At 36.6% G+C, this 72089-nt stretch overlaps 1 protein-coding gene across 1 annotated transcript; it reads left to right on the forward strand.

Moving 5' to 3' along the window:
• Positions 1-3471: 3471 nt before the first annotated feature.
• On the forward strand, positions 3472-40654 carry LOC149782488 (alkaline phosphatase-like). Its single transcript, XM_089933905.1, has 11 exons — positions 3472-3625; positions 9518-9638; positions 17834-18054; positions 19145-19319; positions 22506-22675; positions 26011-26118; positions 27084-27186; positions 28611-28751; positions 31185-31376; positions 34925-35041; positions 39118-40654. Exons 2-11 carry the CDS (start codon positions 9557-9559, stop codon positions 39387-39389), a joined length of 1581 nt encoding a protein of 526 aa, XP_089790031.1. The 5' UTR covers positions 3472-3625; positions 9518-9556; the 3' UTR covers positions 39390-40654.
• Positions 40655-72089: the final 31435 nt, after the last annotated feature.

Consider the following 72089-nt stretch of genomic DNA (forward strand, 5'->3'; position numbering starts at 1 on the left):
TACAAACATGTGTTTTAAGATCAGAATCGGTGATGTGGATATATATTAACTGCCTCTTGTACACTATTTCATCATAAAATTAGTTTGAAACTTAAGTGAACCAGTAGGCCTAACGGGAAATAATGGCGGACTTCGCTAAGTCTGGGATGTACCAGTTTATTAGATTGTCTGTTTTCGTAAATCATCGGGCAAATATTTTCAGAAAAATATACAAATGATTGAAAGCAAAGCCAAGGTATTGTTTTATTACCGATTTAACTTTAAAATACAAATTATGTAGGTCAGAAACGTATGGGACAATGCTATGTTGTGGAATTCGCGAGATGCGCTTTAATGTCTAAGCTGTTTTCCGGCTTGACACGTATTTGCGAAAATACAGGAATAAAACGGCAAATCAGATACTATTTAACCATTGCCTAAAATTACTACAAGGACGCAGACAAATAAATAAACCAGAAATTTGCAATCCTGTCAATGGACTGTTGTGATGAAGCTATATTAAAGTGAGCGATTACATTACGAAAACCTCTCCCTCTAAAAACAGATGCACTCACGTCTGTGTTGATTCTGTAGGAAAGAAGGGACTGTAACTTTTGATGGTGGGACTCCTGTTTGTATCAAAATGAGAGTCCTGAACTCCTAGTTTTAAAATCCTAGTGAGACCTCTGTTGCTTTATACAGGAGAAACAGAAGGCATCTGTTACAAACAAATGAGACATTACCAGAGATATATGACACATACGAAGATACTATCAAGGAGATCCCTGAACTGAATTACAAGATGCCATTAATCATCAATGAGCCAAACTAGAGTGGAGAGATTCGAACAAGGAGTGGACGTCTAATAAATAAGCCTGCATGCAAGATACAGAAGTTTTATGTGAACTTGATAATTTTTCTGAATTATATTGTGTCTTGTGAATATTAGAAACTGGAAGCGGTCAAGGACATAATAATACATATATTATATCACATCAGTTTATATGCAGTGATAACAACTGGATTGAAGAACAAAATATTAGGACTATAGATTTTAGTGGCGATACCAATATATCACGTTGTACTTGCTTTCATGTGTATAAGAATGATTGTGAATGTCATAGGGCTAGAACTTAATTTTAACTACAATTAGTAGAACTTTTACAACAATAATAATGAGGACTTTGTATAGCGCCTAATCTTTAGAAGCTTTAAGCGCTTTGCAACATTCGACAATACCTATAAGATAAAAAAACAACAACATATATAATGATATGATTACAAAAACAAACACCATAAAATTAGAAATCATATTTAAAAAAACATGCTGATAATATTTAAGGTAGAAAACATTATTAGGTCTTTAAGTTTGTTCCTGCAGTCGAAATAAGTGAGTTTTGAGAGCACTCTTGAATGTGATCACTGTGTCTTTGTGTCTAAGTTCAGTGGGCAATTCATTCCACGTTGCTGGGCCCTGGTATGCAAAAGAGCGCTGTCCATATGACTTTGTTTTCATAGTGGGAATAATGAGTATACGATTGTCAGAAGAGGAGCGTAAGTATCTTACGGGTGTGTACAGATGGGTGAGGTCGGATAGGTATGTTGGACTAGAGTCCGACAGTGAAACGTAGCACAGAGAACAAATTTTGTGTTTGATTCTGGATCGAATGGATAGCCAGTTTAGGGTACAGAGCAGCGGGGAGGTGTACTCTGATCGTGGTACTCTAAGTATGATCCAAGCATCTGTGTTTTTAACTTTTTGAAGTTTCTGGAGCAGATATTGAGATGAACCAGACAGAATTGAGTTACAATAGTCCAGTCTTGAAATTACTAATGAACACACAAGTATTTTAGTGGCATCAACTGAAAGATATTTGCGAATTGAGCTGATGCGTCTCAGCCTTGCATATGTTCATGACATGTTGGTGCAATGTGAGAGTACTGTCCAGAGTAACACCTAGGTTTCGTACTGATTGTGTGAATTTAATGTTGGTGTTGCTGATATTTATTGTTTGAGGTAAAGGATGTGAATGAGAAAGTCTTTGTGTTGTGATCAGAATGGCCTCAGGTTTATCATCATTCATCTGCAGCTTGTTACATGTCATCCATGATTTCACATCAGAAATGCACATCTCTACACCTTGGATGGTAGCATCAACCTCAGATGAGTGGCTAGATTTGTATATTTGGGTGTCATCAGCGTACAATTGGTGAGACACTGGATCATGATCTACGACACTTGAGAGCGACTGAGTGTACAGAATGAAGAGAACAGGTCCCTGTGGAACACCACAACATAGATCAACTGGGCTGCAGTGTATTCCATTTGCAGATACAATTTGTGTCCTGTTGACCAAGTAGGACTTGAACCACAGTAAGGCTGTATCGTGAACGCCAAATGCATGCTGGAGACGGTGAAGTAATATATCATGGTCTATTGTGTCAAATACTGCAGACAAATCAAGGAGGGTGAGGACTGTAATCTTTCCGCTATCCAATGCAGAGAGAATGTCATTAACTACTTTTAGAAGAGTAGTTTCAGTACTGTGGCAAGGGCAATATACAGATTGTACATTGCTAAAAAGACTGTTTGAATTCAGATGAGATACAAGCTGGGATAGAACAACTCACCAGAAACTATTTGAATGATGTATGCATGCCCAAAATAGAACTTTGTCAAGCTTGAATATGTTTACAAATTTTTTAAAATGAAAAGGAGAAATGAATATGTGAATTCTAAAGAAAAATACAAAACTCATTTTAGGGAGTTATGGTAATATTAACATTTTCTTGTTAATCTTTCTGTTTTAGTCAGTTGTAATCTAACCATTAAGGTGGCGCTCTACAGTTTCATATTTTGCATAGGATTCTAAAGAAAAAGAAATTTCCCAGCTTTCCTCACTGGTTATACTGGCTATTTAAAACCGTGTATATCTTAGGTATAATTCAAAGAACCTTTAATTCCCTTTATTCTGGTGTATGATTGATGAGTGTAATATGGGTGATAGAGTATACAGCTTGGCCTTACTCCAGATGTGCACCTTTCAAAAAAGTGCTAGCTCCACTTGGTCATTTTCACTTCCTGAACTTCAGAGGTAAATTGTATAAAAAAGAGCCGATAACTTATTTTACATTTTATATATTTGGTAATTCATTCATTGCACTTTTAGAACCTGGTATTGTCTAGGCTGGCAAAATTCATTTTCCCTATTTTAATAGCTGCTATGGATAGTGTACTTTAGACTAATTCAGGCTGATTTATTAACACAAGGGACCAGTCTTCTTAGTTATCAGTGTGCTTAAATCATGTAAAATTTCCAAAATTACAATATCCAAAGAAATATCACCCACATTACATTAATGTAGCATAGAGGTATGCCAACATTCTCTCCATTGTCCATGTTTTAAATGCAAACAACTTCACCTTACATACGTCACTCTCTCAAAAGTACATAATAACTGGTGAGCGCCCCCTAAAGTAGCTAGACCAAACCGTGTTTTGTATTATTTAGCAAAACATAACACGGCACACATCTAAGAAATGTAAGGCATATCCGTACGGGTCGTCTGCTGGAGGATACAACAAAGCATACATCATTACTTCAATTCCAGGGGAGAAAAAAAGAAGTTATAACCCGAATTCAAGGTAAGGTCTCAATCCCTATGCATGATTTAAATCAACATAACATGTATTATAATGTCAGCTAAGGTGAGTCCCGGTCGGAGGCGATTCTGTTGCATGCCCTCCAAGCGAGTAGTGGTGGTAGACATATAATAATGGCGCTCAGCATGAAGAGGTCAGTGTTATGATTGGTTGGCCTTGTGTCGGGATAATGTGACTTTGTGGGACATGCCACTAGTCATAAATAAAAACTGCCATACTGCAGACATCGTAGCGATATAAGTGAAAAATTGTTATAGCTCCGTTAAAAATCCAGTTCACACACACATTCTAAGCAGTTAAAAACCCAAATTGAATCAACGCTCTTTAAAAATCTATCCAGAAGGCCGACACTTTCAACACATGTACGACTTGTGAAGAGAACACGTGATTGTGTTAAACCTACATATATACTGCAATACATTGTTACTCTCTCCCGATCTCTAGATCGATCGACCAGCCTCGCTTGTTTTCAGAATGTGACCTTAACGTCGCTTTTTAAAAGATACTGTTTAGTCTGTTCTTAAGCTGCTAAGAGAGTAAAATCTTCTATGAAGATTGTAAGAATCAGTGAGAAAATGTCTACGATAACAAAAACGTTTCGTTTTCTCGTATAGAATTTCTTACAAAGTGGCAATTAGTTCGACTGCGAATCCGTTCTCCCAAATACTTTGCTTGGAACCAGCATAGAGATTTCGAAGAGAGTGAGCAATGCAAATTTAACTGGAACCAGTATAGATAATCTGACGAAGATGGGCAATACCAATCTAAGTGCAACCAGCATAGATATTTCGACGAGTGTGAGAATTACAAAAGCTAATAAAAAGTAACTCCAAGTCTAAATCCCTAGGGAGTTAGCAGAGGCCATGATGTAATGCTTTTTTATCCTTTTTATTAAGCCCCCTCCCTCCAAACACACCTCTGTAGCCGTTTAAAATATCTAAATTAAATTTGATACACGATAGAATTGTGGTTCATATTATGTGCCTTTCGCGACTCCCAATTCTACGCTTTCATTATTTTAAACGTTTTTATCTCTGTTTTGCCCATCCATCCATTACCTACGCGTCAGGTTTATCTGGCAAAACTCCAAAACTGTTTATCGTATCTATATAAAATTGTATATAATCATCGAGCTTTTTTATCTAGATCAGAGAACGGTGTAACTACAAGCCCGCGTGCCTTTTTTTAATGTTATTTTTTCTTTTTTTGTGGCACGCACTTTTACAGAAGCTTAGTTCTATAATTATAGTACGATATGATGTTATAGTCGGCCCACAAACTTACTTTTTTGTCCATGTGGCCCACAGTGTTAAAGATGTTGGACCACCCTGATCTAAACTGATAATGATGGACCAAAGGGTGTTTTCTGTAGTAGCCTTCATGTATATTTAAGTGGAGACAGGAACTACGTTATCTTTAGTTAACTGCGGTTTTCTTTCTCTTTTATTCGTATTGCTGTTGATGATGATGACGACGAGGACTGTGATGGTGTTGGTGGCATTTGCAGTAGCAGTAGTCGTCGTGAAATAAGTGGTACCATTGTCAGCGATCGAGCTAGATAGCAATAGAAGGATGCCTCTAATCTTTGTTCTTAATACACTCCTCACTGTCCTATCATCTGACTCGTTGAAATATTTCATGAAAACTGTTATTCTTATTAACTTCTTGAAATTAAATCTGATAAAAATGTGAATGCATTTTCAATTTTCGTCGACCACAAATAATACATTCATGTATGTAAGCTACGTCACAGCCTAATGTGCAAAACAAAGTTCTACAAGCCAAAGCACTAAAATTCATAATTATTGTCATATTTGAAAAAAATTACCGACATCATTATCGTTATATAGTTCGTTTGCAAACCCAAAGCAAGAAAGTGTTATTCTTATCGTAAGCTACAGTTGTAAAAGTAGGCCCTATATATCCTCTTAAGTGTCGTAAAAGGCAGCTAATGGAGGCAGGTACCTTGGTAGTTCAGTGGTTATCGTGCTGGGCCCATAAGAGAACAGAAGTGGGTTCGAATCGTTTCATTGGATTGCACCTGCACAGTCCTTGAATAAGGCATCATACTCCGTTAGCCTTGGCACTAAATAACCTACTTGTGTTTATGTGCCATTAAACATGAAATCAAACAAACCAAATTTATCGTAATCTAAAGCTTAAGGAAAAAAATTCATTTTTTTTATTTGTGGATATAATGGTCTTCGGTTAAGGTCGCTGACCTATTGAAATGTATTCAAAAAAGGCAAAGTTTTTTGTAGCAGATTAGTAATTGTGTTTAATAAATAATTTAAAATTTCTTTCGTACGAGAGATTGATGTCATGAGTCATTTGTCAAAAGAATAAAATAGTGCGTTCACAAGCATCATTTTAACTTACGGATCAAATCCTCGTTATGGAATGTCACAACATTTGGCTTCCAGACCCATTTATTCACAGCCGTGCGTGGAAATCTTCAGCAGGTTCAAAATCTTTTTAAATACCGCATCGAAAATCGGAATAGATCAATGTATTCATACGTTTTCGGGTGTAAATTTCTCCCCCTCCTCCCCGAGAAAAAGATAAGTAAAATAAACAATTTTACTCGAAGCTTGTTTTCTACTCTGTCTGCTACTGTTATATTCGTCGCAGGAAATGAAAAAATTTAACGAGATTTTTCAAGTTATGACAGAATACAGATCGAACAATAAGATGATAATTGTTTTTGTGTGTGTGTTTTTTTTTTTGCAGTATGCTTTAATTCTGAGTATAAACAATTACAAATAAAAGCTTGATCTCCAGACATTTCATGACTATTGGCCTGGTATTATGTTTTGCAAAAACTTCAAATAATTTTAGCAGGAGAGAGAGAGAGAGAGAGAGAGAGATTCTTGGGGACCCTAATTAGATTACATACACAGTGCAAAGCTTCGTCGAAAACAATTATATAATTCCCAATGGAACTGAAATGTAGAAAAGACAGTGCTGACCTTATGGCAAGACCAAAATGGGGCACAAGAAGTGTCGTGGTACCCTGTTATAACTATTATCCTGGTAGAGCAGCAGAAAAAGAGAAAGTGAAGGAGTATCAGGACAATTAATTATATCAAGCACAAAAAAAAGGCCATGAGAAACGTCTTTGTGAGGGAAAAAAGGGATCGCATGCTGGTCCTTTGAAAAGGAAACATTTGTAAGTTGATAGTGAGATTGTCCATCCACCCAAGGCACACACCCCACCCACCCACCCCATACAAACGATCACCTCAAAATGTGGAGTGGTTTCCCCAAGAATCGTATATTAAGGCACCATCTGAGGAGGAAATGCCTACAACTACCTACTAGACGAATATTAGACGTGTGGTCTGATGGACACACAGTTTGGAGAAGAGGATGTTATAAAATTTATGGCATGTTTGGTGGCTTACGATAGAAAAGAAAGAAAATAGTTTTGTGAATTGTTTTTTTTTTAAAAAAAAACAGAGACAGTGAAGGAGTATAAAAAACATGTACAAAATGTTATAATTTCTTTTTAGCGGATGTTATGTATATCTATTTGTTGTAACTCCTGGTACGTGATTTATCTAATATTCGTAATTTTTATTCGTGGCTGTAAATTGTAGTGGTTATTTTTAGCTAGATGTTTCCTACGTGCGTTACAAGATTATTAGGAGCGTAAAATTACATTGGCTCTTACGCTTGTCAACAATTACAAATTAGAAACAGATACATTAGAATGAAAATATTTATATCCCGTGAAAATTAGATAAACTTGTTTTCTTTATCTTCAAGGTAATAGTCTTCATCTTTTTATTAATTTCCACCAGTGAGATCATTAACTTTGAATTTATTAAAAAGTATTTTTAAAAATGTAAATCAGTACAAATCTGAAGATTATGATGTAGTATACATACTGGTTATTGAAATGCTTGAACTCCTTCAAAGCCTGGATTTGTTGCAAATTATGACGCTATTCATGTACAAAATTATATTCATTTTTATACAAACAATGTTACTCTCAGAGCTAGGGCCCCGAGTGGCCGAGTGGTCTAAAGCGCTCTCCGTTACGGATCACTGCCATCTCACCTCTGTCTGCGTGGGTTCGAGTCTCGGATTCGGCCAATGTGGGTATGTGAGAAAGCTTGCCAGTAGCTTCTCGTGGGTCCGTGGTTCTTTCCAGGGTTTTCCTGGGTTCTTCCTCCACTATTAATACTGGCCGCCATGCATAGCCTATCGTGTGTTGTAACATGGCGTTAAACCCCCACAACAACAACTGTGAGAGTTTCTATCCATGCACAAAGGCAAATATGTGACTGGTGATTGTTCGATTACAGAATACAGAATGTTGATTTTCTTTGCTACTTCTATTGATTTACCTTCTGATTCCCTTGAAATGCGATGCTTTTTTTTTGAAATTGCAGGTTAAGGTAAAGTCTCTTTTGTAATCCGGCACATGGATACATTTTCCTAGAATTATCGCTCTTTTCTTGGCAACCCTGCACGTGCATACATTTTGCTAGAATTATCGCTCTTTTCTTGGCAACCCTGCACATGCATACATTGTGCTAGAATTATCGCTCTTTTCTTGGCAACCCTGCATATGCATACAGTTTGCTAGAATTATCGTTCTTTTCTGCTTGCACCATTCATTCAAACAGACAGGAGACGGAGGGAACATCCGTGTTCTGTAGACACAGTTTTAGCTTGAAATTTTAGTTGCGTTTATTTTTGTGTTGAGTTTTAGTTATGCTGCTATATCCTACTGGTATGCCGTTTCGAACTCTTTTTACTACCGAAATACCGACATTACTGTTGGCTGTGTATGTATTTATTTCAGTAGAAGATATCTCACGTGAATTTGATTAATGTCATTGTTACGTGTTTAGGCTCTCAAAAATAGTAACAAGAAAAAGGCGAAGAAAACTAGCCTTATAAAATTTTTTTTAAAAAAATTATTTCCGTAGAAGAGCAAGGTAAAAATGAGGAAAAGAACTTACGGTTTTAAGAATCAAATCCAAAAATAATCCAAGAATTAAAAATTAGAAGTCCTAGTGATAAAATGTTTTAATGAATCTAAGTTCGAGTCCCGACGAAAATCCAAAATGGAAGGCGATGACGTATGCTGTAGTCAGTATAGTATTGAAGTGTCAACAGTTCTTTCTTGTACCACAGAAAATAATATTCCAGTTTTGAATTCCGAATATAATTTCAATAAATGTCTTTGTCCAAGAATTCTGTGTGAGCACTTATATATTTCCAGGAAAAAGAATTAATAATTCCATAAAACAGAATTTCGATTCAAACTTGTCACAAAAAAAACACCTTTAAGTGTTAATGGTTTATAGACGAACTGAAAATATTTCTCAAAACATCAATATTAAATCTGGCTACTGCGCAAAACAGACGCCCGGATAAGGGTCAACCCTTAGATAAAACCAGAATTTCGAAATAATTGCTACATGTTTAAAGTCACGTACTCCCAGTACAGCCTCAATTTCTCTCTATAAATCCCACACTGAGAAAGAATATAAAAAAATTGAAAATACAAGTTGTTCACTGATTCCGAATCAAGGTTAAGAACTAGGTCAGCGTTTGATACAAAGTTCTAATATTAGGTTTTCGAAAAACTGAATTTTCTGGAAAATATCATATCCAGTAAATAAAATTACATTACAGTAGCATGTAATGGAATAAAAAAATTAAAACTAACCAACACACGATTAAATTAAATCAAATATAAATTAAATCAAATATGCGTAACATGTCATGCATATTGTTTGTCAGCACATTTATATTTGCTACGTTATACCCGTTAACTCTCAAACATTGTTTAACGTATGACGCAATTTCGGAATTACGGATTATGATGATTCACGTTACTTCATTTTGTTTTCTTAGGTGTGCAGTATCAGCCTTAACCATCTTGGCCTTGAAAACATGAAAACAGTTATACTTTTTGTCCTCATGACATCGCTGTACGGGGTTTTGACCGGGCCAAACATTCCTCCGAATGAAAAATGCAAGTACATTCTTACAGTTATAATAATATAGATTTTCTTGTGTGTCTGCATTAAATAGTGTATACCCTCTACAAAGAGCACATTTTCATGTTTCTTTTCCTTGCAGTTTATTATATTATAGTTTCTATGTGTTCAGTTAAATATCTTTATAGCAACGTACGATATACACGTAAAACTCATATTTAACTCATGTGACAGTCTGTCATTAATTGCATATTTTTCTCAAAGTATTCATACGTAATTACAAATATATGCAAAACATGTTTGTAGCTTTGTATTCCTTGTTTGCAATTTGTCGTGGACTAGATTCTTGACGAGTCTAGTTTATGATGGCTGTCGTGATGTGTCTTGTTACCTCGGCACTTGGTTGATGTTCCACTGAGAATTACAGCAGGGTGCGAAACTTGCTTTAAACTCACACATGCCAGCAATTCCAGTAACGTTTAACAGCTACTGTACCTGCACATAGTCTTTTAACAATTTATACAGCTAAACATATTCTGATGGATGAAAAGGACCAATAAGCAGATTTTGCCGGTTGTCTGACACGAAGGGAACTAGCGTCGAACTGACGGATTGACTGTAATTTCGCACTCTGAACACCTATCAGTTGTTTAATCAATCAACCAACCAACCAATCAACCAATCAATCAATCAATCAATCAATCAATTAGTCGTGAAAATGACAGTGTAATAAAGCCCATTTGGAGACATGATGGCCACATGGGTTGAGCAAAAACCATAAATTATTTGCCTACTTTAAGGGAAGAAAATCCTTATTAAAAAGAAAGCAATTATACAATTTTCAGAAACCGTATAAAATATGAATATAACTTTCCTTTCTACTGCATTTTACTTAAAGTTTTCATCAGTTTTTGATATATTAAATCATCAAAGATGATTTGAAATTAAAAAAACGTTTGACAGTGTAATTACGTGTAGTAAGCAGGCTCCCGCTTTGAGGTTTAATTTAGAAGCCTGTTTATCCGCATTCGTGACGACAAAACATTATACCTGGGGTATTTGAGAAGTTCTAAATATTTTTTAATAATTTGTCTGTCTTTTTCAATCAAATACATATGTGTGTGTGTGTGTGATTTGGATTTTTTAACATAGCTTTCACAATATTTCAGTCATATCGCTACGATGTTTGCAATGTGACAGCTTATAGTGATGTCTCGCACTGGGGCATCATGCCGCAGACATGTCCCACCCAGTCACATTATCCTGACACCAGGCCGACCAGTCATAACACTAACCTCTTAATGCTGAGCGCCAAGCGAGGCAGCTGTTAGTACCATTTTTGTAAGTCTTTGGTATGACTCGGCCGGGAATAGAACCCACGACCTCCCGCATCCGAGGCGGACGCTCTAACCACTAGGCCACCGGAGCGGTCTCAAATAAATATATTCAGTGTCGATCAATAGACAAAATAAAGTTTTATAAAATGATCTGCAGCGCAACGGACACCTGCAGATGCATGCACACGACGTAGCCGGTTAATGACAGTGACAATAAAATGTCAGAGAAGGAGAACAATTCGGCTGCTAAGCAAATAGAATACTGTGAAATCCGGGCACTCTTAAGGAACTGATATGAAGCCATGCTTGGATAAAGTTGACGAATGTAATTCTCTGTCATACTAGTATCCTAAAATACTGAGGTGGACGGAAATCTGTAAAAAAATGACCCACGTTCTGAGACACCGTTTTCAGTGATTGGCTAGCGGAAAGAGCCTGTTTTCAGCGATTGGCCAGCGGAACGAGACTGTTGTGAAGGGTAATTGATAAAGATACTAAATAATCAGTGACGATGTTTATATTGTCAAGGGCATCAATGTATGACTTGTTTTTAATGCATGGAAGAAATCAGTTGAAGTTGAAATGTGTGTACAAGATTGGTTCTTTATCTATTGACGTCTGTTAAATATAGACCCGCGTTTGAAATTGCCAAATATGAAAAGAGTGACAATGGATGTTTGAATGAGATTATCACAGATGATGGAATATTGGTTACGTTTCTTGAACCCATCTCAAGAGAAAATAGTAACGTTTGGATAAGAGAAAAGGAGCAAAGACCATACATATCTCGGGTATTTTGGTATTGTTTTTTTCTCTAAAGTAAAAGACTACTTCGTTGTTGGGTTGCCTTTTTCAGCTTCATAAGAAAAGAATAATATAATAGCAGAATGGTGTACCCGGCAATATATGACTGACGCACTTCGTTTCAAGATATAATTAAGACACAAAAAAGCATAGTATAACAGTCTGTCACGAAACACATCAGATGTATACACAATTCATAGTGGGGAGGGCAGCATCTTTGCTAGCCAATGTTCAGAAATGTTAACCGTATCTACACCATGGCGGATCGAGCCGAAATTTCTCTGCTTCGGATCCGAGTTTCATTGGATGTGGCGGCAAGCCACCTCAGCCGATCAAAATTAAATTATTCAAATTTGAACAGTGTTCTTACATGATCGAGACAAGGGGAGCACATAAATTAAATGGAACTCATAAATAAGCAATTTTCCACTCCCGGTCCATGTTTATACAAATACCTTTCATTCAAATATACCAGTAACGGCTTCTCTCTGGTACGTAGTCACACTTTTCGATGTCAAACTTGCAAAGTATCCTTTTAAAGTCAGTTGCCTCCACCATTTTCGTTCGATGTACAATGCACCGATGTTACACGCTGTTGGTTAGTTGGCATTAGATACTATTGGAGGCAACTCATGAAATCCAATAGATGTCGCTAGAACAAACTACTGAAAATATCTGCTTGATCCGCTAAGGTGTAGATAGGGTTAACATATCAGTACCTTGGCTAGCGAAAAAGGTAGGGCAGAGGCTCGGCGGCGAAAACGCATTGAGCATCGGTTTTAAAGCAAAATGGATGCCCTGAAATGAAAATAGAAATAATTTGCTTCAAATATATTTCTTATCTGCTCTATCCTTCCTTCGTCAAACATGAATTTATAGCGCCTGTGCAAATACGTCGGACACTTTATATGGTTGACTGTAACTAGATTTATGCAAGATTTTCATTATTCTTGTTAGCACCTAAAGTCAGGTTACCACTTCAGAGAGCAGTGTTTTATACATTTGTTTAAATTTAACTTTTAATTTGTTTCTTCTGTCCGATTCAAAAGGTCTAAAAATCGTAGAATCAAGATTGAGTTAAATGTAAAGGGATTAAAAGTCGCGTTTCAAGAAGGTAGAGATTAAGCAGGGGTATCTTCGTCTAAAAATAGAGCATGAATACAGGTAGCGTGGTCACGCGACTTCTCAATCTATAGTCTCAGGAACAGATAGCAGGCAGACTTCGAAGTGGTTTCACGTTAATTTCTAGGTTGTATTATTTCTGCTCGAGGTAGTGGCCCTTTTAATGCACATTAGTGTATGTTCAAAGACGTAAAGCAGTTTTGATTGGTCATTTTTAGAGCAATCGATGAAGCACGTCGTTTATCGAGCTACTTTGTGAAAAATTAAGATAAAGTTCTCTCTCTCATATTATATTTCGATATATACAGCGATCCTACTGCTTTAACAACATGGGCCAGCAACATTTTGCAACCTGTAGAACAGTTTCCTATACACTTTTGTATATTTCAAGCAGTTTTATATGTGCATTCACATTACATTTATAATTTATAATAACATGCATGAAAGGCAAATTGTGAATGTACTGACCTAATTTTCGACGTTTAAATTGAGTATGCCAAGTTCTTGGATTATGTACTGTACAGGCGAAATCGGTGAGACAATGTTCACCAAATTTCATGTTGGTTCATTCTTAGGCATAAATCTTCAAGTCTGTGTTCATTTGTAAGCATTAACGAAAGAAAATCTTTGATATGGATTAATTTTTCATGTTTCACGCAATATTTCTATCGCTTCCTCCTTTCTAGCGTACCAGTTTTTTTCTTTATACCATTATGTCTCACAAAAGTACGCGACTTCAACAGAAAACATTGACTTTTACTAGATTATAGTCTGACTCTACATCCCCATTTGTTTGTATCCCCCTACTGATTTCAAAAAGGAGAACGTTTAATGTGATAAATTGTGCCCAGAACTAAGTCAATTGAATCATTGATTTATAATTTCTAACCTGGCTGTGACCAGAATGGCATTAATGCTGGCATCCCCTGCACCATTTCATGCTTAACGGACTTTCCATACTAACACGGCGCCATATTGCGTACACTAAAGGCTAGTTTATTTCCATCAGACAACATAATGACGTAGTTCATCCTGTTCGGCAACTGCTGAATAATTGCGTAAATTACATAACGTTGAGAGTCTGGAATTATATCCCTCTGCATACATAAACATAGAAATTAAACCGCTTGTTAAATCCACATGAAAAGCGTAGTTGTCATTTTCCTTTGCTTGATTCGACATTGTAAATATCGGAAGCAGACGACTTATGTATGTACAGCTGTAGTCGTGATACACCCCTTTGCTAAAAATGGACTTGTCCAGAAACTGGAAATGGATCCGAGCATGTCCGTCTATTGCACTGAAAACTTCCGTTAAGCATGAAACGCGCGTAAGATGACGGTGTTAGGGCCACCCTACTCAGAGTCAGGTTAGAAATTCTAAATCAATGAATGACTAAGTTCCTTGCAGTTTTTATCATATTAAAGTTTTCCGTTATTTAAATCGGTAGGCGGGTACAAACAAACGGGTTTGTATTATCAGACTTTAGTGTGTTTGTGAACTTTAACAAGAGATTTTCGTCCCCATTGATCGCTTGGACACTGTATCATTTGACCTAGTTATATTGAATGTGATCTTATTCAGTCATTGCCATAGATTTTATCCGTTTTACGCATGCCAAAATTTAACATGTCTAATGCTAATGTGCAGGGTGACTCTTATGTTACTTGTTTAGGCTCTAATAATAGACAGTAACAAACGAAAGAGTGAAAACAACAAGCTTTGAGAAATTTAACTAGTAATTTATTTCTCTGGAAAAACACTGTAAAAATGAAGAAAAAAAAGAACTTATGGTTTCAAGAATTAAATTCACAAATAATCCAAGAATAATCCACAAATCATATTTTAGAAGCCCTAGTAATGAAATGTTCTTATGAATTCAAGTTCGAGTCCCGACGAAAATTCCAAAATGGAAGGCGATGACTTATACTGTAGCTAGTATTGTGCTGTTGTGTCTATAATTCTTTGCTGATTCACAAACAATATTCCGGTGTTTGAATTTCCGAATAAAATTTAAATAATTGTCTTTGTCCAAGAATTCTGTATGAGCACTCAAATATTTCCAGGAAAAAGAATTAATCTTTCAGAATCCAAATAATTTGGAAAAATTAATCTGTAACTCCAAACTGTCACAAACAGACACTTTCCAGTGTAACGTAAAAGCCCAAACTGAGGAAGATTTATATAAACAAAGGTTATACAGTAACTCGAGACGCAAAACAGATTCCTGGATGAGGGTCACGTGATCACATTCTAGAATGACTTAGAAGGTATCTAAAAGTCTAATGGCACGTAGTCCAGTACAACCGCGATTTCACCATTATCATTCACACATTAAAAATGAATTTAGAAAACGTTGTTTACTTAACTCTCAATCAAGGTCAAGAACTTGGTCGAAATTAGAAACAGTGTTTCTATTATCAGGAGTCCACGAAAAGAGTCAGGTCAAACTGAATTTTCTTGAAAATATCAAATTCCTAGTAAACAGAATTACATTACATTGATATGTAATGAAAAATATGAAAAATTAAAATTTACAAACAGACAATTAAATTAAATCAAATATAAATTAAATCAATTATATATATATATATATATATATATATATATATATATATATATATATATATATATATATATATATATATATATATATATATATATAACAGTGACAGTCACACTAGATGCATCCTTGGCGCGATTTAACATGAATGTATTTTGGGACGTAAAATCTCAGTCAGAGCATGGTCATTTTGTCACACTGAAATAAATCACCCCAGTCGGCAGAACCCTAGTGAATTAAGTCGCAATCATCATTTTTATTATTTACTCATGCACATAATGAGTACACATACCGATGATAGTGTGGTTGTAATTGAAGCTAAATAAGGAAACTATTTTCTATAGTTATAAACGTGAACAGTTTGTTCAGACTTTGTAATTGCATTTCAGCATGTGTATGTAATTACATTTCAACGTGTATATGTAATTACATTTCAGCATGTGTATGTAATTACATTTCAGCGTGTATATGTAATGACATTTCAGCGTATGTATGTAATTACATTTAAGCATGTGTATGTAATTGCATTTCAGCGTGTGTATGTAATTACATGTCAGCATGTGTATGTAATTTCATTTCAGTGTGTGTTTGTAAGTTCATGTCAGCATTTGTATGTAATTACATTTCAGCGTGTGCATGTAATTACATTTCAGCGTGTGTATGTAATTACATTTCAGCATGTGTATGTAATTATGTTTCAGAATGTGTATGTAATTACATGTCAGCATGTGTATGTAATTTCATTTCAGCATGTGTATGTAATTCCATGTCAGTATGTGTGTATGTAATTACATTTTAGCATGTGTATGTAATTTCATTTCAGCATGTGTATGTAATTACATTCAGCATGTGCATGTAATTATATTTCAGCATGTGTATGTAATTACATGTCATCATGTGTATGTAATTACATGTTAGCATGTGTATGTAATTTCATTTCAGCATGTGTATGTAATTACATTCAGCATGTGTATGTCATTTCATTTCAGCATGTGTATGTAATTCCATGTCATCATGTGTAAGTAATTACATTTCAGCATGTGTATGTAATTATATTTCAGCATGTGTATGTAATTACATTTCAGCATTTGTATGTAATTACATTTCAGCATGGGTATTCAAAGCACTTGATACCGCTCTTCTGCCGCAGCATGACATATTTACATACAAATTATTCACCCTTCTTGCTAATAAATTGGACAGACTATTCTTCTCCCCTCTCAGAGATACTACATGGGAAACCTGTAGACATGGTTTAATGAATGTCCACGCAACGGATTAAAACATAGACAAACGGACGGATGGACATGTGAAGAATATCACAATATACCATCCCACCCCACGCTAAAGCATGGGGACGATAAAGTTGATTATATCAAATCGGTTATGCAAAAAGCTGTTTTACTTATAAATGTTTGAATTAATACCATATCTCTGAATCTATAAGGGATAAAAAAAATTATAAATGTAGTTCTGTGTTTGTACTTACTTACGTCGAATCAGTCTGTTCTAACTGTACCATGTCTTCTTAGATGTCAGAGTCGAATACGCTATAATGCCCTCACCTTCTACCCCCAACCGTCAAGAAAGCTTCCCACTTTTTAAAGATATAACTAATGTATTCATCATATTTTCACCAAAAGAGTAAATAACAAAAGATTTGAAATGTCATTTGCATGTTTTACCTCGAATACTTCGTGTTTCCATAATCATCAACTTTTCAAATTTATTGTATTAGTTTTATTTGTCACAAGCCATATCAATATTCAATCAAATTTCAACTGACCTAATCCTAATAAAGACTGTAATCTGGACTAGACCGTTGTAATCTTGCCTAGACTAAAAAGCAGTTATAATCTGGGCCATTTTTAAACAGGTCTTGTCACGTTATCAAACGTAATCTGGCCTAGACCAATTTTCATGCTGGCCTAGGCCAAAATTAAGGCTATAATTTTGACAATGATGCAAAATAGTAACATAGCCCGACATAGATACAAAGTGTAAAACGTTTATGACGCATTAGTTTCGTAATTAATTAACATAACTTAACATCAGTTAAAAGCAATATAATAATACAATGTATTTATAATGACTCCTATACTGGATTTATCATGCCAGATACAATATTTTTTGCCTTGAAATGGTTCTTGATAACATTAGTGTTACCTACATCAGATATACTGAAATTTCAGACTAATTAACTTGTTGAACAGGATTCCAATTTCTCAGATCCCTAAACATTCTTGTAAATTATCAGTTAGATATCTGCCCTACAATTAATTTCGTTTATACCCACAAAAATGGTAAAATAATTAACCGGTTATAGCATTATTATGTTTCTTACACCCGAACTTTGTTGCTAGAGGTTAATGTACATTTTTTCTTTTAATTTAATTATTTGTAGCGCAAATATTTTGGAATCAAAAGGCACTCGCAGACCTCAAGAAACAACTGAGTGTTAAGAACAACAACAATGTCGCGAAGAACGTCATTATGTATTTAGGCGATGGAATGGGACCAACCACTGTGACAGCTGCCCGGATATTACGAGGTCAACTTAATGGTCAGCCTGGAGAGGAAACAGTTCTGGCTTTTGATGATTTCCCGAACGTTGGTCTTTCAAAGGTAAGCCATAGCCAGTCAAGATCTCAATCAATCAATTTAGGAAGAAGAAGAAAAAAACAAGTTAAAAAGAAGCGAGAGAACTTTGGAAAAATTGATACAATGAAAACTGCACAAAAACAGAAATACAGATATAAAAATACTGTCGTAACTGATGAAATTATTAAAATTATGTATGCCATTATAAACACTACAGCTGCTGATACTACTGCATTTACGACTATAGTTACTAATTTTAGCACTAGAACCATTGGCATTAATATAAGGACGGTAGAGGCTGCAGATGTGCTGATGGTAGCACCGACTATCGACAGTAATCACTAACACTGCTGCTATTATTACACGTATCATAGTTACTAATTTTACCACATGAACGACTTCACGGAAAGTTAGACCGATGACGATGATAATGATAAGAAATACATAATAATGACAAGAAGCAGATAATAAAGAACGATAACAGACGACGCCAACGGCGTCATAAGCAGCATTTATTTTGGTTTTGTAAGCATATAGATATGTTAATAACATTCTAAAATCAAAGCATCGAGAATTATGTTGAAATTTCACAAATTATGTATGCTTCGCAGATAAACAATTCCATAGTGTGATATATCATCGCGAGTGTAATATTAAATTCCCACAGGCTCCATTCTGATCTAAATTTAATGTTAATTATCACCCCTCAAATCTGCAATATTAACTTTCCAATTGTTCCCCACCCCCCAACGTCATCCACAATGCAGAATTTACATTGTCCCCAATAGTGACATCTTTAAATTAAAATTCTTATTTGTTCATACCGTCCCAAACGTAATAATAAAGTTCCACAACGTTCATACCATCCCATCCCCATGTTCATTTGCCTCAGAGCCCCATGATGACATCAGCAGTGTTAAGTCCCCATAACCTCCATACCGTCCGAAAAGTAATGTTAAATTCCCATGGTATCAATATCGCAGACATTAAGTACTACTGTATGTATATTTCGTTATTTAAACGTCAAGATTTCATCAAGCACATTTTACAAGCGATGCACGCCCCAAATACAGCATACATTGCTAGTTGCCTTACCATTTTCAAATTTATGCAGACGTACAACGTCGATCGACAGACATCGGACTCTGCAGGAACGGCCACTGCTTATTTGTGTGGCGTCAAGGCCAATTACTACACAGTGGGACTCGACGCCACTGTTACTGCGGGAGACTGTACGACCCAGGCTGGAAAGGAAGTAACGTCAATCCTGGACTGGTCCAAATCGGCAGGCAAGATTATCAATGCGTGAATGAGTTCTGATGAAGATATTGTACGCTTCTGTTTCTTAAATCAAAATATCATCATTTGTTTTTAAATATACAGAATATATACTGAAACATTTAAAAACAGAGCTGATCTATAAACAGAATCCATATAGTTATGGTCTATGCTTTGACCTCTCGAATCACAAATTACTGCCTATTTAAAAAATAATCGGCTAGTTTTTATGTGTATGGAATTACTATCATTTATGTCTATAGTCATTAATGAAACTATAAATCATGCGTAGAACAACCTCTAATGGTTTCCATCATGTGTTTTGATGGTGTATCCTTTTTACTTACCTCTTGAAAAGGTAGGTGTGTGTGTGTGTGTGTGTGTGTGTGTGTGTGTGATTTGGATTTTCAACATAGCTTTAAAATAATTTAAGTAATGTCGCTACGATATCTGCAGTATTACAGTTTATAGTTATGTCTAGCAGTGGGGCATCATGCCGCAGACATGTAGCACCATGTCCCACCCGGTCACATTATCCTGACACCAGGCCGACCAGTCCTAACACTATCCTCTTAACACTAATAACCAAGCGAGGCAGCTGCTAGTACCATTTTTATAAGTCTTTGGTATGACTCGGCCGGGGTTCGAACCCACGACCTTCCGCATACGCGGCGGACGCTCTGACCACCGGAGCGGTCACTTACCAAAAAGATTATACATATGTGTTATGATATGTCCTTCTAATGACGATGGTCCAAGTTACCTAATCAACAACTAATTAAAAATGTCAGACCTTTATGGCCAGTCAGTGGTAGGGGTAAAGATTCATTTCAAAGACGTCAGTGAATAACTCTATATACGTCAAGTAGCCGAGTTTCCTCTGACCTTTCACACCCACGTCTTCGCTAGCCAAGGTTCCGATGTGATAGTCCTATCGGATCGAACAGATATATTGGTGCTTCGTCTTAGCGACATCTATTCGATGTCATAAAGTCTCTCCCTTAGCAAGGAATGCCAGCTAACTGGTAGCTTTTGTTCATTGTACCTCGGCCGAAAATTGTGGAGGCAACTGACCTACAAAGGATACTTTGTAAATTTAACATCGAAAGTATGACTACGTACCAGAGGGAAGCTATTACAGGTCTATTTGAGGGAAAGGTATTTGTGCAAATACGGACCGGCAGTGGAAAATTGCTTATGTATCAGTCCATTCAAGTTGTGTGCTTCCTTTTTCTCGATCATGTAGGAACAGTGTTCAAATTTTAAGAACTAAAATCTGATTTGGATGTGGTGCATCCAATGCAATTCATAGACCCGAGGCGCAAAAATATCTGCTCGATACGCCAAGGTGTAGATACGGCTATCGCATCGGAACCTTGGCTAGCGAAGATGTCACACCCCGTGTTATACTGAGCCTTTGGTGTTCGGTTTGGAGTGCTTCCCCTGTTGAAAAACTAGACTCCGATACCGCGCTCTAGCTAGGTAGGGTAGTCGCTTTCCGAAGGAACTTCAATAGTTAAGCGATCTTGAGTTTAACCTTTCCTGCCTGAAATCGATCTTGAGTTTAACCTTTCCTGCCTGAAATTGATAAGTAAAATATAAGCTAGTATAAGAGCCATTTATCCAGTAAAGAACAGATTCTACTCTGCGATACAGCATTTATTAAACACGTGCTCAGCAAATCCTGCGGCCTTCTTGTTCAGACGCAACTGAATTCTCATTGGCCATCCCTTCAGAGGTTGCTTGTATCAAATGACCTCAGACGTCCCGGAAAATGAAACCGCTTTATTATGGATTATGTGAAAAAGCGTTGTGGAAAATGGCATTGTAAGACGTCAAGTTTGTTTACACTGTAATATTTGGTTTCAATGGCAGCTTTTTCATGGAACGGAATACGTTTTAAGTGCCATGTCTGAGAAATAATCTTCATCCAATTTTTAGCAGGTCGGGTTTTGATGTACTTTGATAGGATTGTAAGCAAGTGGCCGGCCTTTGCAGTTACCGAGAGTTGTCGGCGAATTGTACCTTTTCAGTAGGTCATACGCTTTGACCTCTCACCCAAACATGGCTCTCCAAATACTTAACATGGGGGGTGGGTCAGGGGAAACTAAGACTACATGCGGCGTATGTTGTTGTCATTTTATTCTCATTTTCTTGTGTTTTCTAAAGGTTTTTTGTGTAATTTAAAAACTATATTTTACATTATTATTTGCAAATATGGTAGAGACGCTGTTCCATATCTGAAGGCTTAAAAGTTAACAAAGAATACTGATGTAACCAATTATTAATTTTCTATTTATACATTCACTAAATTTTGTCAATATAGATGAGCACATTGTGCAGAAATATGATATAATAATCAAATTTTTATATTTAAATTTACGTAAAAGTATGTTTATTTGAGTACACAAAAGTATGTAATGTCTCATTATATCTTCATCGTGTGAAAAATTGCATTTTATAATACTACCCAGATAAGTATAACTGTTGACGTATTGAGTAGCACACATAGCAGAAGGCAATGGTGATTTGAAATACATCGACTGAAAACTCATGCATACTGAATTTTGTGCATTATATAATATTTAAATCTCAAATGCATGATATTTATATTTATATATATTATATTATTCTTGAAGGCGTTCTCTTCGCATGCCTTTAATAATTTCCTTAAGCCTGGGACAGAAGGATTTATCAAAGACATATATCTTTATAAATAAAATTAAGGGAACAACATTTAGTGGCAATGTAGTCCCACGTGACATCGGCACAGATTACTATTTAAATAGTACATGCACATGTCAAATAACCAAGGCGAATGAACACCTCCACGACTCACGCCATTACATGGGTGAACTTCGAACTGCACTTCGCGAACGTGCGCACTACGGCAGTTTTGAGACGATGTTAACTAGTGCATGAACTGCACAGACGGACATTTTACTGTCGAGTAACGATTCAAATTTGCCCAGTGCGCAAAGTTATCAGATACCTTTTAGAAATATATACAAACACGGGGCTACTAAAATGGTTGGCAGTTTCTTTAAAACCATAGAGAAATAAGCCGGTTGGGTGTTGTTTCTTAAAACCAGACTGATTATCAGAAATCGTGCAATACAGTCAAAATTAGTCAACAATTGTTCGTCAAAATCGTTGAGTTTTTTGCACTGTGTTAAAAAATGAAACTCTCATTACAGGAAAATCAGTGGGCGTAGTCAGCACCGCACGCATAACGCATGCGTCGCCGGCGGGTTGTTACGCGCACGCTGCTGATCGATATTGGGAAGGTGACGTCAATCTTGAGGGTATAGCAGGCAACTGCAAGGACATAGCTTATCAACTAGTGCACGACAATAACGATATTGATGTAAGTGCTGCTAAGAGTTTCTTTGCAATGATGGAAGTTTGATATGGCTTTAATTGAAGAGAAATCTGACTGCAACATGTTGCATAATATAATAAGATACAAAATATGACATAGTCTATCTCCTTTCTTCAATGGCTACAGCTGCATCAAGTTTTTTTTTTTTTTTTTATAGCTATGTTCCCTCCAAGAGTGCTAATTAGGCGCTATTTATATCATAACGGTATACAAAAATATATATTGTTTTCAGTTTTCCGTGTAACCATTTTTCCTTCTTGGCGATTTCTACGTATTCCTTTACTGCCGGTTTTGAAATTAAGCTATATTCTACTTATCTCTTTAAATTTCATAAAATTTTTAGCTTTTCTGCTTTGAAGAAAAAACTACTTTTTCTGTTTAATATACAAACATATAAGTCTTAGAGCGCCACTGTGTAATTTTGTAAGATGTTTCCTTGTTCTTATTTAAGATTGAAAGCTAGTGTGTTACAAATATGATTCAATTTAAAATTATTAATTTCCTTTATAAGCGATGAATCTTCATTTTAGAGATTAATCTATGTTTAGAACTTTCCTTTTAACGAAGAAATTATTACCTGCAATTGAAAACCGCCTAATATGCCGACATTACCGCTATGGTACTTCACTTCTGAATCCCGCATTGTCCCATACGATATCCTTCCCACTTCAACTCCTCCCTGACAGTCAATAAAACAATCTCATTACATATATTGCAAGAGAGCGAAATTAATGATCAAGCTGTATCTATCGTAGATAAAATATAACACCCATACCCAACCCCCAAAAAACAACAACTAAACTTAGTAACTGTTACAAGTTTTAAGCACGGCTGCTGAATGCAAACTTGTTCTTCTCAATTATCAAACAAAATGTTTAGTTTTCATACTTTGAATTTGTCTCACTGTACATAACAAACTCACCTAATTGCCACTGATATTCGAACAGTTGTTGACAAAATGAGACAGAGGGGTCTAATATTTGAATAATGATGGTTTCTATCATAACCTTCTTCTCGTTTCTTGCTATGAGAAGGAATTAATCATCATTTAAGAAATGTCCTTGCCCCTGGCGCGCGCGAGAGAGAGAGAGAGAGAGAGAGAGAGAGAGAGAGAGAGAGAGAGAGAGAGAGAGAATAAAAGAGTTATGGGCTCTCTTGAAAGAGGGCGCCACTCATAACGGTGTAAATACAGCTGCATGTTGGGGAATCTCGGGGAATCTTGGCTTGCGAGAGATACGGGACCGAGCTATAAAGACAGAAGCCTGTTTGAGTTTCTGGCGAACAAACTTTATTGAAATACTCAGCATATACGGTTATATTCCAATATCAAACTACATAAGCTTAAATTACGGACACAAGAGATACATATAAAACTACGATATTCTTTCACTTACCAACATACATTTGTATAATTTCTGCCGTTTAGAATATAATTAAATATCGAATAATTTAACCATAGCTAAAGAATCTAAAATTCAATATTTCAGACTAATACCGTAATTGAAATATGTGTTACTGAATTTATTCTAAAATGTCAACATATTAAGCTCTATTATTTAAAGAGTATTTTATTTCTAAATTAGCTATTACTGAGTATGAAGTTGGTAGCGAACGTTGCTTTTTACTATAATCAACAATTTAATTACAAGTAAATATAAGTTCTGCAAACAATTAAACTTTCCAATACATTATATTAAAAAATAATAAAGAAATATTAAAATAATCTAATGTTGAAACGTACTGATGTTAGATTAACATCTTAACACTAAAAATCCTTATAATATATGAAAAGTTGTACATAGACGATAATCTTACCTGTAAAGACAGAAGACTGTTTGAGTTTCTGGCGAACAAACTGGCGTATGCGTGGCTCTGACGCTTTTTATATCCGTTTCTTAGGACAAAGACAAATATGGATATGTGCCTAGCTCTTGTGTTCACCAGAATCTCAAAGTGAGGCTTCATAGTTTCTTACAGACTATCGTCTTGGTCTGTGTACGTCATTAGACAGACAATTCTACCACGGAGCTTATAGCTTAGTCAGGAATTTTAGGCTTCTGCAATGCGGTAACTTACACAACTTAGCGAGTGTAGTTTTTGCTGACTCTATAATACAAGGGAAATGTATGCACAAAAAGGTTTTGCCTTTCTGCTCATAAGGGCGCAATCTGTATTAAATAGTATATAATTGTAATACCGAAATAAATAGATTGAATCTTAATACATTTTAATAGAAAATTACTTTCAATATAATTTAATCAAAACTTACTTTTAATACAGTTTAGAGAAAATTTCAATCTTATTACTTGTACTAAAAAATTCTGTCCTAATAATACCCTCCGGGTCATTGGAGCCGCGTCCTCGAGGCTCGAGAGGAAAAAATTACATTCGTAAAAAGAAGGTAAAAGATGAAAGATAAAAATACAAGGATAAAAACATTGCGAGACATTTTGTAAGGTTCAAAAATACATAAGAAAAACACTGCAAATACTGAGTAAAATACAAAATATACAATGAGAAAAACAATGCAAGTATTCAGTAAAATATCAAAAGTACAATTAGAAAAAACACTGCAAGGTACTCAGTAAAATTAAAAACAATACAATGAGAAAAATCACTGCAAAATACTCAGTAAAATGTAAAAATTACAATGAGAAAAAGCACTGAAAAATACTCAGTAGAATTATACGCAGTCTACTTCTTCGACTAGGCTTTGAAATAATTATAACACCAATATTAGCATGCAGTTCTTGTTCTCTTTATTTTTCTTTGCATATGTTAGTTTTACTCTTTTTTTTTTTTTTGTTATCTTTTTTAAAAATAAATTTATTTGCATAACATCAGCATAACATGCATCAATGACTACGGTTATTATTTTGCTTCAGCCAAGTGTGGTGAAAAGAAGTCCCGTTCTTATGGATAGTACTAGTGAGCCGATATTGAGTTTATCTTCCAATTGCATACATACTATCAACAAAGAAATGCCAGTAAAGTCACATCATAATAGTTATTTTTTGTGGCGGAGCATTTGATTTTACGCAAGTGGTATATTTATTCAAAATATGTTTTACAACTTTCTCAGAAAAAGAAGACAACAAGAAAAAATAACAAGTTAAATTAAATACATTTTATTAAAACAATGTCATGTGCCTGTTTATACCAGCTGTACACAAAACATTTCGATTTGCACAAGACCGCTTTTTCAAAATAAGTATTTACTTTTAAAAAGTCTACCCCATCTTCGTCCCCTCCCCCCCCCCAAAGCAAAATATGTAATGCTTCCAAGATAATTTATAAGTGCAGAAGGATTATATTTTAAGGTTTTGCTTGGAGGAGGCAGAAGATATTTCATGCTCAACAACCAAACGGACCCGGAATATGGCAAAATTGACTCCAGTCAGAGAAAAGACGGACATGACCTGATTAAGGTGATATATTGGATCTATATTGTATTTAACTCAAATGGCGTTTCTAAATTTGCATCTCTCTCTCTCTCTCTCTCTCTCTCTCTCTCTCTCTCTCTCTCTCTCTCTCTCAGATATATATTCGTTGAACTTAGCCGGTACAATTCCTTTGATGAATAGAATCTTGTATAAGAGTTTATTGCATATGAAATTAATGAAATTTGGTTCATAATTTCATTGTTATGCCACACAACAAAAGTAGTGGAGCATATAGTGTTACTTATGTCCGTTCGTGTGCCCTACTGTCTGTCTCTCACTGTTTCTCATTGACCAAGTTTTCAGGCACTACGGTGAGGCATCTCTGTTCAATGAACACATCTCTTGTGGCGTTTTAGATGCCGTTGGGAGGTTTTCCGGCCAAATCGCTCTTTATATAGAAACTATTTATTTCATTTCTTAAATATAATGTGAAATGATTACAGTCATTGACATCCACATATGCACACAATTTCCATTGTTATTCTTTGTTCTTTTCTAACGAGTTTCCCATTTTTATATTTATAACTTTCTCAAAGAAATAATATTTTGGTAATTCTTCAGCTGTTGTACACTTCGGCTGTGTTTTACTTACCTCCTCGTTTCTTTAATGATGCCTGAGTGAAGTATGACTGTGTCCACCATTTAATAATACGTAAATGCCATACATGGGAAACTTTTTATTTTTATTCTATGTTTGAAACGCAACAAATATTTTAACTGGTTCATATATTTTGGGTTTTTGTTAGATTATGGCTTTTATATTCCACAGAAGCATTTTATAATCTATCGCATGTATATTTGCGACAAAGCTGAAAATCTGTCCTCACGCCATGGTAAGGATGCATCGTATTTTTAACAAGATAACGTATAGGTTGTGCTTTTATGTTAAATGTTTCATGTCCAGACAACAAGTTTAAAAAATACAGAGCATATTTGCTGCATTCTTCCAGGAATGGAAAGATGATAAAATGCGCCGAAACAAGAAACACAGTTACGTCTGGAACAAAGAGCAGTTTGATGCCGTGAACCCGGAAAACGTTGACTACCTGCTGGGTATTATTTTTTATTTTTTTCTTAAAGTAATATAGTACAGTTTACATGCATACACACACACGTACATAATGCTGCCATCGAACTATTTCACAATCAGCTGTTAAGTAGCTGGACGCTGTACACTACAGAAAGACGGACAGACAGACAGATGCTTGCCAATATTGAATATAAGATCTCTCGTTCGTATAGATGCAATTATACCTGAAGAATGTTAATCAGTTAGGCCATTTTAAGATGGATTTACACATTCCTGGGAGAGAGGAACTTAAAAGTAAGACATTACTTGTATCCGGTAAATCAGTTAATCGGATGTGATCGCATTCTGTCGTAGAACCAGAGAAAATCATGACCGTATTTTATCCCTAGTTTCTCTTTTTTCCTGGAAAGAAAATTACCAATACAGAAAACCGTTTATATTCATTAGACGGCTTAAATAAAGACTAAATAAAAAAACAATTTCGATTCACCCTTTTGACTTTTGCGATGGATTTCAAAATTAATAGTAGGTGGGATGCTTCCGGTTCCTAAAAGATCATTTATGCAATTTTTATTTCATCCATATATGGTCATTTTGCTCACATTTAGCTATTTTTGGAAGATACAACATAACTTATGCTAGTTTATTACCTAAATATTGCATGATAGTTATGCACTAACTAAATGTGTAATATAGATCTATGTATCGGACCAGATATCTTTGTAGGATAAAGAAGAAAAAAGGAACTTTTTGTGTGTTTGCTTTTGAATTCTTAAGGATGTGATTCAACCCGTTCATTACTTTTCTATCATTTTTCTCTGACAACATGTCTGTCTACAAAACAGTATGGTGCTTGTGTGTGATTTTGATTTTTAACCTAGCTTTAACAATTTGTCAGTCACATCGCTACGAAGTCTGCATGTGGCATTTTATTGTGATGTCTAGCACTGGAGCATCATGCCGCAGACAAGTAGCATCATGTCCCACCCAGTCACATTATCCTGACACCAGGCCGACCAGTCTTAACACTAACCTCTTAATGCTGAGCGCCTAGCGAGGCAGCGGTAAATAGCATTTTTAAAGTCTTTGGTATGACTCGGCCGGGGTTGGAACCCAATACCTCCCGCATCCGAAATAGTGTGGTACGATTGTTTCTCGTAAAGTCAAATGCTGTCTGACAGAACACCCATATAAGGAATATCTACTTCAATAATACTTGAGCTTTCCTCATTATCTATATTCAGAGTTTATAAGCAGAGAACCTCGTTTTCACTCGTCAACCTAGTGTAACATCTGCAATTGTGATTCCTCTCTTGTATAATCTGAAAGGTTCTTCTCTGGGCATTATTGATCCAGCGTCCCAATATGCATGAGATAGATTGGTGGGGGTGTTGATATATGATTTAAGAATTATTATCGATGACGAGTGGGTTTTCTCTTATTAAAGGTCTGTTTGAACCCAACCACATGCAGTACGAGCTGGAGAGAAACACGTCACCGCAAGGCGAACCGTCGTTGGCAGAAATGACCCGAAAGGCAATACAGATTTTGCAGAAAAACGAAAAAGGTTTCTTCCTCTTTGTAGAAGGTACGGTTTCCTTTTTATTCGAAACTTTAAGAATTTTTTCTGTTATTCCAGGAATATCGTTTTATTTACCAATACGCGAACGTGTGATAAAAGCCTGAGAAACGTTTTGGATAATTTAACCTCTATCTTAGAACACTAGAATTCTACAAAATTAGACCCATCATGTTCATACGACCTACCGTTAAGATACGCGTGTTCAAGTTTAAGGACTAAACTTCAAATATAAGTTTTAAGAGAAGGCCTGTGATTTTACAAGATGCGCAGAGTAATTGAGCTATATACGAACAAGGAAAGACATCGATCCTTTGGTTTACATCGACCCAGTTGCCACTTAATTTCCCAACTCAATGTGTGGCGAAGGATGAGGATAAAAATGAATTATGTACATTTTAATGCTCATTAGACTGTAGTATGACGTAAGTTTCCATTCTGATTCAGTGAAGAGGGGATGCCCAAAATGTGCTGAGCTCTTCCATGGTTTAAACGCGAATTCGGTAATAATTGTCTACAAAGAGTTGTTAACGAGGTCTTTGTGTTTTCCTAGAGGGCAAATGTTGTCTTTCAAAAATTAAACGAAACTCTCACAACAAGTAAAATATATTGTTATGTGTTGTCATTACACAATAATTTTGAGACAAAAAATGCTCAGATGAATGATGGCGCAGTAACATACATTTATGGAAACATTAATTTGGTTGGCCTTAAATTTCTTAGAAAAGAAAATCCTCGGATGTTTCTAAGATTGTATTGACCGTAGGATTGACCGAGACCTTGCGAATGAAAAATTGTTTGATGCATTCGGAACCACTCGGTCAATATTAGTTTCGTAATTATTTGAGGTGCCCCGAACGGTAGCAAATGGCAGCTGTCGGCATAAATTCTAGGTATGACCCGTAGGATTGACCTCGACGTTGCGAACAGCTGTAATTGTTGCCGAGGAAAGAAACTATTCTTCATCCGAAAATGATATTTCAATAACGCTTTTATTTTGGTTCGTAAAAGCATATAGTAAGTGTGCACGTTGTAAGGAACTTGTATGGAGGCTAACACGTCTTCAACATTAAATTGGTTTATCCTTTCTTCTATTGACTATGATTATTTTACTTTGATTTTCTGTACCGGTAATACAGTGCTTTGTTTGGGACAATGACAATACTAAGAATCACTAAAACGACGCCCCTTAATGGAAACAGACTGTTGAAAAAATCCAATTTCACTATAATAAAATGCATATTGATATGATTATGCATGGTGCGCATTATACAAAATCATTCCATTTGGCTTCAATAACACCGCGTGTATATCAAGCCACAGACGCATGTGTCAGTAAATTAAAACGTATCTCTTGATCATTGTATATCATGCATTATCTCTTATTTTTCTGCACATGTAAACTTGATTGTAATTATAACAGGAGTCAGACCGTTCAGGTGGCCTTGTGGCGAGAGCGTCCGCCTCTAATGCGGGAGGTCGTGGGTTCAATCCTCGGCCGAGTCATACCAAAGACTTACAAAAATGGTACTAACAGCTGCCTCGCGTGGCGCTCAGCATTAAGAGGTTAGTGTTAGGACTGGTCGGTCTGGTTGTCAGGATAATGTGACTGGGTGGGACATCATGCTACATGTCTGCGGCATGGTGCCCCAGTCCTAGACGTCACTATCAACTGCCACACTGCAGACAACGTAGCGATATGACTGAAAAATTGTTAAAGCCACGTTAAAAATCCAAATCACACACACACACACACACACACACACACACACACACACACATAACAGGAGGATACACAAATGTAATTGCATCTTTAAATACCGAGTTTCTCTTTCTTTCTGTTGTATATTTTGCTTAAATAATTCATTACTTGTATATAATAGTGTTTGATTTGTTTATTTGCTTTACGTTATGACAGTTCTCTGATTGTAATCAAGTTATTAATTATGCTTACATTATTATACATGTATCATATAAACATGAAGGAAATACAGAGACTAATTCATGCAAGCCCGAATTTCCTTTTAATCGCTCTCTTTCTTGTTTTCACATGTAAACTTTCTTCAAGGTCATAAAAAGCAATTCTGATTCCCTCAGCACCAGTGGTCCATTTAGTTACACAAGAGTTATATCTCTTTTCAAATGACAAGAGAACAACCATGTCTTGCTCTGATTTTCGTATTCCGATTTGCAATTTGCATTAATTACAATTTAAATGTTAATCAGCTGGTATACTCTAAAATGTCCCCATATTGTTCCAATGTTGAATAAAGGTGATTTCTTCAAATTGAAATTCCATTTGTAGGACTATCAGACAAGAAGTCGATTTTGTTTTACTGAAAGGAAAATCACTCCTTATAAAACATTTTAAAAAGAACTGAGACTCGTGTAATTGTGACTTTTTGTTATATATTACATACATTGTCCATAATGCATTCCCAGGTGGCCGGATTGATCACGCCCACCATGATAGCTTGGCTAAGAAGGCCTTGCATGAAGTGCTTGCCATGGAGGACGCCGTCAAAGTTGCCATGGAGATAACAAATGAGCAGGATACTTTGATCGTAGTAACCGCTGATCATTCGCATGTCTTTGATATAACTGGTTATCCGTACAGGGGAAATGACATTTTTGGTTAGTATGACCATCAGGTTATCCTTACAGAGGAAATGACATTTTTGGTTAGTATGACCATCTGGTTATCCTTACAGGGGAAATGACATTTTTGGTTAGTATGACCATCAGGTTATCCTTACAGGGGAAATGACATTTTTGGTTAGTATGACCATCAGGGTATCCTTACAGGGGAAATGACATTTTTGGTTAGTATGACCATCAGGTTATCATACGTTTCGTTTCTGGAGAGGGAGTGATAGTATTCGATAGTATAAACGTAAGTCAGAAATGATTTGAAATAATGTTTTCTCCTCGACACAGTTTTTTCTATTTCTTGCACATCCAACTTGTTTAGTTATTGACAAAAGTACACAATACAACAATACTGGACAAATAGCCCAGAGGACAAGTTGGTTTCATATATCGACAATGAAACGTGGATGACATCAGAAAAGAATAAGATCCAACTGAAGTAGTTCTAATTTCACAAAGCATTTTGTAGATCTCACATGCTATTACTCTTTCAGTGGTATGCATTAAAAAAGTTTTTCTTTGCATATAACCATAGCCTTAGCACAGCAAGTGTACAGATTCAATATCTAGAGTCATTTGATATTTGACATGTCAATCAAACCCATATATATTTACCTACAGCCAATAGAAGGACTAGGCAGAGTTTATATAATGTAGGCTTCTTGTGGGACTTGCTCGCACGCGAAAGGCTAAAATAAAAGGAAATTAATACGAAATAAAAGCTAATATTTCTAAAAGAGACTAATTTTGATATTGATAAATTAAAATAAAATTTTATTTATTATAAAAAAACAGGCTCGTGTAAAGTTCAAGTCATACAGGTCATGTAAATGTTCGGTACCAACTATTTCAAATATATTGCTGTCATCTTTGAGAACTTTATTATACGTACGTTTAAGTGGTGAATATTTTCTTTATTTATCTTCTCATCCATCAGAATGATCGTGTTATAAATGCTCTGATAAAGCACATTAAATTAAGTTAACATTTTGAGACCAGGACATGCAAGAGGCGTGATACAGTGTACACAGAACTGAATGTCGCGCATTTTTATGTCACATTAAAAGCACCGTTTATTGCAAATATTGAAAATAATAATACGTATTTATTGGTCCATGAATTTTAAATCCGAATATGACATACCCTAGAGCATGAATCATTTCTCTTCAGCGCAATACCATTTTTGTCTAACAATCAGTATCAAGAAGTATCAGTATCACCAACCATCTGCACCAGAAAAGCCTTCCATCACAGTGAATGTCTGAACCCTCCAGGCAGTGGACAATTTCATCTAATTCGGCAGCGATGTCACGTGTAGTCGACATCGATAAAGAACAAACGCCAGAATTACCACATCAAGCGTGGCATTAGCCAGCATACGATCAAAAGTATAGGAGAAAAGTGGCATCATTCTTCAAACAAAAAGTGAAGGTCTACAAGGACAATGTGTTGACAACAAGCAGGTATGCATGTAAAACCTGGACAGTGCACAGATGCTATGCCAGAAAGCTCAACCATTTTCACATGTGATGCCTCGGATACTAACGACTATAATAAAATAACAGGACAGAGTCCCAGACTCAGACGTTTTCACACGGACAGGCATTCCATGCATCCACACTGTGCTGATGAAATATCACAGGCCACTCACCAGAATGTCAAAGGATGAACTACCAAAGATCTTCCGCGGCGAGCTGAAAGAAGAGAAGCCATCTTCGAGAGGTCAGAAGAAACTCTTCAAAGTCTCCCTCATGTCATCCTTGAAACACTTCAAAGTTGATTCTGAGGTTTGGGAAGATCTCACACATGATTGTTCCAGCTGGCGCAGTATCATTCATACTGGAGCTAAAAACTACGAATAGAAGAGCAGAGACAGTGCAGAAGCACGAGCAGCGTAAATCTCGAAACCGCATTACGTGACCTATTGATCAAGCAGCTCTAATTGGTATCTCCTTGTCCATGTGTCGCAAACAATTCAAGCAGGTCTAACTGGTATCTCCTTGTCCATGTGTCTAATTGGTATCTCCTTGTCCATGTGTCGCAGACAATCAGATAGCTCTAATTGGTGTCTCCTTGTCCATGTGTCACAGACAGTCAGGCAGCTCTAATTGGTATCTCATTGCCCATGTGTCTAATTGGTATCTCCTTGTCCATGTGTCTAATTGGTATCTCCATGTCCATGTGTCGCAGACAGTCGGGCAGCTCTAATTGGCATCTCCTTGCCCATGTGTCGCAGACAATTCAAGCAGCTCTAATTGGTATCGCCCTGTCCATGTGTCTAATTGGTATCTCCTTGTCCATGTGTCGCAGACAGTCAGACAGCTCTAATTGGTGTCTCCTTGTCCATGTGTCGCGGACAGTCAGGCAGGTCTAATTGGTATCTCCTTGTCCATGTGTCGCAGACAGTCAGGCAGTTCTGATTGGTATCTCCTAGCCCATGTGTCGCAGACAGTCAGGCAGATATAATTGGTATCTCCTTGTCCATGTGTCGCAGACAGCCAGGCAGCTCTAATTGGTATCTCCTTGTCCATGTGTCTAATTGGTATCTCCTTGCCCATGTCTCGCAGACAATTCAGAGCACAAACTAGTCTGATCAGTCACTCACGTGCTCACAAAACCAAACCAGTTTGTGATGTCATGGCCATCTTCGACCTCGAAGGACGAATAACACTTTGAACTACCCCTAAGTACTTGCAATGATTAGACCATACGTCCGCTTTCTTTACCCATTTTAGTGCCAGTTAGTTATTGTAAACGTCCATAGTAATCAATAATTTTCCATTGAGAGTTGTGTGATGATAGCTAACGTGCAGATTATTCAAGGTTCAGGAATGAATAGAATTTGGTAAAAACCACTTTAGTATTAAATTTTAGTACAATAATTAATTATTTATTTAAGATCAGTAAGGGAGCTCTCGTGGCTACATTGACATATACTGTAGTTTGATAAGGAGAAAATATGTCCTTGAGCAAATTATTGCATGATAGCGAGGCTGTCTTCAGATCAACTTAGAATTTGATTAACTATTGGATTGGTGTATGTAATGTTTAACCGTATAACTACGCAACCGTTTAGTTTAGTTCGATTTCATATTAGCAATTCAGAGGTGTTCAAAGTAAATATAATTAAATCTGAATTACTAGATATGTTCCAACCATGCACATATATCTACATAAAACAAATTATTTTAAAAACAGAACTTTTCTATGGACATTTAACCTCGCCGTCGTTTCGTTTCGTAGACGATAGTTTAGTATGTTCACTACTACATCTATGATTAGTTGATATATGCAACCAGTGCGTCGATTCTTGACAACAGAAGTGGTTTAGGTAACACTATTTGAGCTGTGATTTTATTATTATTATTATTATTATTATTATTATTATTATTATTTGTAGTTTGTGTAAGATAGCTACACACCTACAGATGTCCTCGGCCTCAGCGAGTTTCTTTTCCCATGCAACTCAATGTATAATCATTGTGCATGGACATTGTGAAAATACCAGACTCTAAATATATGGTCTTTTGCAGGTCTTGTAACCCCTGTTGCTTGGGACGAACAGCCCTTAGACAATCTTTCTTATTCTACACTCATTTATGGAAACGGGCCAAACGGCAATCGGTCTAACCTTACGGGGATTGACATGCGTAAGTACTGAACATTCCCGCATGATAAAATCGATTCCTTATCACCTGTGATTTTTTAACTTCAGTTGCTTTCAGTTATAAAATTTTTAGATACATGTAGGTCAATGCAACTATTTTGTTTCTATGAACCTGTCAATAAATTTAATGCCGATCGATTGACAAATTATATTCTTAAAACTGATATACAGCTGCATATGCAGGACTCCGGACTTAACATTGTTAAATGACAGTGACTTAAAATTGTCAGAAAACGAAATAAAATTTTGCAACTGAGCAAACAGCACACCATCAAATGCGGCCGCTCTTATGGGACTATGACTGGTATAGCAAGGTAGACGAGAATAAAACTTATGGATGTAATTAAGTCTCATATACTACAAAATTTAGGTAGTTTCATCTTTCTAAAGATAGTCGTGAATCCATGGAAGATGATCCACGTTCCAGAAGACATTTGTTTACGATAGCCGGAAAGTGGCCGGTGTGAACAGGGAAATTGCTGAAGATGCCCTATTCTCAGTGACAACATCTATATTATCAGAGACATAACTCGTCAGCTGTTCTTAATATGTGGAAGAATCTGGAATCTGCTGAAGCTCAAAAAAGTTGTTGTTGTTGTTGTTGGGTTTAACGCCATTTTTTCAGCACACGATAGGCTATACATGGCGGCCAGTATTAATGGTGGAGTAAGAACCTGGGAAATGCCCAGAAAGAACCACCGACCCTCGAGAAGCTACTGGCAAGCTTTCTCACACACCCACATTGGCCGAACCTAGACTCGAACCCATGCAGACAGAGGTGAGACTCAAAAAAGTGTGTGCAAGACGGGTCCAGTATTTGTTGACGGCTGATCAAAATCGGGCTTTAGTTTAAAATCGCCAAGCAATTACTCGACAAATATGACGAGAGTGACCAGAGATGTTTGAATGAGATAATTGCATATGATGAAACATGAAATTACTTTTTCGATGAAAAAGGCCAGGTTATCCATGTACCTGACTCGGCCTGTATTCCTTTGCACATGGCAATGCATTGACGCATAATCGGCCAAGGTGACAAACTTCCTGAAGGAGAACAACTTGCAGATTTTGCCGCATCCTCCAAAACGCTCAGATTTAGCTCCAAGTGAAGTTTGGCTGATTATTGGTATCAAAAGATTCGTTACGAGAGTGAAGACAGTTTGAAAGCCGCTATGTGGCTGGAAGAACCGTTTTCCTGTTTATAACACCATACCATTAAATGAATGCAAAAGAACATTTAATAACTGGGTAATCAGACTGAGAAAGTTCGTAGAGGTACATGGGAAGTCCTTTAAAGGGATGCACTGTCGTACTGTTTAATAATATTCAGAACTTTTAAAATAACCTTCGTACATTCTATACATTGGTGAATTATATCTTATCTACCATACCAACTGTATAGAGAAAAGGACAACACTGAAGTAGAATATCCAGATTTTGAATGCAGTATTAATAGGTCACAAAATCAACGATCACTGGTGTCTTTTAATTATATAATCTGTGTGTGTGTGTGTGTGTGTGTGTGTGTGTGTGTGTTAGATTTTCGTAAAGGCACGTACTCTACAAAATTACACTTAAATAATAAAATGACCGAGCCCAGATAAGACATTCACTGGTATATAAAAAGGAGTACGTAAAATCAAAACATCGATTCAAATTAAAATGATCCACCTAATCTGTCTCCCCCAAGATTTAACGGACATTGACACAATTTTAGGAATAGACGGAATTGTTTTATCAGAAATGGAAGCTTTCTTTAGCCTAGAAAAGCGAAACGCTTATAAAAGAAAGGTAAAAATAAAACTATTTCTGTTGGTTATTTTGAACACGCTCGTTTTATAGCAACAAATCTCCATGATGTCTCGCGATGTCAATACACTATGCATCAGTCAGAACGTCCTTGGCGTTTGTTTTTTGTTGTTGTTGTTGTTGTATGCTAGAAAAATAAAACTCAGATATAAATGATGGAATTTTGAACTGCTCTAAAGCCCTTGGGTTTTATTATGTGATATGTCATTGACATTTGCTAGATGACATGCCCACACTGTTAGCAACGTAACCAACCTATTAAGGCTATAGAAACCGAATTATTTCTGCAATTTGATTCACGACAAAGTTGCAGGAATAATATTAGAAATTAAAAGTGCGGGTGTTTCATTGATTTTTTTAAACGTCGACGGGTGTTATTTTCAAAATCTAGCATTTTTTAAGAATACGTTCTTCGCACGTATAGCCGTATGTTCGTCAGACTTTTCACCTCAAAGTCTCTTTCAGAGTGTAAGTTATTTAACTTGTATCGGAAAGAGACAAGAATGTTCCAAATGCTGTAATGCACGTGACTTCACAAGATTTGTCAGCTGTTCTCCCTACGCTTTGTCTGTTATTGGTTTCCTGTGTATTTATTAAGTCAAGTTTAAATCGTGTGTTTTTAGTTATGTGCAATATTTGTAAATAAAGCAGTTGAAAGTCAACGAATTCTCAACCGCTACCACAGATGTAAATTAAACTGATATGCACAGAACAAAATGCAAACTTTTTTGCGCAGCTTCGCTGCAGTTTTCAATATAAATTTCTGGTTTACGCCCACAACACGCGTCAGTGTTTATAAGACTGTGGACGCAATGTACCAATTCCTAATCTGTAAATCCTGGACGAAAACATTTTATTAACTGCACTTCGGTTTGAATGCGCTAATACATTTAATTTTTTGATTTTCCTAATCTTGAACGAGTGTGATACTGACAAAATAATATACTGCTTTTGTAAATTAGTACCATCGAGTGTTACTGCACCAGGAAATATCGATTTTTTTTACAATAAAAAACACAAAAACATGTTCTGGTATTCTCACAGTACATAAATTAATGTTGCAGTAGCGTACGAGAATATTTTTATTATTTCAGTGTTGTTACATCTCATTAGTGAATTTTTGTAAGTAAATCATAACTCTCCAGGATTATCGTGGAAATTTTGTACAATATTTCCTACGCCAGTGTGTTACTTAAAAAAAAATTTTTTTAGAGTTTGTTGCATTTCTACACGAGTGGGTTAGTGTACACCAATTCAAATTATTATTTTCAAGCCTCTGAGGCTTCATGTTTTTAACCTATTGCTAATACACCAAAAGTTTGGGATGTTTTATATTTAGTATGTTCGTATCCCTTATAAACAGGTTGGTGTTTTGCGTCAGTGCTCAAGAAAATTATGTTAATGTTAATTTAGTTTTTTTATGAGTTGATAGGTGGGGAATATATATATATATATATATATATATATATATATATATATATATATATATATATATATATATATATATATATATATATATATATATATATATATATATATATATATATAATTCTGCTTTAAATGTCTTCTACAATGCAAATGAGTGGAAAGGCCCATAAGTTCGTCACATAACTTTAAGAGACTAAATATAGGTTTAAGCGTGAAAAACAATTTAGGAAAATTACAAGTATTATTTTTGCACTCAATCTTGCAGCTGCTGCTTTCCATTTTTATTTAAACATTGTTAAACTATTTCCTGCTTTCATAAGGCGTGGAGTTTGAGTATGGAAGCATAATGATGACATGACAAGCAAATTTTGCTGAGTCAGATCTACGTTAAACTCTTACGTCTCTAACCTAAGCTGGCCAATAACAAGTTGGTACTTAAGGATGTGTTCGATACGTCATTTGAACATCTCAGTATAATCGAGATATGATATGGTATGAAAATTTGATATAGTTCGTACTCATAAATCGATTTCGTTGATGGAAGTTGGACAGGTTCCCGTCGTTTAAGAAATTGTTTCAGTTTGAAACGATCAAATATTCTACGAGTTGAGATTTCGAGTCTCGGGTTCGGCCTATGTGGGTATGTGAGAAAGCTTGCCAGAAGCTTCTCGTGGGTCGGTGGTTCTTTCAGGGGTTTTCCCAGGTTTTCCTCGACCATTTATACTGACCGCCATGTATAGCCTATCTTGTGCAGAAAAATGGCGTTAAACCAAACAACAACAACAACCATTTGAGCTAATTCCTCGTCATCTTGTTTTGCAGATCACAAGGATTTCGTTTTTCCCGCTGCTGTGCCGCTGCCATGGGAGACACATGGAGGAGAAGACGTTGCTATATATGCACGTGGCCCTATGGCACACCTATTCCGGAGTACGCATGAGCAAAATTACATACCTCACGTGATGGCTTTTGCCTCGTGTGTCGGAGCATACCAGAATAAATGCGACAGACCAGTCAGCTCCTGTGCGGAGCAGGCTTTGTCACAGTCTGTACTAATCTTAAGTGTTTTTATTGCCTGGTTAAACAAAATATAGGTGTTCAGAAAGCTCTTCTCAAAATAAAAAAAAAAGGTCTCGCTTGCATTTTTTAAGAAGTAGAATTGAATAAACTTTTTCAACGTAAAACTGCATCAAAGTAAAAATGATAATGAAATTAAGGCTATTTAAAGAAAGATGCTGACGGGGATGTCAGGCACTTTTATTGGGACGTTTGGGGAAAAAAGTCAGATTCATCATTTCAGTTGCCTTTTAACGGGTTTGAAATTCTTGATAAGTAGAATAATCCAGCCAAAAGTTATTAAAACTGTTTTCCGCTGTATACGCTGCATATCTAGTTCGTGGAAAAGACACTGTATTGGATTTGTGTGTGTTATAAATATCCTGGATTAATATAAGACGAAGACATCCTACTCCATTTTGGTATGTACATAAATCGACACGAATCGATCAAGATTCGTACTGCAAATAATATAATTTTAAATTTAAATTTACAGGATTGATTCACTTCATTTTCAATAAGCTAGTCAATCTCTCTCTCTCTCTCTCTCTCTCTCTCTCTCTCTCTCTATATATATATATATATATATATATATATATATATATATATATATATATATATATATATATATATATATATATATAAAGTCATAAATTATAATTGCAGTTAACTCAAAAAGAATCTGGCAGTTTCCCGTACTTCTTTCTTTAGGGAATAATAGTAGGAACCAGTCAAGTATTCTCGGGCAGTAATCTGCACAGAAGATGTACTAAGGTTTAGATGTTGTAGGATTCAAAACTTTGTTCGATAAGCTAAGAGAAGAGTACGAGCTCTCAGAAATGTGTGACCAACCATTAACATTTTGATAACAATTTGTTGAGGCGTTTGTTTTAAAAAATTATCTCAGATAACCTTGATACACGGCAGGTAAAAGGAATAAAATATATTTTATTTTGTAAAAATTACAGCGAATGGGATGAGGATTCCAGCGAATGTTCCTTGGCAAGTTGGACGCCAATCCCTTTGAAAGGCTTTCATTCTTGTGATCGTACTTGTAGCACACGCGTATTCCCAGTTTTACATCATGTAATGGTTATTATATAAATATCAAGGATTTAACTGCGTTAGTCGTTTTTTTACTCTAACTGTTTAATGCAATAATTTGCTGTGACTTACGTTTGACCTAAAAATATTTTTTTTACAATTGTTTGCTGTATTTTCATAATAATTGCAATATATATCCAGTCTCTTGTTTTGCACCATAATTCCGAATTTAAAAATAAAATATGGCGTCCATTTACGACTTGTGGGGTTTGTTTTCTTTTTTTTAAATATTCTTCTTCTATTTCCCCCGCAAGCTTGTTGTTTTGCTATGTCTCATTTTATATCCCTCTCCCAAATTCTTGCCGAAATATACATGTTGGTGTCTTCTTACAGATTTGTTGGACGTAAAACGTGCGACATGTGCAAAGTTCTACCTCTAAGATATAACATTTTCAGAAAATAACGTCGTTGCAGTTGGCAGACATTGTGAGTCCTTATGCGTGTTGAAACAGTTTTAATATTGTATACAAACTCCGGACAAATATTAGCTACTTTATCACACTCGCAGTTTGCACTGTTGTATAGTACAGAAAATGACAAACATAAATAAATGTTGATCACAAAGAATTTATACATGAGACTTGGTAAAATTCCCTAAACGTGGAAGACAGTATCTCCGAGGCAGGAAAAAGTCGGCCAATCGGTCCAAACAGATTTCTCTCTCTCTCTCTCTCTTCTTCTTCTTCCGCCTTCTGGGGCAAGAGGTAGGTAAACGACGAATACACATTTGGGGATTTACATGTAGTACGGAACGAAACTTTTTAATGTGTCACTTTGACTTAGAACTTCCGTAAAATTGACAGAGGCTCCTGAGCGGAAAAAAAATGTGTACAACTCTCTTTTTTTTTATTCCGGTTAAATAAATGTCACAGTTCGATGTGTGACTGTAAAGCTTTAAACTGAATATGGCCGTTTTGACTATATCTACACGACACTTCAAAAATGCATTCCTGTTACGTGTAGAGATCTACCGATTTGATTAAATCCGTAAAATTGCATAACCCCGCGACGGACCTTTGAATTTTTGTGTAAAGCAGAGTCACGTGATCAGCAGTTTAATTCGGATACGTAGAGCTAGGAAAACATACATTAATTTCATGAATATTTTGAAGTTTTCGACGAGAAGGGTCGCTTTTATTAAACTCCTACACAATCTCAACTCAAAGTGAAACGGCGTATACTACCCGTTCTTCACAATGTATTCGCCATCTAGACGAAGAGGATTTAGTGCCACAGTACAAATTATTCTAATATTTGGATATGCTGCTTATTTCATTGACGCTGTAATACCACTCAGCATTAACCAGGAAAGAGAACATGATTTTCCAAAAGGCTCTGAAAAGTTAGCTTCCAACTATCACGCGTGGGATCGATTGAGGACTGGAATGAGACCGGATGAAGCGAGCCATCAGAGACAGAAGACGGTGCTTGTGAATACTGGTCGGATAAACGTGGAATTTTTATGTGACAGCGGACGCATTATGTCCATGAACAAAAATGGAACTTTGATATCACATCAAACAACACCAAGTCCATTTAAAATTTTGGTTAACAGCACTCAAACGTCACCGGGTGATATTGTTAATGGTAAGTATGATTGTTCAGACAAGTATTTCACTAAATAACGTACGCCAAAGATTTCTTAAGGTCTTTACACCGGCAGTTTTCTAAGACATTAGCTTTCAAAACTTATTGAGCTGAGCGTAAATTTACTTTGTTTAGTAAACGATAAGTATTAGTTACCTTTCGATTTGAAAACACAATGGACCAATAAGGCAAATAATTTAGTTTTAACATGTGTATTGGATATATAATTTGATATATACGTTACTTTATATCCATGTACGGAGGCACATTTTTTCCTTATTTTTCTGTGTTGCCTCAACTTCGTATCTTATCATAATCCTCAAAACAAAATACATGTAAAATATAACAAGATGTACACAAAAATATACGTAGTGTCCAAATAAATTAAGTCTGTATCTTAGTGCAGGAGTGACATATGGAATTACCAAAGTGTGTTGCATTCTCTTGATACGTAGTATTCTCCATAGTCGCTCCTACTTTTCCTTTTCTTTAAAAAAAAAAAAACACAACAAAAATACTCCAACCTTTTCATAATGTTAACTAATAAATTTACCATATAAAAGACAATATTATCCAGTTTGGTGCGTGTTTACTGCAAAGATTGTGGTATTCGGTTATAATAAAATCAGCAATGTTCAATAGCCATCTTCGCCAAAGATGACGGCAAGAAAAAAATATACTGATCTCCATAGAACTAACTATGTAGCCAGATTGACAGATGTATTGTTCCATCACTCATTTATTTATATTTTTATTTATGTCATAGTCTTGACAAAAGGGTTGATAATACTGATGTTTCACCTGGGGAAATATAATCTTTCATAACAAAATTCTGTACCTAGACACGTTACGTTGGTTAAGGGCTTTTGATCCATTGTTTACGCTTCATAATTTCAGACACATTTGAACAATGCTTAATAGCAAGATCGAACACCGGTAATTTTAAAGATAACAAACTACATTACCACTCTAAGATTATTTCCCATCCATATGTTTGAACGTTGAAAGAAGAGAGCGAGACAGTCAGAGAAAAGAGGTTGAGTGGGATGGTGTGATTGGAATTTCATGTACACATCTTAAGCAGACAATCAAGTATTTGCTATCCTAGCTTTACTCTCTCTCTCTCTCTCTCTCTCTCTCTCTCTCTCTCTCTCTCTCTCTCTCTCTCAGAATTTGCATATTCAACTGATGGCTTGCACACACAAGATTCTGAAACATGACACCCTCAAAGTTTTGGCATTTATTGACCTGGATCTAGTGTCCATTACTTGGTAGAGGAGGGCCGATGTAGCTCAGTTGTTACAGCTTCAGACTCATAATCCTAGGGTTGCCAGTTCGATACTCGCATAGGCCACCCAGGTCGACATCCTTGATGTGTCCTTGGGAAAGGCACATTGCTTCCATTACCTCGGAATCATATAGCCAATAAAGTGTTAAATACTGGTGTTGAAACCAGGAAACACGGCTCATAAGATGCAAAATAATGATTTAAATTAAATACAGCAATACGTGCGTGGGGCTAATAATAGATGACGTCAACAAAAATACAGTACATACGTGTACGAGGCTAATTATGGATGACGTCAACCAAATACAATACGTACCTGTATAGAACTAATACGTCAACCGAATACAGAAAATACGGCTTAGGGGTTAGTAATAAACGACGTCAACCAAATACAATTTAAACAAATACTCTATATTTCTGCATAGTCTTTGTCTAAGAAAATATGTATAACATATTTTTAAGAGTATCCCAACTCTGTGTCGGGGTGTGTGTGTGTGTGTGTGTGTTTAATCTTTTTAAATCTCTCTGATAAAAATCTAAATATTTCCTATAATGTAAGGACTTCTTAACTTATTTTTCAAGTATAAAAATAATTCGAAGTTGAACATGATCAAAATAATCATTATTAGTTTTTATTCGTTATTTGATATGTACCATTAACTTAAATCCTACTATTGTCAGACATATGATAAATAGGGCAGTCCGGAATGTTAATGTGATGACAAATGTAATGAAATTTAATGACACAGAGACCTGAAAATTACATTCCATCCCATAAATGTGGTGAAATGTAGTGAAATCGAGGACTAAACACAACCTTTCGGCCCCAAAAATATGGTGAAAGTTAGGGAAATCGAGGACTGAACATTACATTTCCTCCCACAGGTGTGTGTGTGTATGTGTGAGAGAGAGAGAGAGAGATTTGGATTTTCAACGTAGCTTTAACAATTTTTCCGTCATATCGCTACCATGTATGCAGTGTGGCAGTTTATAGTGATGTCTAGCATGTAGCATCATTTCCCACCCAGTCACATTAAACTGACACCAGGCCGATCAGTCCTAACACTAACCTCTTAATGATGAGCGCCAAGCGAGGCAGCTGTTAGTATAATTTTATATAAATCTTTGGTATGACTTGGTCGGGGTTCGAACCAGCGACCACTTGCACCAGAGGCGACCGAAGCGGTCAAAAATGCGGTGAAATTTAGTGAAATCGAGGCCTGAACACTAAATTTCCTCCGAGTAATTTGGTAAAGTTTGGTGAAACCGGGAACTGAACACTACAGCTCCCAAAATGTAATGAAGTTTAGTGAAACCCGGACCCGAACATTACATTTCCTCCCAGACATAAAGTGAAATTTAGCCAAACGGGGGCCTGAACACTACACTTCCTCTCATAAATGTACCAAAGTTTAGTGAAACGGGCGTTTCCTCACAAACGTGTCATAAATGAAGCGGTAGAAAAGAAGACGAATCCTATAATGTATGTAGGTGTAATACTGAATACAACCTACGGCAGTCATCCAACATTTAAGTTAGTCCCCATCATTAACGAGACCAACAAAATCGATCACTTCCGCAAGGAAAAAGAGCAAAAACAAGAATGTATAACAGCTAAAAATAATTATAAAAGTGAAACATCGCTTAGGCTATTGATATGGTACCTATTTATTTACCCTAGGACTTGTTATCATGCACATTCTACCATTTAAAATGTTTACGATCATTTTGCAGGTAAAAATAATTTTTGGTGATCGTCTGCATTAAAGTCATAGCAACCCGAAGCATTTACAACTCCTTAGTAACACTCAAAATGATTGAATTCCTACTCTAATCCTGATCGTATCCAAAACATCGCAAGAAATTCAACATAAATGACTTTATTTTCTACAATATGCATCTAAGGTCAATTCACTGCTTAAACATCACACTTATTGACTGACTAAACCTGAAATTTTTAAGTAACTTCTTTCCTCGGTCTTTCACTAATACTCAAAACGGAGACATGAACTTATCAACATGATGTCCCTTCCTGAGGCATTATTCGTATCCCCATGATGCAAGCCTCGCGGGAAGACATACAAAATGAAAACCTCACAACTGGGATTTCCTTGTCTCAGTGCAAATCCAAAGTACATTAGTTTTCTCACCCAACAAAATCCTTTAAAATGAAAAGAATTCATCATTTTGGCAATATAGTTCACGCGCAAATGTTTAAATGCGGTGCATTAACAACAACAAAACTATCGTTGATGAGGGCTGTGGCCTTTATATAAAATGAGAAGCAGTAATATTACCTGATCAATACTGTTTTAAATCTGCTAACTAAATTGCAAGGGTCAGGTTATTTTAATTTCGTTGGAAAAAATTGGTTGAGAAAAATAATGTCAGATCTCTGAGTTAGGACTGGACAGTCCTCTTGATGTTGTTGACGGCTGCCTTCTTAGACGATGATCTGCTGTCTTGTATGAAGTCTCTGTATATCAGCATCGTCCTCATCAAACCAATATTGATGCTTAATTGTGGTGGGCCGTGTGTTTGTAGTGCAGTTGAGTACAGTGTCTCTGAAGGGTACCCGGTTTTTCTCGACATTATTGGGGTTGATATCGATTGTATCCAGTTGGTTGCACCATTATTCGATAAATTCTTGTTTTACGTTCTTCTGTTTTGGTTTGGTGACATTAAGCTTTCTGTGCACTTTCTTGCTTTGTCGTCTTCTGAATCCTGCTATTCAGCTTGGTAACTACGAGCTTGTGGTCAGTCCAGAATTCTGCACTTCTCACGGTTGTCGTCACTTGGACATCCTGCTGACCAGTCTCTTGACGATTGCGTAGTCAGAAAGATGCCAAAACTTTGAGCATGGGGGCATTCAATAAGAATTGTGGTTTTGCAAGCGGAAAACTCTGTTGGTGATTAGGAGGTCGTGTGCAGCGTATTTCTGTTAATGGCACCTTGCCGAGTTTGGTGATCAGTGCCAACCCTAGCATTTATAAGCTTTTCTCCTCTTGGTACGTCTACGATAAGAGACTTCAGGTCTTCATAATAATGTCCTTGATCTGATATGGGTTGGATATGGTGGGTGCCTAGGAACTGATGATATTTTTTCAGAGAGTGGGAGTCTCATTTGCATTAATATTCATTCACCCCATTGGGGGGATTTGTGAGCTTGCTAAATAGCTGTGATTTGATGGCAAACTCAGCACCAGATTCACTTGGCTTTCCTTTACTTCGGCACTCCAGAATAAGGTGTTGCCAGCTACAACTCAGTGAGTTGTCTTACCTCAGCTAGGAGAGTTTCTCACTGGGCTAGTGCTGCTGCTCTTCTCTCTGGCCTATATGCTGATGATGTGTCCATTAGTGTGCGTATGTTCCATGAACCGTTGGTGAGCTCCGTCATCTTGTCTTCATGATAGGTTTTTGACCGCTAAGCTGGGATTCAAGTCAGCTGCGGTATGCTAAACAGGGTTAAGGTGAAGACTCCAAAGTTTATGACACCGTTTGTAGCCCCTTCCTCGTGCTACGGAGGTGAGCAGTATGATCCTCGATAAGGCCTCTGAGTCACTCAGGAGGCTGCCGAGTTAAACCGCTGGTTATCGTCAACAAAAATCAACCCTCTGCTCGGTCTACAGCTACAGTTCCCAGTGTATCTATATTTGCTGCATTGCCATTGGCCTATCGCATCAGGACTTGAAGGTATGTACTGGATTGGGGATTGTGTCGTGACTTAGATTTAACTCAGGGAAATTTGCGAATGGCCGCACTCACTGTCGTACAGGCCTGTCTGAATCCAGTGGTTCTACGTCTAGAAATGCAGTTGATGGCCATTAATTCATACTGCACCTGAGCCGATGGTCGGCGCTGACTACACATCTCATGCTACATGCCTTCACAGCCGGGGTATGAGTGTATTTGCCATCTAATCAACCAGAAATTACGTTCTTTTCAGAGGGAGCTATATTAACGACACATCAGCGGTATCCTGGCTATATGATACCTAGTAAAGTTAGATAATAAAAATGTAAGGATATAGCACGACAGATAGAATTAATATTTGGGTCCGGACCTAGACAAGGAAATCCCAGTTAAGGGGTTACACTATTTGTAACTGCGCGACTGGAATTTCCTTGTTTCGGTCCAAAACCCCAACATAGATTATTTTTCTCACCCAATATTTTCCTTTAAAGTAAAAGGAACTCTTCACTAGTGTAATACAGTTCACGTCCAAATTTTTACATGCGGCTCAATAGTACAACTATGTTAATGAGGGCTGTGGTGTGACCGTTGCATCTGAAGTACACAGTTTATACGCGTGAGCAAAGAAAAAAAACCAACATAAAACGTCGCATAGTAATGAGGTATTATCACAATTAGTACATGGATGTTATATGAAATTAAAAATAAATAATTCACATTTATTACAAGAAAATGTTCCATTTTCGTCAGTTCCAATTTGAAAAGTTATGTTGTAAATAATGAAACGAAAATGGATACACATCTCTACTGTAGTTGTACTTAGTATAAGTTGTAACGAACAGTAACTTGTTGCATTAGAGTATTCATGGGTAATTGGAGATTTTTGGCACTATTGTATATAACTCTCCTTTTCTTTGGAGGAGGTGAAACTATTTTGTGACATACTTGTGTTGTAATTAATACTGATTGTAAAATTACCCCCGTGTATGAAAGACCCTCCAAATACGGACCCTAGCGGACAACAATGCGCTGAACGTTCAAATTCACGGTTTCTATGAAAATTACTTCTTCTGTCTTGGAAATATGGCAAGTACTACAGTGAAATTTGTTTATGGATTAATGTGTGGACGGATAAATGATTCCTTTTGGCTGGTAAGTGCATTATTTATCATTAAAGATTGTAGGTACTGGGGCACAGTTTCAGATGCTTAACATAATTAGAAGAAATCATGTTTGACATAACACATTTCTGGCTGTTACTACGTTTTCTGTAGTTGTTGAGAGAATAAGGATTTTTGTGGCCGGTAATGTATATAGTGTCACTTGATTAATATAATCTTTGTTGGGATTTTGGAACAAGACAAGGATATTTCAGTCAACGGGTTATATGTTTCTCAACGAGACTATGTAGCCTGGAGGCCTAATGCATGGATCACTGTTTTCTATCATAGTTCATTCCACACAACATTAAGAAGTTTATCCTATCTGTAGCACAGTCAATTCTCATGTCAGCGTTTTTAAATGATAAAACGTAGCTAACAGTATCTAATTTATCTCACACGATGTATTTAAATTTAGTTAGGTGGCTTTAGCTACATTTAATGACTCTGACCTGAAGATGAACTGAGTTAGGCCTTCATATAGGATAAAACTGACCATGCTGTGTGAAACTAACTAGCAAAATACCAAATAGTGTGTGTGTGTCTCTCGAAATGTTTTGTATGGTGTGTTCTCATTGATGTATTGAATTTAAGTTACTATGTTTTTGTCATATATTTGTTGTTGTTGTTGTTGCTTGGTTGTTTTTAGAACAACTACGTAAGGCACAGCAGAAGACAACAAGCTTTTCTTTTGTTTAAAGCAGTTCTGAGCACGTGGACACCTTGACTGAAACAACTGGTCTGAGATGACTAGACTGACATAAGAAAAGTAAGGTTAGCAAAACAGCTAGATTTCTCTGTCTCATGGTCGAGAAATGCTTATATCAGTAGGACGATAAACCTAGTTACGACGAAGGTAAGTATACAATCCTCTAAGATAAAAGACAAGAGGTACATATGTCAGCGAATTTGGAAACGGTATAGAAAGAGTTAAAAATAGAAAAATCTTTAAAATGCAGAATGAAATATGGTGTTCATAACAGTCTCATTCTTTTTTCTTTTTTTTCAAAGTCCAAAATTTAACCTGAAAAGCAGCATATCAATGTTCATATTTTAAAAGAAAGAACAAACGGAAAATAACGTTTATCTCAAGAGATGAATGGCAGTCGATACACTCGACAAGAATATCTCCCACTGACTATCGGGACCCGCATTCGCAGATGGAGAAGCCTCAATAGGTGGATGGAACTTAATGCACTCGAAAAGAATGCGTTTCACTGTCTGTTGCGATCTGCGTTCACAGACAGTTTTAGAAGCACGGATTCGTAAACTGAGAAGAAATTGTATCCTCTTCAAATAAAAAAGATATATATATATATTTATTTATTTATTTATTTATTTATTTATTTATTTTTTATATAACACCAACACGCAGAATGTGTGACCGGTTTCGCTTTAATGCTTCATCAGCATAGTTATGTATATTTGATTTAATTTATATCTTAATTTATTGTTTGTTTGTAAGTTTTAAAATCTTTTTATTTTTTAATTTCATTATATGTCAAAATAATGTAGTTTCGTTTACTAGGAACTCGCTACTTTTCCAGTAGGACTTTATGTAAACTATGTAAATACCCAACCATGATCATTTAGTCCTTATGATTCCAAGTTACTTCTTTTCTACCATCAGATCAGCAGATTTAACCAACCAAACATTCACTTTTATTGACATCGAAGTTTTCATTCATTTGCCTCTTAGCTGCGATAAAATACGTAGCCCTATCTTCGCCAGCCAAGATTCATCGAGTCTTATACAGTGATACTAAGTAGAATGTCATCGCGGATTATGCCAGTGATATACTGTCATGATCACTATTTTAATATATAACAAAATGATTGTTGCGGTTAAACTAGGAATATTCCTTTTATTCTCAAAATTACGCTTGATTATGGCACGTGTTGTTATAGCAACGTCGTTGTTACTTTCTACTGATTTCGATCTCTCAAAAGCAAAATCGTGTCCATTTGTAGTGTCAACGCTTGGTTGACATATGACCCTGACCTTTAATAACCGCTGCCGAACCTTTTGAACATGAAATTCAATAACCGCTGCAGTAACATGTTGTCGAGGTAAAATGCAATGATTTCCGAAGATTGGCTTCTAAAGCCTGCCATATGCCTTCTTCGGCAAAATGGGGTGAGTGTTGGAGTGCAGGAAGGTATGTGGAATTACATTGTTTTAACTTCTAATGATCGATTTTAAGCTGTGGCTTGTCATTTTTGATCGAAAATCACATGAGTGGGTGGGTTGGAGCTTGTTGTTATTATTATTAGGGTGTAAGGCGTTGATATAGATAAAACTTCACATCAAATGATCTGGTAACAGGGAACCAAAAGTAGTCCGCAGAATTTATCGATGTGTAAAAAATTCCAGTTCAGTATCAAGTGACCGTTTACATCCAATCAAAGCGTAGAAAACGCAGTCAATTCATAAAAATCGGAATTATTATATGTCAAAATAATGTAGTTTCGTTTACTAGGAACTCGATACTTTTCCAGAAAATAGTTTGACCTTGACTGTTCATTTTGGAAACATTTAAAGCTGACCTAGTTCCCGACCTTAGTTCAAAATTAGTAACAGTCGCGTGAACAAGTTTTTTTTAAAGTAATTTATTTTTATTGTGAGAATAATAAGAGTGTGATCGAGGCTGTATTGAATACGTGACCCTAGGCTTGTAAATAGTTTTATTGAAGCAAACAACTTTTTTTTTTTAATTCTTTGAGTAAAGTGATTGGTTCTTGTCAGGGCCATTCTGAGAATAGGTGATGTAAATATGATCACGTGACCCTTATACGGCCCTCTGTTTTGCGCAATATTCAAGTTTTAAACCATTTCTTAGAAAGAGATCTTTTAGTCGGGCTCCTAAACACTGGGACGTAAGGGTGTTTCTTTTGTTGTGTCATTATGGGAATTACATTTTAATGTTTTTTTCTTCAGATTATTTGGATTCTAAAAGATTAATTCCTTTCTCTGGAAATATTCTGAGTGCTCATACGGAATTCTTGAACAACGACATTTCTTAAAAAATTTATTCGGATTTCCAAAACCGGAGTTATATTTCTTGTGTTTCTACAAGGAACTGTAGACAACCACACTATACAGGATATAGCATACGCCATCACCTTCCATCTTGTATTCTTCGTCGGGAATCGAACTTGAATTCATTAGAACATTTTATTATCAGGACTTCTAAAATTTTATTCGTGGATTATTCTTGGATTGTTTTTGGATTTGATTCTTAAAACCGTAGGTTCTTATTTTTTCATTTTACGGTATCTTTCCAGGGAAATAAATAATTTGTTAAATGTTTCAAAGCTTGTTTTTTCCACTCTTTTTTTTTGTGTGTGTGTGTGAGAGAGAGAGAGAGAGAGAGGGGGGGGGGACTGTTTTGTGCTGTTTCTATTTGTGCATGTTTTGTAGTATTTTCTTGCGGGTTAAAAAGCCACCGACTCAACGGGAAGCTACTGGCAAGCTTTCTGACATTACCACACTGGACGATCCGAGACTCGCACCAACGCGGAGACGTCTGTGACCTGTAAAGGCGAGTACCATGTGTGACCTTACAATATACAGTACTGAAAAATATTGTAACTGTGTTTTGTCTCTTTCAGTCACAATTAAATCCACAGGGAGAGAAGCGTTTCGAGGATTTGTCCTTCGAATGTTATCTCTACCGTCTGCCACTGAAAATGGAGCCTTTTTACCGCAAAGTCGATTCTTACCTGGAGAGGAGACGACTGTTGTTAGCTGTGTTAATGCAGGAGACACTGTCCTTCACGCGGATGAGTCCTTGAAGGAAACCATATCTTTTCTCTGGAAAGCGCCCAGTTTTATATCCGGGCCTTTTCAAATTAGGTAATGTAACACATTTTGTAGCCTGCAGTTTATGATGAATATACTGCTTTCCATTGACCCTGTTGATCTGATTATATTGTGCGCCACACTACGAGCAACTTAAACCCAGATCTGCCTTCGCATAATGTGCCAGCTATTTGGAGTCTACCCTCTTTGTTCTGCAGACATGTTGAAATAAACAGCACAGAACCACAGATCCTAAATTGCCAACACTTTATCCGCTTGCAGATCTTGGTCTATGATATTTGCATTGGATGCTAGTCTAGTTCAAGCAGACTTTCATGTGACTTCGGTAGATCTCCGCCATACATGTCAGGTAAGATCTCATTATATCATCAATGAGCACTTGATTAAGATATCCTGCTGAAGAAAGCATGTTACACTCAGCCACTAAAATTGTTGACATTTACGCCGGGGAAAAAAAAATGATATCATGACAATGATGTATTTCGTCACTTCATGTAATCGCCAATCAACTCACTTGACCAAACTATGTGAAAGGAGCTTTACAAACAAAATGTTTTTTTTTTCTTCAAATCTTCATTCATCGGCGAGCACACGATGATGTGTGAGAGGTCTGGTTCAAGGGACAAATCTGCGTGCGCGTTATTTAAGAAATAAATAATACCCATCAAGAATCGGAATATGCTTAGGCTTCACCGCCTATGTACGGGAAACCAGCTGGAAATACTAGATGCGGCGGCTAATTGAGTAGTATAAATTGGTTTCTATTCAGCTCTGTACTCAAAAAGTTATGGTCGGAAGGTATTTTATTCAGGGTCACATCTGACCGGAAATTAAAATGCAATTTCAATGTAATCCTTTAAAAATGATGAAAAACAAATAAAAAATCTAGGCAAAGTGTTGTATGGAACGAAAATTCCTACGGAAAAAAATATTAAGACTGACGAAATAGTGTCTTTGTTTTCAATATATTTTTCAAACTGCCACGTACGCCTCATTAAGTACCTATACATGGTAAAAGACTCTGAGAGAAAAGACTCAATAATAAAGAAAAATTGTATGTATTTTGACTTCTCTTGGAAAATTTCAGTCAGAGACATATATGAACCTTTCGCAACATTCTAAAAATTTTAAATAAACTATATATTTATGTTTAAGAACTAGAACGGACTCGAGTATGGTAGGTAAATGTGCAATCGATAAACTCTCGGCTCTTTTCGATGCAAATCGAATAACTTAGACTCTCTGAAAGAGACACGGGATAATGATAGTGATATTTTCCCAAATCATAAGGTTTTGGAAGACCAAAATCCGACAAAGATATGCGAACAATAGATTCTTATGAAATGACCATAATACTCTACGACGTTGTAACAATTAAAGAAATACCTGCAATTTAAAAAAGAAAATGTTTCTCATGCCATATTGTCGTCAACAATGTGAAGAAATAATTCGGGTGCAATAGTCTGAAACGATTGCTTACGTTACTTTTAGCGATGACAAGCAATTTATTCATTATGACTTCAAGAAAACCATGTGCTTGAGAACAATTCACAATCGTCATTTTTTGCATTCAAAGTTTTGTCTAGCATGCAATGGAAAAGGCCGAGACGTTCCTATTGGTCGTTGTGAGGTTGGCAGTCAAACGTTCATGATGTGTTAGATCCCATGACTGGGATAATACCATAGCCACAACGATGTAAATGTGGTTGTAAAATGTCACCTGGAGCAAACCATATGCTTTGATAACACCGTCCTTCACACTTAAATTGCATACACTGCGATCTTTACAGTGGTTTTAGTGCAGAATAGGAACATTTTAGCAAGAACGTAGGATCACAATGTCATGAATTCTTTATTTGCACTGATGGATCACAAGACCGATGATACTTCAAGGCAGCACTCAGCAGCCGTCAGGCAGTCTAAATCTTGAGGCCACCCTCACAAATTATCTCCTAATACGTTTTATCAATATTATTTTGATCCGTTGTCGCGGACTCGCGGGGCCCCTAGGCCGGTGCCTACTCTGCTTATTTGGTAATCCGGCACTGACTCGATGCATTAGAGCCACCATATAGCGCATGGTTGATAAGCTTGGTTATGATTGGGTTTTGATATCTGATAAGATATGCAAAGTAGGAACCAGTGAGAGTGTTTCTTTACTAATGCGCAGAGACGATGTACTAAGGTTTAGATCACCCAGGGATAAAAACAACTTGGCTGTCATATATTCTAGGTACACTTGAGTGACGACTGAAACATTAGAAGTCGAGAAACAAAATTTGGATAGGTATTCTGATTCGCCTCAAGCAGAGTGCGTCACATACGTTGCGACAGAAAAGGACGACATATTCCCATACTGATTTTTCTTTTATTCCACCACCATGTTGTGTTACGTGAATAAAAATTAATCTCGAATATAGTTCTCAGTGGGGACGATTTATAGCCGAAGTTTGTTTCTCGACTTGACGGAATAGGCCGAAGATGTTTCGATTAATTTGGTAAGAAACTAAAATAAGGTTCTTGACTCGAGTACAATGGGGTTCTTCTCGCCCTAACGCCAAGAACCGTGTTCGAGAAACGTCAAGAGCCTCGTTCGCCGGTTAAAAACACACACACCTCTTAAGCGTCAGCAGACAAGAACAAAACTGGCGTCGGTCCGCCACGTTTCTGTTTCTTGGGTTACAAGGTTTAGCACTCGACAACTGACGAGAACCAAGAACATATGATAACGTGTACTTGTTATCGGGGAGAAACTCTCAAACAAAGTCCAAAGACGGTTTCTGAATGAGTGCTCGAGGGAGTGCATGGTAGGTTGTTTGTGGATTTCGATGAAAATATCTATTTATTTCACGAAAGAGATCCAAAAAGGGCAAATGTTATATAGAGCTCTAACCGAAACCGAAGGAAACAAGTCAGAACTCAGTCAGTTAGAATTAGAATCACTAAGCTAATTCGAAGAGCAAATAAATCAACTAAGTCAGAGAATGTAAAGACACCGTTCATAATTAAGTACACCTCTTTAATTCCTGTATCATTCGTGAATCTATAACTAGCGTCAAAATTAGAGCTATTTGTGGTAGAATCAGTATATTCTACTCATAGTTACATAGCAGCCGTGTACGTAATTTATGGTATCTTAAGTACAGCTCGGGGGTAAATTATTTTATAGGACCCGGAGTTATACCAAGGATAGAGATTACTTCATTCTTTTATTCTTAACTTAATCCCCTCCATCCTTCCTTTTTTCACTTCCTGCCTCTTCTTTCTTTCAAAAGTAAAATTACAGAAACTCGACACAATTATGTAAAGGGCTCAAGTTGATCCGCAGGCCTAGAAAAACCTAAAGTCTTACGTTTAGAAGGATTACAAGCTGGTAAGAAGGAAACAAAAACTTTGGATATATTTATTGTGTATTGGTTAAAATGGTTTAGATGGAATTTCTTAAATCATTGAAAACGTTATTCGAGTGAAAAACCCAAAGCATCAGACTGAGAACAAGTCATAAACTTATTTGCATGTGTGTTGTTTGTCTCTCAAGTTCGAACATGATGACCGTGACATCACTAGCTGGTTTCTGTGAGTACGCAGTGACTGATAAGGCAAATTTGTGCTCTGAACTGACTTCGGCAGACTTGAAAAAAGATGCCACTTGGGTTTGCTTGATCAATAGTGGAAGTTCTAAAAGTTACGCTGCTTGTGTTTCTGCACTATCTTTGTAACTCTCCTCTGTTCAACGTCTGTAGCTCCGGTATGGATGAGACTCCGCCAGGTGGAGCGATTCTGTGCGAGATCTTCTCACAAACCAGAGTCAGTGTTAAAGTGGTTCAAGGATGACTTGATGTAATCTTTGAAGCGTTTTGTGTGTGTGTGTGTGTGTGTGTGTGTGACCATCCTCAGATTGTTTCCCCTCCTTCAGCACGCTGAAGAATATCTTCTTTGGCAGTCGCTCTTCTGACATCCTGGTGACGTGGCCTGCCCATCTCATCAGTGATTTCACCAGTGAAGTGTGTATGACTGACATGCCCGCACGTGTGAGACCCTCAGCGTCAGGACCATGTTCTGCCATCTTTTCTTTATCAGTTTCTTCAGGCTGCCCATATGAATCTGGTGCAGTTTCTCGGGCATAGTGTATGTACACCGTCCAGGTTTCGCAAGCATACAGCAGAATCGGAGACTTTGTGGACTTTTAGTTTTGTTTGTAGTCTTATATATCTGCTTTCCCACAAAACATTTGCGCGTAGTCTACTAAAGGCCACATCTGCTTTAGCAATTCTGGCGCTAGTTTCATCATCGATGTGGACTACACGCTGCAGTGTGCTGTACATATAAGTGAACTTATACGCTGCCTGGGGAGTTTGGCCAGTCACTGTGATGGTAGGCTCTACGTAAGATATTTGTGGTGCAGGTTTGTGCATCACCTTTGTCTTTATATTGATGGTGAGACAGAAATTGTCGCAAGCTGAAGAGAGACCGTCTGCATTATCTTGCACGTCAAACTCAGATTTAGCATGCAGGGAACATTAGTCAGCAAATAAAAGATCAAGAACGGTCACTTCCTTGAAATTTGTCTTTGCCCTCAGACTGATATCTGATGTCGATCCAAGTTTCATAGTCACTTAAGACTTCAGTAGGCGTGTCAGAGAACATCATATTGAAGAGGGCTAGGGTCAACACATAGCTTTGCTTGACTCCGTTGATGACTGGAAATGGTTCACACGACTCTTCGTCCTCCACACAAGAAGTGCCGAACCATCACGATGAATTTCTCTGCGAACCCAAATTTTGCTATTACCTTTCAAAGGCCCTCACCGCTGACTTTGTTAAAAACTTTTGTCAGGTCGATGAATGTCCTGTCCGGCTTTATAGACGTCTGCTGGTATAGCTTATGCTCCAGGTGTTTTGCCATTTGATAGCAGGTCAATTCCCATTTTTGATGAGCAATGGAGGATCACCAAGTGATACATTGACTTCCACATGGTGTACTCGATCAATTACCTTTTCACTGATAGGTGACTGTTGATTGAGGGTGTTTGCTGAATTATTCTGCTCCTCTTTGAATTATATTTTACTTTGTCATTGGGTTGTGTGATGTTGTAGCACTCAGTATTAAAGATTTACCTGGTGAATGTGGCCCAGAGATTGTCTTTAAAACATTAAAGACGTTCTTCGTGTCATTCGTATATCTGAATCTCATGTGCCGTTTTGTTCAGGCTAGAGTCTCATAAGTCTCTGAGTTTTCATTGGATAGTACTTTTGTGTTGTTGTTGTCTGTCGTCTTAGATGATGAAGTGCTGACTTTGAAACATGCCTTCTGTAGCCGATGTTTCTCATTCAGAAGTCTCTGTATGGTAGCATCGATCTCCTCAAACCAATGTTGATCTTTACTTTTGGTTGGGCGGAGGGTTTTGAATGCATTTGAATATACAGTCTCTGAATGATATCCAGTATTACTTGACATAATTAGAGTTCATATCGAGTGAATCTAGTTGGCTACACAGTTTTTCGAAAAATGTCTGTTCAACATTCTCATGTTTCAGTTTGGAGATATTAAGCTTTCTGTGCACTTTTTTGTGCCTTGTTTTCATCTGTATGGCTGAATCCGGATATTTAGCTTGAAAACTATGAGCCTGTAGTTAGTCCAGCATTATTAACTTATCATGGCCTTCATGTCTCGGACATTACACTTGTCTTTTTTCTCTTGATGATGAATTTTTCTCTTGATGATGAAGTAGTCGGTGAAATGTCAGTGTTTGAAACGGATGCATCCAAGACGTTTTGTTTTCAGCTGAATATACATACGTACATATACCCGTTTGTTCATTCAGATATACATACATGCTTACTCACTTGTATAATAATCTACATGATTCATCGTTTGATTGAAGGCCTGTGTTTTATTTTTTTTTTCTGCAGTGGATCTATCTTCGAAGATGAAGATACTTACTGGGAAAATGTCCTGTCTGAGCCTATTAGTGTCATTAGAGGTGAGGTCTTACGCTGTATAAATGCCAACAAAGGAACGAACTGACCAACAAATAAAAACACGGTCTTCTTAATTCTACCCTATTTCAATTACTGACCGGACACCTCTGACTCTTTTATTTGCCTATCAGAGTATTGATCACAAATTGCTATAAGGATATCTTATTCTTATGGAATGTCAGTATTCCAGTTTTACTTATTACATGTAGTACTGATGTTTTGTTTTCTAGGAAAGTTAATGTTGCATTTTATTTAGAACATATTGTTAGTGCGAGAAATGTTTAATATAATCTCTTACTAAATAATTCGATTGATAGTACTGTATTACCACTGCCATTACAGACTTCTGTGACGTTACAAATTCATTATGTTACAACTAAATACGCAGTTGTAACTTGTGATTACAACAGTACTTCCTTGACGAACATAACTTATTTACTTACTAACTAGTCAGACATTTAGTCACACATTCCTTTTACTGAGGCAAAAATACTAACCGGTGGTTTCATTAATTATCCCAGATAAAGTATGACTTACCTGTTTTCAAGTAATAGTTTTAGTAATAACGAGCATTGGTCCTTTTCCTGTCACTAGGGTCAGAAACCATCACTGAAATCAAACTTTGTAAAATAGGCACAGTTGAATTAAACGCGGACAATAACTCATTCGACTTCTTTTTATTACATGAGAATTTTCACTTGAATAAAATTCGATCGAATAGGATGCATTATTGCAGTCAATACAAACAGCCTTCTTGATAAATCCTTTTAAGTTTTCACCAATCAGAAAGCCCTATGCTTTCTGCCAGACAAAAGTGAGCCTCGTATATTTGTACAAACAGTGCAGTATTATACAGAAAAATACATTTTGTTCACGGATATGTCTTTGCAGCAAATAAACAGTAATCTATCGGGTACGAGGATTTTCATTTCAACATTTGATAACGCATTAGAGATATGCATTTGTAAAAGTTACACGTGGTTTCTGAACTGGTCTACACTGATAACACATACGCATAGGTGCGTGTACTTTTTAACTTGACACGCACTACTTAGATGGTCACACGACGTATCTTTCTCATCCGATCCAGGGTGGCAGGATTATTATTATTATTATTATTATTATTATTATTATTGTTGTTGTTGTTGTTGTTGTTGTTATGTGGGTTTAACGGCAATTAACCTGTAAACCCCGGTAAGAACCACCAACCCACGGGAAGCTACTGGCAGCTTTCCCAAATACACACATTGACCTAGTCCGAGACTCGAACCCACACGAACAGAGGTGAGATGGCAGCGATCTGTTAAAGCGAGCGCTTTAGACCACTCTCCCAACCGAGCCCAGTGGCAGGAATTTTCGAGTCGGTTTGGAAAAGTGTCATTAATTTTTAAATTTTTCGAAACTTAATGAAATTTTCAGAATAAATATTGGATTCAAATATTTCTAAAACAGTCTTATTTGATGACATGATAAAGTATGCAAATATGTTTTTGAATGACTCGGCATAATTCATTATTGTCCTTAACGGTTCCCATAAGTTGGTTTTGCTATGACGTCATCTAGATCAACCATGACGCTTAATTTTTCTATTGCGGCAAAACATGCAGTGGTATGACAAAAATAGGGCTGACAGGTTTTCGCACATGTAAGATAGGTTAATTTCTCACTCCTTGTGAACATGCAAACACGTACCTCGTATACAACCGTGTAAATGTAGCTATTACATGACAAGCTTTTATTTCCAACATTTATGAGACTTATTTAGTATCAAGTTCTGTTAAAATAAATGTAGAAGCAATTAATTAGGGAGAGTGGGGTTTACACATTTTTCTAGTAAATTGTCGCCTTTGACACAAAACCTTGATTTGTCATGCATGAAAATAGTTGGGTCATCAGAACAGTGCAGACTTTACAGCCCCGAGACTAATTGAAAATTAAATGTACCGTTTTTTCTTTTCATATACTAGCTTTTATTAGGATCACAATATAATACAGGAAACTTCTGAGAGATCCCATCATCCCAGATATCATCCATTCCCGTTTGATTTGTAAATTACGTTCCTAGTGGCTGGTTGAGCAATAAAATCAAACAGATGTATTGGGGAATCTCCAAGCTACAGAATCCTACCTAGATCCAGCTTGCTTTCAGTCCAATGTTTTATGTTTACTATTCCTGTTCGTCTCTGCCCACTTTCACTCAGGGTTATGTTTGATTTTTGCATAATAAAGTCTGGGGTGCTAAGCTTCACTGATTAGAAATCGGCCAAGTTAAGTTATGGTCTGTCATCTAGACCAGTTCTTTCGTGTAAGTCTTTGGTATGACTCGGTCGGGGTTCGAACATGATGGACATCCCTGGCGGACGCTCTAACCACTTAGACCAATGGATTGGGGGTTCGAACCCGCGAACTCCATCATCCTCGGCGAACGCTCTAACCACTTAGACCACCGATGCGGTCAACTTACTTTGTAATAAAGGGGATAAGTATCGAAAGAATGCTTACGATTTCAAAATAAATTACAATGCTAATTAGTGAGCGTGGATGTCTGAGACTTGACCATACGTTGATTGTTATTTATATTTTTACGTACGTCACTGGCTGTAGCTAGCTGTAACTTTCATCTGATATTATCCACCTTTTCGCCTGATATTATCCACCTTTTCATCTGATATTATCCACCTTACCGAGTGGCCGAGTGGTCTAGAGCGCTCTCCGTTACGGATCACTGTCATCTCACCTCTGGCTGCGTGGCTTCGAGTCTCGGATTCGGCCAATGTGGGTATGTGAGAAAGCTTGTCAGTAGCGCCTCGTGGGTCGGTGGTTCTTTCCGGGCATTTTCCGGGTTCTTCCTCCACCATTAATACTGGCCGCCATGTATAGCATATTGTGTGCTGAAAAATGGCGTTAAACCCCACAACAACAACAGAAAGATTTTGCTACTCTTAAGTTAACATTTCTTTTAAGTTTAAAAGTATAATCAAACGTACATAAATTAAATTGCTGATGAAACACAATTTGTTTCGTTTTGTGTTGTTTTTAAAAAAAAATGTCCTCAGAGTGAAGATATATCAATGTGTATTAATATGTATTGCATACAAATTCGACAAGTAGTTTATAAAAACCAAATGTGGAAATTTTCTATGCAAGTAAAATCTTCATCGTTTGTCTCTAATATTTTTCCAAATTTTGCTTAAATGTAAAATGAATTCCACCAGTGCAAGGGTTGAGTATAAAAATACACATTTATTTCATATGTTAATGATGAAACATACGAACACCTTTACCGAACATGAACCATGAATGAAACTTCTCAAAAAATCTACCTTAGGGTCCTACTGTGCATTGATTTTTGCATAACAACAGGGAACTTGTGATATTACATGGGCTAAGTAGGGAGTTTACAGTCTCAGTGTATTTATCCAAATAAAACTAAACAAACAAACAATGATGTAATGAAAATAATCAATTATCTCATTGCTGCTCTTCTTCTATTATCATCATAAACAGCATCATCATCATCATCATCATCATCATCATCATCTTATTATTATTATTATTATTATTATTATTATTATAGATCATTGGCAAAAGGACAATCCACAAAATGACGCTCAAACTGGTCAAGTCGACATATTAAATAACAACCAAGCTGAAACAATCACGCCTTCGTATGTAACAATGAATCCAATCAACACTGACAAGTCAGTGCGGAAAGACGTCTATGGAGGTAAAACTACATTCAGTACCGTTACCTACAGAACAACCGCGCCAATCAAGAAAACTGCAGCTGGTGCAGACCAAGGTGTCATCACATGGAACAGTGAACAAAAAAAGACATCCCAAAAGGATGAGCCTAGAAAGACAATGACAATGAATTCTGGTTTTCCTTTTGACGATCAGTTATCTAGAGAAGGCATCCAAAGAATTGAGGGTGATAGCGGTAACACAGTGGCTGACCGTACATTTTATCAAGGACTTCCCACAGTCAATAAAAGTCAAATGACTGACTCCGTTGGTCCTTTTGGGAAATTTCTAACCCCTCCAGAATCCTCAGAAGCTCTGGGCAGCGCCGTAAAAAGTATCGGAAATATTGTGGGTGTTGCTGGAGGAGGCGGGCTTGGTACCATGTTCAAGGTTGCAACTACATTGGGTAGGCTTCAGAATATTGTTGGAAAACGTAAAAGTCCGAAAGCTTCTAAATTGACCGGTTACAGTGTGAGGAACGCAGGAGGTTTTCCCATGGGAAGTTTAGGTGGAATAGGTGGTCAACACAGTTTTCTGGATGTGCACAGTAATCCACACTCTCTCCAAGAAGCACAATTACTTCAACAGCAGGTGGCCTCACAGAATGCCGTCTTTCCACAGACTAATCCTTTCCTAACGCAATCTCTAGGATTACAGGGCTTGCAAAATCACCAACTAGGGTTACAAACTCCCCAGTTAGGATATCAAAATCCTCAAATAGCATTTCAAAATCAGTTAGGTTTGCAAAATTCTCTCCTTGGTGCACAAAGCCCCAATGGATTGCAAAATTCTCAGTTTGATATGCAGAACCCTCAGTTTGGTCTAGGCATGCAGGGACAAGCATATCCTTTACTTGGGCAAAGTCAATTCGGAATAGGTGGTTCACAATCAGGTAATTTGCCACAACAGAATCAGTTTAGTCAATTTATGCCTGGTCAAGGAATGGGCGATACAGTGCAGCAATTGACCAGTCAGTGGAGTCATGCAGGTGGAGGATCGCCTTTTAATATGTTTGGTGGACAGCTTGGTAGTTCCGTTCCTGCTGGTGGCGGCAACAGCGGCGTTGGTGCAGGTATTGATGCTAGATTATATGGACAACGTGTCAGCGGACTCCGAGGAGGAGTTGATGGTCATGGTGAAACTGGACTCAGTGGTGGGGCAGGTGGTCTAGGAGGAATGTTGAGCGGCCTAATGTCCGGAGGAAGAGGGGCTGGCGGTTTGGAAAGTCTACTGGGGGCAATATCCCCTGATCAGCTGAATTCCGTAACCAGTTTGCTGAGTGGACCTCACGGTGCTGTATTACAGAAGTCTGTGTTTGACTTACTGAATGGGGAAAATGGTGGTGCCATTAAAAACGCAATAAACGGCATGTTGGCTGGAGATATGTCCGCAATGGGAAACCTACAATCGATGTTGAGTGGAAGTGCAGGCGACTCTATTCGAAAGGTCGTTGCAAACTCTTTGAAACCTTAACAGCGAGAACAGCAACAACACGGACATCATTCATCTGCCATCAAATGGTAAGGACTTATGCACAGAATACATACAAATCACGTCTGTAAGGCTCGAGATACATCTACAATAGACGTATGCAAATATCGTGTTGTGTTTTTGTACAAGTATATAGTTGTCAAGTGTTGTTTGTTCCGAACTGAGCCATGAAACTCGTTCTAACTTTTCATACTTCATATATACAATTATTGAATTATACGTACAACCAACTCATTATATTACTTGTAGCTTCGCAATTATTTTATTTTCTCGTTCAATGCAACACAGCTGTTTACCTTTGCCTCCATGTCGGATTGCAGACAATTGGCTCGTGAATCAGATACATTCCGTTCTTTTCGTGTTTGTTATTATTACATTTTAGCAAGTGCGATATCAAATGCATTTGATTTACTTAATTTCCAAGGGTATGACATGATGCGTGGTGGGTCTTCTGACAGTTGTGCCCTCTGTCGTCAAACCGAGAATATCAAGAAGCCGTAAAATTCGCCATTCTGAATAGATTTGCCAGTGATTAGAATTTGCCATTTGTTCTACTATCCAGTCGTCCGGTATCGTTTTAAGCGTTACTGTCCCAGAGTTTATGACCGCATAAAACTTCCGGTTTTTCTTCTTTCATTGAAGGACTCTCATTTGACCAGTAGCGGCCTTTGCGAGGGGAGAAAGGTTCCATGGCACCGGACCTACGAGCTGGAGGGGGGGGGAGGGGGCGAAAATTTTGGAGTTTGTTCAAAACAGATTATAATTAAAACAGATTATTTATTTGTAAAAATTTGATTTTCAAAACAAACATGTATAATTCTATGAATATTTCACAAAACGTATTCGGTGATATAGTAATAACATTTTGGGGTCCCAATGTCCTCATTTCGCACCAGACCCCCTCAGCCCTAAAACCGCCGCTGAAATGACTAAATATATGTATCTGCTTACACATTTACATTATTTTCTCTTTTTATATAGGTTTTAAGCGTAATAATATAACTGGTGTTTCTTTGTATTACTGTTCCGCTATTTGCATATCTGACTGTATACCAGTCATTCCTAAATTGCATGCTTAGTTTTTGTAGCTTAACAAATTCACTGCGGGTAATTATTAATTACATTATTAATTGTAATTACATTATTAATTGTCAATTATTCAATAAAGTTAGTTGTTGAATTATCTGGGCTGCAATTTATAAATAATTGTTGATTCATCTTTATGTTTCTCCATTTTCATTCCATGCGCCACTTTGCGTTTACACGTAATAAAATTCAGCACTATAGTCCACAAACATATGCAATGTTTCATAAAGAGTGCTGACAACCTAACTCTCTCTCTCTCTCCCTCTCTCTCTCTCTCAAAATAGCAAACATAACTTGACATTTAAATCAGAGTTAATAATATGAACTTGAATGTGGTGACCTTGTTTCCATATATGTATAGCTCGCTCAGTCCTTTCCATAAATAACCAAACAAACTAATCGCATCGCCACCTCTTACTATATATATATATATATATATATATATATATATATATATATATATATATATATATATATATATATATATATATATATATATATATATATATATATATATATATATATATATATATTGTATTTATTGCTTTGCATCTTGCTGGAACAACGATAAATGCATCTTTTAAGATAACAAGTAAAGTTACTTACAATCAGTATGATAAGAAGAAACAATTTCTTGCAGAATACATCTAACAATTTGCATTTTTTTTAAAATTTGTTTAACATTTGCGAAGTAGATTCTTTTAAATAATTTTGTAGATTTTTATGAGACGGAAGTTAAACTTCATATATATATATATAGTTGTGTGTTTAGGCTCGAATAAACAATAACACAAGAAAGAGTAAAAACAACAAACTTTGAAGAATATAATCATTTATTTCCCTGGAAAAACTCTGTAAAATTGAAATGAATATGAATTTACGGTTTTAAGAATCAAATCCAAAAATAATCCAAGAATGATCCACGAATAAAATTTTAGAAATCCTTATGATAAAATGTTCTAATGGTTTCAAGTTCGAGTCCCGACGAAGAATCCACGATTGAAGACGATGACGTATGCTGTAACCTGTAGTGTTGAAGTCTACAGTTTCTTGTAGAAACAAGAAATATCACTCCGGTTTTGGAAATCTGAATAAATTTTTATAAGAGCTGTCTTTGTTCAAGAATCTCATATGAGCACATGTATTCTCCAGGAAGAAAGAATAAATCCTTTTGAATCCAAATAATATGAAATAACTCCAATCTGCACAACAGTCACTTTCCAGCGTAATAGCCCAACTGAGATTATTTCTCCAAAACAATGGTCATATCGTATTCTAAAACGCAGTTTAGAAAATCCTTAAGTTGCGAAATCGAGAAGAAGAAAAAAAAAAAGGGGGGGGGGCAACCGATCGTGTTTATGTCACGCACGCGTAACATGACCCTGGCGAAAACCAATCATTTTACTCTAAGAAATAAGATGTAAAAAATTGTTTACATTTTAAGCCACGTACTCTATTCAAGACCTCGAAAACAACCAATTATTTTGATATAAAATAGAACTTATCTACGTGGTTGCTACTAATTTAGAGTCAAGGTCAGGATCTAGGTCAATACATGTTGTTTACTAACACGAACAGTCAAGGTCAAACTATTTTCTATAAAAAGCGTATAAGTTCCTAACAAACAGAACTACATTATTTTGACATATAATGTCATTTTTAAAAATTAAAAGATTTTAAAACTTACAAACATTTAAAAAAGATATAATTAAATCTAATATACATAAACTATATATATATATATATATATATATATATATATATATATATATATATATATATATATATATATATATATATATATATATATATATATATATATATATATATATATATATATATATATATATATATATATATATATATATATTGTAGCTGATCCAATAAAACTCTTCATTAAATTTACCTATGAAGATATTCCGGAAAAATCAGAGGTCAGAGGTTTACATAGACGAAGAAACATTTTTCAAGTAGGATAAACTTCACAAATTCCGGTGTTTACTTCTATTTAGACATTGTCGAATTGAGGACTATATGCAATATTCACTTACCTCCGAAACTGAAAAGCTTAACAACGTGCAAATCACCGCACCTCCGAAACTGACGATTTGACAACAGAAGTGCTCCAACCAGCGTTACAAATTTTACGCTGCGCAACAACACATATTATCACATTTTCTTTACGAAGTATCGAATTTAGTTCAAATAACAATCACTAGATATATTAAAATGACCTTAGCAAGTCAGAAAAATAAATGAAGGATGGAGTCAAGTGTTTACAATTATTTTGTTAATTTTAACATACAGACGTGACCTCCGAGCTGGTTGGCGTAGGGATAATATCCAAAATTTATAGTAAATCGCCAGATAGCAGAGTTTCTTATTTAGGGGATACGAGGCAGAATGGCGTGTAGGTTTCTCTGATTTGACCTTTCATACACAAGTTTTCTCTCTTGTCAAGGCATACGGACATCATGGAAGTCGGATTTGCAAAGGAAATAACGCAAAATTCACTCAACTTCGCTGCAATTTTTCTGTTGCACTTCTATCGCTCTTTGAATTGCATACTTTTTTATACGAATTCCTGTGCTTTACATCCACAGCATGCGGCCTAGCTCACTAATCCGTTTATGGTACGTAATATCGTTTAGACCAGCAAATCCTGGAAGACGATATTTTATCAGCATAACTCATGGTCTGAATGCAGTTTAGTTGATTTATAGTGTTCTTGTACCAGTGTATAGGTGAGCAAATATTACACGGCAGAGGGCCTGAATGCAATAATAAGTTTAGTTTGATTTATAGTGTTCTTGTACCAGTGTATAGGTGAGCAAATATTACACGGCAGTAGTAAATGCCAACTTTTGTAAATGAACAACATCGAGTATTAATGCACCAGTGAATATTGAGATCCGTATTTATATTTTTTTAAGTTAGTTAGTTTATAATTGTAGCTGTATATGAGAGTGTATACTGTCTTAGCACGTGTAAAGTATTTATATTGTTTTATTACAGTGTTGCCGTACCTCTCGCTATTGAGATTGTGTAAGAAAATTACAACTGGCCAGAACTCTTATATCGATCTTTTATTTCAGTGGTGTTGTTTTGTAAAGTAGGTCGGTGTAAAAATAAAATACTTTCCAAAACTCTCAAAGCGATTTTGTTTTAATTTGTTAGTGTTGTCGTATCCCTACAAGTGTTGTAAATGTTAGATTCGCTTTAATTTAGAATTTGTTGCATCCTTACACTAGTGGGTTGGTGTAAACAATTTCAAACTATCATTTACAAAGTCCAGACGATACCGGGGTTTATTTTTCCTTTGTTTTTATGACCTATTACTAAGATACTAAAGAGTCTGGATGTTTTAATTTTTGTATTTTCGAATCTATAAAAATGTGTTTGGTGGTTTTGCACCAGTTCGCTATAAAAAAAAAATAATTTAAAATAAATATGGTGGGTGGTGGTAAGCGTTTTACGAGCGGATCTAAGGGAAAGGATTATACTTCCCATCACTTATATGTATTTACAACTGATACAGAATTCGTCTTTTGAAAATATACTCTTGTTAGGAATTTTAAACAAAATACGATCTGGTAGATTCTTGTGTACTAATAAATATAATGTTTTAAAATAAACATTATAAATACACATATGTATATTCCTAAAGTAAAATCCTAAACTCCCCTATACTGGTGGGAATACAGGTTGAAAGTTAAATTTAAGCAGCTTGATAAAGGTTTAGGCAGGAAAAAATAAGTTAGGAAAGTTACGGGTAATATTTTTTCAAGTTTAGGGCTCCTGATTGGTTCAATACAGCGTTTGAATGGCTCAGTACTTTATACATCTGTAGGCAGGCATGTGCAATCTACAGCCTGCGCCGCACCGGATCCGGTGCATGCTCAAGTAATTAAATAACTTCCTTCAGATATAAACAGATAATAAATTTACGAAATGAGCTAATACTCTGTCATCTTCTTATCAGATCACCAGGATTTCGTTGCCATAGGAAACAAATGGAGGAGAAGATGTTAAATGGACTCACGAATGTAGCCCTAGTAAATTTTAGAGCATTTTTCCTCTCTTATTTTGGTGGTAATTAAAGAGTTAGATTTAGGTATTCTTGAAATTGATTTAAAAGTAATTGTTTAGTCTTTAGAAATGGAGAATTATGGTGTATTGTGTGTATTTCCGCGACAGTTCACAGCGCGTAATGAAGCATTGATACTGATCCGGAAGTGAAATCTGTAATCTGCTGCACCTTGCTTTGTTGAAATTCCTTCCACTCAAGCCATAAGCCGAATAGCCTAGTACAAAAACTTCGCCGTGAGTTAGGCTTTGAAGCTACTTTAGATTGGTGGAAATTTTAGTACTAATAAACACATGAAGAAAGTGTGTAGGAAAAATGCTTATGATCTGAGTCAATATTAGGCCGATAAATCAGCCCTTCACCTGTGATGATATTGATTTTCTGGTTACCGAAAATCAATATCATCACGGGTGAAGGGCTGATTTATCGGCCGCCTAAGTCAGTATATGCAAACAATGCTATGTCACAACAATCTCACAACGATGCTATGTCACAGTGATGTCACAACGATGCTATGTCACAACATTGCTATGTCACAACGATGCTATGTCACAACGATGATATGTCACAACTATTCTGTAGTGAGCAAAATTACATAGCTCAAGTGATGCTTTTGCATCATGTATCATTAGGGAAAATGAATTTTGCCAGACTAGACAATACCAGCTTCTGAAAGTGCAATGAATGAATTACCAAATATGTAAAATATAAAAAAAGTTATCGGCTCTTTTTTATACAATTTACCTCTGAAGTTCAGGAAGTGAAAATGACCAAGTAGAGCTAGCACTTTTTGGAAAGGTTCACATTTGAAGTAAGGCCAAGCTGTATACTCTATAACCCATAGTACACCAATCAATCATACATCAAAATAAAGGGAATTAAAGGTTCTTTTAATTATACCTAAGATATACAAGGTCTTTTTTTAAATAGCCAGTATAACCAGTGAGGAAAGCCGGGGAAATTCTTTTTCTTTAAAATCTTAACCTATGGAAAATGCGAAACTGTATAGCGCCACCTTAACAGGCTTTGTCGGCGTCTGTTTTAATTTTGAAAAGCTTGATTGCTCGATTGAAAAACATGTATGTGTTCGAAAACCATTGCTCAAATATACAAGGACCATTAAGACTCTTTTTTGAGAAGAGGAAAGTGAATCGAGTTTTGCAATGTAAACATTGCACTGAAGTTTATTGATTTTGGAACAAAGACTATTTCAAGACAGCCATTTGATTGATAGTTTCGATTTCCTCTAATCGGATTGGTGGAAAGACCTTGTGTATGGCATTTGTGGATGTTGCCTCCCAGGCATGTGCAAACTACATATATATATATATATATATATATATATATATATATATATATATATATATATATATATATATATATATATATATATATATATATATATATATACACGATTTATCCCAAATCAGTGAAATATCTGATGTTTGCAAGAATTGGTCATTTATCGAATCGCAGTAGTACAACAACAGAGGTGCCAGAGACTAGACTTGTTGTAAATGGAAAAAATAGACAATAAATGAAACTGACAATGTTGGACAGACCAAAACCTGCACTGCGATATATCTTTGTCAAATTCACACTATAATTCATATGTACACACTTGGTACTCACAATTAAGGAACGCAATAACTTCGGAAAGCTTATGCTTTCCGTAAAATGCCCTGCTCAAATATTCCTGTTTTACCCAGACACATATATCCTATCCAAAACTGATTAAAACTGACATCTCCCCGCAACTGACGAAGTTCGACATCTCCTCCCCAAAACTAAAATCGACACCTCTGACATAAAGGTGATTTGACTGTTGACCTTGTGATTTACCAATCAAATTTCAGCTTTCACATCTATACAAGTGAAAAATGTAATTTTGAACATATTACTTTACAGTCGAGTAAACCCCTAATAAAATCACAATATATTTATTTCTGTCCTTTTAAACTAAATCAGCAAATTCACTTCTGGGACATTTTCTAGAAATCCGGAGTTGATTTATGCAAAATATATCAAAAATAATTTGTCTTCTTGAAATTTTGATATTTTGGAGTTTAAATATCGTCCTCGTTAGGGACGACAAAAAAAGCGACCTTCTCCGAAGCATCTTATAGTGCATTTTGGCTGACATACGCTTTTTTGCCGATTGCAACTCTTTTATACTGGAAATCAGCTTCCGTCACTTCTGTCACCAGGAGGTAGAGCATCATAACGTATGCTCGATCACCTTTGGTAGGAAAGTACAACTGCCACATACTTTACACTTGGTGGTAAAATGTCACCTTGACAAAACCTTACACGTCGATAACTTTATGATACTAAATATACTTCTTTTGTTGTGACCATTGATTGTATGTGAGTAGTGAATAGGGCCACCCTACGGACAATGGGAATTAGCATTAAAAACACCCCTGGGCCACTCTACGGACAATGGAAATTTAACATGGCGAAAAATCGTGGGCCACTCTACGGACAAGGGGAATTTAACATGGCAATAAATCGTGGGCCACTCTACGGACAAGGGGAATTTAACATGGGATTTTTTTTTTTTTAAAAAAATTTTTTTTAAAAAAGGGGTAGGCAATGGAAAGGCTATCTCTTTTCGAGAAATATGGCTGGCCCTGAAAAGGGCCTTTGGTTTATGTTAATATGCCCTTAGCATAAAGGGCATTTGCGAAATCTTCTTTTCCTCAAACTTCGTCTTACAGCAGGGCCATACATCAGAGTCCTCTTGAGGCAACCTTGTCTCTCTATATAGACTCTTCTTATCCACAGGCTGCTGTTGGTCCTGTGGACAACGGTCCACTTGGATCGGACATACATGAGCATGTCCGTCCTGAACATCATTGTTGACACAAGGGTTGAAGATTCAACGTCGGTCCACATGTTGAGGCTCCGAGAATAGGTGAATCAATGCAGTGAACTGCGCTTATTTATAGGGACAGAAAGGATTGAAACGGATTGAGTTCATTCACCAATCCGAACACGCGTTACAGAATTCAGTCAGCCCGCATCCAATCCGAAGAGAGCAGTCTGTGACGTCACGTAGTCAATATAGATTCGCTAGCGCTTGTGTGCAGTCAATCTATGCGACAGTGATTCAACATGACGGAAACTCAGAAAACGATCCATTGGGGTGCACCAGCAGGGGAGACTGCCCAAGGGAACCCGGACTTACTTTCAGAAGAGGTACATTGGGATTTTGTGGATTTTCTTACCTCGCAAGAATTTGTTCCGGAACCTTCGTTACCTTCTTCATTACCGCAAGTGGAGAATTTTAGACAGAGACAGAAAGAAGAATTGGAGAAATTTATGCAACGACAAAAGGAAGCGGAACAAGCTTTTCTCCTACAGCAACAGCAACAGCAACAAGAAGAGGTAAGAAAAAAACAACAGCAACAACAGCAAGAAGAAGTAGCAGCAAAGAAACAAGAGGGTGAAAATCAAACGGTCACGGTACTGTTGGACATTTTAGCGGAGTTAAGAAGTCTGAAACAAATGTATCAGACTTCTTTATCACGACCGAAAAGAATACGACCTTCCCGAGCCAAACATGTCAACCCTGTGACTAAGCCTACCGTACCACCCTTAGTGATTTCAACCCAATCATTATCATCATTACGCAGTCCAGAAGTAGGCCTTGGCCGTGGCAAAGGCTTAAGGCAGTTAAAATTGATTGCT

This window comes from Sinohyriopsis cumingii, chromosome 15 (assembly GCF_028554795.1).
Source record: "Sinohyriopsis cumingii isolate HCF-2022 chromosome 15, ASM2855479v2, whole genome shotgun sequence".
Taxonomy (NCBI): domain Eukaryota; kingdom Metazoa; phylum Mollusca; class Bivalvia; order Unionida; family Unionidae; genus Sinohyriopsis; species Sinohyriopsis cumingii.

Excerpts from the sequence above, each read along its gene's own strand:
- LOC149782488 (XM_089933905.1), top strand. The coding sequence starts at position 9,557 with ATGAAAACAGTTATACTTTTTGTCCTCATGACATCGCTGTACGGGGTT. Across the intron at positions 22,676-26,010 it reads ACGACAATAACGATATTGAT|GTTTTGCTTGGAGGAGGCAG; the intron begins GTAAGTGCTGCT and ends TTATATTTTAAG. Across the intron at positions 31,377-34,924 it reads CAGGGGAAATGACATTTTTG|GTCTTGTAACCCCTGTTGCT; the intron begins GTTAGTATGACC and ends GGTCTTTTGCAG.